Source organism: Saccostrea echinata, unplaced genomic scaffold, assembly GCF_033153115.1.
Source record: "Saccostrea echinata isolate AGI-Se365-2 ecotype Australia unplaced genomic scaffold, CSIRO_AGI_Sech_v1 ptg000055l, whole genome shotgun sequence".
In the NCBI taxonomy this organism is placed as follows: Eukaryota; Metazoa; Mollusca; class Bivalvia; order Ostreida; family Ostreidae; genus Saccostrea; species Saccostrea echinata.
The window spans coordinates 495914-568002 of record NW_026889804.1 but is presented as its reverse complement, the minus strand read 5'-3'; the positions used below and the strand labels follow the sequence as shown (position 1 = coordinate 568002).

Sequence of the window (72089 nt, the reverse complement as noted above, 5' to 3'; positions counted from 1 at the left end):
TTAAAAATAAAGTATCCATTTATATTACAAAAGTATTGTCTAATTCATTGAAGCTTGTAGGGAATGGGGCATCATAAGGGATTGGGGAGCCGTTTGGGGAACATCTGTAACGGTTCCCGTTACAATTAGCACTAGTTATTATTACAATGGAGGGGTTCTAAAGTTCCGGTGGATATCTTGTTTGTTTTTAAGTGATTAAACTTTGCACAGTGATTGATGTCTTTTTTTTTTAAAATCCTGTTATTTTGTAATAGTCTTAATATTTCATCAATTAAAATGTGTTTGAAATGTGGTGACCAGAAAAATTGAAATAATATTTTAATAAAGACATACTTAATCTAATGGATATCAGTTTTATACATGCTATACTTTTTTGCCTTTTTTATTTAACAGTCCTAATCAATAGCTTGAAGTTGCTGCATACATTAGAACTTTCTTAAGAGAAAACAAGAATGAAAGGACTTTCAAAAGAGAGTTTCACTGTTGCTGACTGGGCTGTATTCTCGGGAATCCTATTCATTTCGGCATGCATCGGAGTTTATTATGCTATGGCAGGAGGAAAACAGAAAACTACTAATGAGTTCCTAATGGGAAACCACACTCTGCAAATGGTTCCTGTAGCCATTTCTATCCTTGTTTCTTTTCTATCAGCCATTTTGATTCTGGGAGCGCCTGCAGAGATGTATACTAAGGGGACACAGTATTACTTGTATGTGTTTGGACAAATGGCGGCGGCAGCACTGGCTGCTTTCTTGTTTGTTCCACTTTTCTACCCACTGAAATTAACAAGCATGTACCAGGTTAGTATAAACCCCCTTTGGGCATTGCCATTATGGGAAATAAAAAGTTCCAATGCATATAATTATATTTAAAATAGAGGGACCCTCACAATAGCTCAGTCGGTCGAACAATCGCTCCGTGATCGGAAGGTCGTGTGTTCGAATCACGGCGGCGACTGACCTAAGTCAATAAAAAAAAATATGTAGCAACCGTTCCTTCATCAAGTGCTCATCACTTTGAAGTGAAAGCTGCATGTCTTCGGATGAGGCTTTAAAAACTTAAACACCCTGTCATGGTAGGCATCCGTCATTGTACAATGGCCGTGAGTGCTGATTAAAATCTAAATTTGAAGCCCTTCACCGGTATATGGTGACGTCTTTATTTGAGTGAAAATTTCTCAAACGGAACGTAAAACAACATTCATTCAATCAATCAATTTACGACGGGTGAACAATTGAAATACTTTCATAAAAGAAATAAAATTAGGTTTCAGTGTTCATTATTTTTTAAAGTAGTCCTCTCCGATTTCAATACACATCTGCCATTGTTCTGCCCATGCGAGATTCACGTGATCCAGGCGGTCACGAGACATGCTCCATAGCGTTCTGTTCACAGAAGCTAAAAGATTTATTATATATCTTATATATCTTACCATGCAAGCTATTTAAAAAAAAAAAAAAAGAACAGTCCATTTATCAGAAATGACCAAATCTCTGCAATAGGATGAGTGGATAGGGGTATCCTTTCCAAGAAAGAGCATTGTGACCATCACAACCCGACTCCTCTATCTTAGGAGCGTTGTTTATCCAATAAAGTGTGAGCGTCTTCTTTTTATCATATCTGATATGTTTTAAGTCTAAAGTAAACGATTTTTAGGGACTTAATAATTATATTATTGTTAAGATATTCACCTATTTTTCTAATTACTTTAACTTGGCGATCTTTCATAACAAATCACTCAACTAAGTGCACATCTATTCCCCAGCTTGCTTTTACTGGGCAACAGAACAAACATCATATTTAACCATTTCCCTTCCTATACTAAAACATTCCATCCAATTAATGATTGTACTCCTTGCAAGTCTTTCGTCTTTTTAAACCTTGTACAACTTATTACATACTATTGCAAAGGAATTTCAAAGATATACGTTCAACTTTACAGCCGTTCGAGTATGACAGAGTCAACCATTTTTTGTAACACGTCACCTACATATTGGCGTCATTTTCACATTGTGACGTCACAAACATGGAACAAAAGATTATATAACATCTGCTTATTATAAAACATGTGTATGGCTCTATATTTCCCCAATTTCATTCGATTTGAATTGTGATTTTGTAAATATAGAGATAGTTTGCGAACTTTTTGATCACCCCTCGTAAAAAGGAGGCTTCCAAACAATCTAGTAAAACTTTTATTTTTTCCTTTGCAGTATATTGAACTGAGATTCAAGTCCAGAGCTGCAAGACTGACGGCCACAGTCATAAATATACTGTCCTCGGTAGGTAGGAAATATTTATTTTCCATATAAAAAAGAACTCATACAGTTTTTGTATAAAGCGTCTATTCATAAACAACTAAAACTGTTTCTTCTGTTTAATTAAACAATTTCAAATGCATTATTATTATCCTTTGCTTTTGGTAGGGGTTTTTAAATTCCTTGCGTTTTTACTTTGGTTTTACAGAAACTATTAAAGATATATTTTTAACTCCATGCACTGATACAAATTGGTCACAGCAAGAGAATAATCTACATCTCTCTTGATTGTCATTTACATATAGTACAATTTCTAACATTCGTCTTGGCAATTTGTTAAATATAGAAGATTGTTTTTACATAGTATTTGGATTGCCCAGGTTTTGTCTACAGATTCATAGAAAGAAAAATATTTGAAAGACAATGAATTTGGCACAAACAAATATTTGGTAACATATAGAAGAGAAATTCATTATTCCATCTTTGACGTCGTTTTCTACAAGTGAATAATGTAATTTACTTTTCTTATTTTGAATTAATCTGTGTCATAATATTTGGCCTTAACCTTCCTATGAACGTGATTCACCCACCCTTCATCTTGAATTTAGTTTTTTTTTTTTTTTTTTTTTTTTTTTTTTTTTTTTTTTTACCTAGAATTGACTTAACATATATTTATTTTCTGTGAGAACAACTCAACCATCTCTATTCAGACGCAATTTACAGCTTTGCTACATACCTTTGAAGATAATGTAAACTATAACATTCCGTTTGAAGCTGCTTAATATTGATATCATTATATGCAAAATCATTTGATGTGCTCAGCAGTTCAATTATTGATAGCATTAATTGAATTACATTCGATACGAATCACGGACAACAATTGAATTACATATTAAATTTAAAATTTTCAAATAACAAATACATATATTAATTATTAAAGTTTATACATGTATTAATAATTAAAGTGAGTTTAAATTAATTTTGGAACAACTTAGAAATCAATATCCTTTGATTCAATGTTTCTTTATTCTTATGTTCTAAAATGACTGTAATTTTAACTGTTAAAATTTACATCATGATTATAGACCAATAAACTTGACCTGACCTTCAAATGAAAAGACAAAAATATTTGAGATATACTTTTATTTTACTGTTCGTTGCTCTTCACTATAGTATTCAAGAAATAAACTGGATTACAATCAGATTCCCGATATGTTGCTGGGGAAAATTACGAGGCCGGCCCATAAGAAAATCGCCCCACCTTACTTTTCATATGCACATGTATAAACTTTTAAGCAAACACTTGTGAACATCTCAGTTTTATACTATTTTCAAATATCATGTATAACGCCAAGAAACGACCGTTCGATTATTACAGATTACAGTTCATTTTTTTTTTCAGATTAAAGTATATATTTACAGATTAATGTGTAAAATTTACAGATTATAGTGTAAATTTTACACATTAAATTGTAAATTTAAAATATTAGAGTGTAGAAATAAAAAAAAATAACTGCCAAACTGGCAGCTAATATTCTTCCGTAATTCAATTAGAACGACAAATCAACTCCATAAACGATAACACAATGCAACAACTGCAGTAAACGATTTAGTTTGTAAATAAAAAAAATATAGACATTATCCCCTCTATTGTGTGGTATGCTCAGGTCAGATAAAAAAAAAAATGAAGTACATTTCTATTCATGCTTAAGTGGAAAAATTTTATGAGCAGAACATTCATGACAATATAAAGGCCTTGTGCATTTCCCATGTTTTCAAAAAAAAATTCTTGTGTTTCAGTTAATATACACCGGGATTGCATCATTTGCTCCTGCAACAGCCTTAGAAGCAGGTCAGTCTCAGAAAAAAAAATCTGTTTAAAGAGTTATTATGTTTAGATGATCATTGACTGGAGGAACCTGCAAAATTGTGAATTACTGTAAATGTATGTCGTTGAAAAATCATTAATATTTAGTGTACCAAAAGAACTTAATGATTACAGTCCCTCTTAAACAGGAAAATAGAGTGAATCCATTATACATGTATTTACTGTGAATACTTTGGCAGTTTATCATGAGAATCAAACATCGCACTGAGTTATCATCATTGCGTACTGTACTTTTTTACTGTTTGTTTTTGTTTTATGATGTGTGCATCTTTTATATCTTATACAGTACCTCTTTCATTGTTAGCTCTATTACATGTATTAGTATGTAGTTATATAATGACGTTTTGCATGTTATGAGGTAATTAGTTTTTTAATCATTAAGTATAGGGATAACAAACAGTAATCAACCTCAAAATCCATTGACACAATACAAATTCAGAGCTGAGCAAACAACCCTAACAAAAAATACTATAGTTAACTATAGTTTACTGTAGTTAACTATAGTAAATTAAAGTGACAAAGTTGTCACTACAGCAAATCAAAATTTTCAAAGTGATCACTATACTGTCATAGTGATCACTATGGTATATCAAAGTTTTCAAAGTGATCACTATAGTGTGATAGTTATCACTTTTTCAAGGTTATCACTATTATAAATCAAAGTTTTCACCATAGTAAATCCAAGTTTTCATAGTGAACACTATATTGTCATAGTGATCACTATAGTAAATCAAAGTGTCAAAGTTATCACTATAGTTAACTATAGTAAACTATGTTTAACTATAGTATTTTTTGTATAGGACGGACCTTTTAAAAAATCCACACAGGTGAGATCTGGTGCCATGGACCATGGTACCCTGGTCACGCCCGCCGTGTGCATTCTGACATAACGTGTTTTAAACATGCAAATATTGTTTCATTTTAATCAGCTGAGGAGAAACCATATTCATGGGGCACGAAGGACGTGGTGAATATTGTACTTCTCAGTCATTGTATTGACTAAAAACATCATCAATTTTTATTTAAAAAAAAACAGCAATCACATGCCATAAAATTGTTTAGAAAACCATGCAACTTTAAGTGGTTGATCGTACATGTACTCGTATATTTTCTTTCGTTATTTTGACCAATTCTAGAAATTATTAAATTTTTGTTGCTTTTTTTTTTTTTACATTTACGGATGATTTCGTGCAATTGAACATAAGTTACGAGTATGATTCCTAGATTTTCTAAATAATGGATATCAGCCAATCCCAAAGCTATGAGTAATTAAAGGAAAGAATTAAAAAATACATACTATACTTCCCCTATTACTTACGGTAAATTCGGTTTTATGCAGCATTTCTATTATGATGACGACGATAAAATATTTACTTGGTTCTTTCAGCACCCGTCCGTCTTAATTATAATGTATTCCTTTTTTGATATGTGATATTGTACATGTACATACAGTATTTTATTAATGAAAACATGTAACCCACTAATTAAATAATTATACTACTAATCTGAGATAAATAAATTAACTAAAACAGATATTTTCTTACCCCTCTTTCTTTCCTAAATTTTAAGGGAATATCTTCTCCCTGTGTTCTTTGTACATGTTTATTTCAATGTGTCTTGATTTTGGTGAATAGACCATAAAGTGATACATGATGGAACAAAAAAAAAAATCAAGAAAAACAACAGCAACAACAACAACAACAACAACAAAAACATTATTTAACGAAGAGAAACAATTTACATGTACTAGTTCCTAATTTTTTTTCTTTTTTAAACTCATAAATGTTCTAAGATCAAAAGATTTTTTTAAAAAATCAAGATTGTACTTTGCATGGAAAAATTTATGTATGTGATATATTAAATTTTAATCCCTTATTATTAAGGTAGTACCAAACACACGTAAATCTGTTTTACCTCATTTCTTTTAAACACATTAGAAAAATATCCGAATTAATCTGAAGAGAAGAAAGGGAGATGTTTTCATTCTCCTCCCATGTTAGATCTTGAATAGAATATATCATTTCTAGTTAGAGTTAAACAGTTATAAGGAGAAAACAAATATACTTGAAAAAATTCATTTAGTCAGAAGCCAGAGAAGGATTCTTCCTTAGTGTTTAAGGATATATAACATCTTTGTTACTCTGTCTGTTTTGATTGATATTTAGACGGTTGTTTCGTTAACATATGACTTTTTGTAAAGAAATAATTGCTTAAATCTATTTAATTAAGTAATTTGCAAAAATGTCAGCATCTTCATTTTATCTTTTATGTTTTAAATTCCGAATATATATATTTCATATTACAGTAACTGGTTTTCCTGAGTGGGGCTCCTTTCTTCTGATCGGTTTAGTTTGTACATTTTACACTTTCATGGTAAGTTTTGTACATGTACAACACTGTACCAGTAACAATTTTAATCTTTTTTTTTTGCCCTTTTTTCTACATTAAATCTTTATAAATAACCACAAAGATTGCAAATAGTGGTAATTAATAGCTATTCTCTGTAACCATTTAAACTTCTTTGCCATGCATAGTCACCGATTTTGATGAAACTTTGCCAATTATTACTGCTTGACACCAGAAACGTATATCAAATAACATTTGGTTGCTATGTGTCTTGGTTGCCATGGCAACAGCCGGAAAGATTGAAAAATTGACATTTTTAGCTATTTTAAATCTTTATTGAATCTTTATAAAGACGCGGAAAAACAAACAAACTATTCTCTCAAAAACATGACACCTTGCTGCCACTTATGCTATAAAGAAACTGTTTAGAATATATCTCTAAGTAAGTGGTAACCATGGGGACATTTGGAATACATTTTAAATGCTGAAAAATGCTAAAAATCAATAATGATAGGTGTTACATGATCAAATTCAATAAATACTTAAAAAAACAATAAAAATATTTGACCTTAAGTAATTAGGTATTAGCAATATTATCCTGAAAATAACGTTCATGGTTGCTATGGTAACACAGTGTAACCAAGCAAAATATTTTACTAAGATTGGGATAATGCTACTATCTTGAGGAAAAACATGAAAATCCAAGACTGGCAAATATACATCCTTAGGACCTTGCAACACCAACAACATAAGAAAAATTGGGATTAATTGCTACTTTGCAGTGTAACCATGGAAACAACATACCAGTGGTTTAAAGTGACATTTCTTTTGCTGGTTTAGGATTCTACTTACCATTTAATCAAGAAACATAATATTTGACTCACCTTAAATAGTACTTATCTGGTAGAACTAAAGTTGAATATCATATATTGTTAACGTTTGATGAAGAAAACAACACCGTTGCTATGGTTACCAAGAAGGGAAAAAGTTTGATTTTGTTAACTTTATATCAATATTAAACCCTATGTGTCTGCTTCTTGCATCCAGTTAGAGATCGGGTGGTAGTCAAAATTGAAAGTCAGGTTAGTTGTTCATAAACCTCAATCATAAAAGTTTTGGGAATCTGCATACAAGGGTACGTATCCAAGGAAACAAAATATTTTTCAGATTTTTATGCACATTTTTTCTGCTTATTTCCATAGCAACGCTTTATTTAAAGAATATTATTTGAATTTTTTGACATGTGAAAATTCGTATCACACCAAAGCCTTTAAAAATATATCACCAGCTATATAGAAATGTGCTTTTTTAAAAGATAGGATCAGATTTAAACATACAGAGTGTAAATTTGAAGCTCTCTATGGTGTAGGAACCATGACAACCATTGCCAACCAATAAGAAATATCATATTTCGTCCTTGGTATATGTTACAAGACTCTTTTCTCTATTATTTGGTTACATTTCAATCTATAATTTTTTTTTTATTTTTAAGTGTATGACCATATAAAATTCAATAAATAAAATTATTACTTTTGAATACTTTGTTTCCATAGTAATGTATGTAATAGTTGATTTACAAAACATGTTTATCATGCATTTATGACATCTGGCATTCAACTTTTGGAAACAGTCATTGACACTTGCTTGCATTGCTGCAAATGTTAACTATGGGGCTCTGAACATATTAAAAATGCAATTTTTCAAACTTTAGGACATGTTGCCATGGTAACCATGACACATAGCAACCAATTTTTGCCTGATTTAAGTTTACTGTATAAAAGACTTTCATCATAGAGAGTTTAAAGACATTTTGAGACTATGCTTGCCACAGCTCCTATATAAAAATTCAAGTCATTATAGAGAATGACTCTTTAAAATTAACATAATCAATTGGGATATAACTGCTTTTCTGGTCATTGGATAAGCGATAGACACTGCTGTCCTATGCATATTTTCATCAACGAAAATATGCACCTACCCTCCTTGCACATAAAATCTTTATTTGACAGTTATTGCCATTGATTACAAGATTATTAATGTACAGGTAAAATTTGTTCCCGGCAACAGTGTTCCTTTTTTCTTCGCTCTACGTTGTTGCTTGTCCGTTAGGATTGAAGCATTATAAAAATTATGATAATAATGATACAGAAGATAACAACTCTTCATTCTTAAATCTCTTGGCTACTTTAAGGTTCCTAACAAATGATCAAAAGGTGTTTTGCTTTTGGAACATTTTTCAGAATCAAGACAATACGTTATGATGAAACAGTTCAAACATTTATTGTTTACATTTAAATTTCCATTCAAAACACCAAAGATGACATGAACCCCGTAGTTATGTTTAAGCGTTTCGACAAGTTAATAATTTTTCATACAAATTAAGCAAACTATCCTTTAAAGCACACTGTGTTACAAATGATAATAATAAATAACCATTTCTTTTCTTTGTTTTTGTATATTCATGCATGAAAAAAAAAAAAAATACCGGACAGAGAAGTAATTAAATGATACGAATTTTTTTTCCAGAAATTAATCTTCCAATGATTTTTAACGCAGATTATTTAGAACTAATACTTATACATGACAGTTGTGATTTTTCCTGTAGACATTTGACTACCTTAAATCGCAAAACATTTGGGAATACAAAATTCATACGTAGATTATTTGAAAATGTTATTAGCAGATGGATTTTTCAACTAAGAATATTTTAAATTCTCCAATTTCTATGTACAGTGTATGGGTGTTTTATACAGTTATTTTCGGTGTAATATTTCCCAATCGATCCGGTACTCAAGAACATGTTCTGATTACTCACACTTTCGCCAATTTTTTCTTCAATATAATTACCTTGTTTGTAAATACAGCCTATTGTTGGATTTTATTTCAACGGACGTGTTTCACAGTAATTGTTATGCTACCGATTTAATATAAATTTTGACTACTGGTTTCTAAATTTAAAATACTGTCTAACAGCTGATATGACCGAATGACAGAAGATGATTATTCCTTCTCTTTATGATGTGCATGTTCTCGCCTTGTTTACGATTCTGGATGGTTTTTTTTTTAATTTATTAGTCACTGTTTATTATCTCATTATCTTTTATGGATATTTATATACCACAATATCAGGTTATGCCTCTTTGAACATTATGCACATTTCCAAATGTTTTACAGTGTTTCAACATTAAAACTAGATAATCGTTTCATTGCAGTGTTCAGGATAGACTTAAAACTATACTAAAATGCTTGCAAATTTTCTTGACCATTACAGGGTGGGTTGAAAGCTGTTGTGTGGGTTGATGCATTTCAGGCCATCATCATGTTTGGTTGTCTATTTACTATTGTGATTAAGGTACGATGTTGATATGCAATAAATGTCTTTTCTTTATTAAAGCAATATTGAGAACATAGAAGACCTTTCAGAATGTCAACAATGGACACTAGCCGTTTTTATTTGTCCAGTTTAAGTACCCCAAAAATATTTTAGCAAATAATATTCAGGTAAAACCATCATGGCATATTGAGATTTAAAAACAATTCTAATTAAGTTGTGTACTATAATGATTTAAAGTAATGACTTTTTAAGGCCACTGTAGAAGTAGGAGGATTTTCTAAAGTGTGGGAACTGAATGACCAGTGGGGTCGAATAGACTTTTGGAAGTAAGTTGACATAGAATTCCAGAGTTATCATTGATGAAAATCGCTTTTATACGGTACATGCAGGATGGATGCAAAAAATGAAATTTTACGACATCTAATTTAGAATCTTTTATGTGTTTAGACCAACAGATCTTGTGCATAAATATGAAGTCTGTATCTTCCTGCAAGCCTTATCTTTTATCATACAATTGATGAAGGCATTTAAGAGTGACTTTATGTGAACATAACCAAGCAGTTATTTCAGATTTTGCAAGCTGCATTGCCTTACATTAACTTTATATACACTGAGAATAATAATGAGAGTAATAAAAGAATCTTTGACATTTTGCATCACAGGATGAAACTCTGCGATTCAGTCTACTGAATTGTTAGTAAAAGAAATGGAATGGTGATTGGATGACAGAAATATGCCATTCAGTTTCTTTTTTCAGGAAACATTTCAATCAAACTTCATTTAACCATTTAATTGATCGAAAGGCAGAATTTCATCCTTTGTTTCTCAAACGCAAGGGTAAAACTTCAGTCTCAGCCAAGCTTTCTTGGTGATACTGATATTGTTTTATCTCTATCTTGCAGCTTTGATTTCGATCCAACAGTTCGACACACCTTTTGGGCATTAACAATTGGAGGCATGATCAACTGGGTGGGGACATTTGGAGCAAGTCAACAGAGCATACAGAGGTTTAGTGCCTTGCCCTCACTCAGGGAAGCGAAAATGTAAGCAGGGTCCAGACAGTATCTAGAATGCACAGTTGAATTTCGGTATCTACATCATCGATATTTCGAAACAATGGATATGGAGAAAAGGCCTGGCCACTTCTGCCTTTTATAATATAACATTTAATTTATCGAATCTTCGGTTAACAAAAGCTTTTATGTTTGCCACAATTCTATCTGAGATTTGAAGGTTTTACAAAAATTATATTCAATTAAAATTAACAAGGGTCTGCCAGGCTTGAAAATTAAATGAGAAAATTTATTTTAGCGCTGTATTGCTGAACTGTTTTGGACTCTTTCTGATGGTAACAACAGCGTGTTTGGCGGGAATTTCTGTGTTTGCTTTCTACGCAATGAAAGGGTGTGATCCATATACAGATAAAGAAATCAAAAGTTCCAACCAGGTGAACTTCAGTATTATTATCACACAGCGCTGTAAAGGCTACAAAAATTGTGCTGAGGTCAAAAAATATAGGTCTGCTAATAACGGGGCGCAGTTGGTACCTATAAAGAATATTTTAAACTTACCATTGTAATTATTGTAATTCTTTTTGTCGCTAGTTAATCCCACACAGCAATGGATAATCAAGTCTTTCATAGAAATTTAAACTAATACAGTACAATTCGAAGTCTGCTGGGGAATCAATGAAGTTCCTGGGGTCAATGTTCGTGGAACAACATAGTTTTCCTTGTTCCTGGGAAGGTAATTTCGTAGGTTACTCCTTTACACGGTAGATTCAACAAAACAATTTATTAACGAAGTCTAACGTTCCTGGGGATGTGAATTCGTGGGTAACGTTGACCCACGAGATCCACGAGTTTTGATCATCCTCAAACGATGATGATTCCACCGTTTTAAAAACGCTCTTCAGAAACAATTAATCTTTTATTTGAATGGGAAATACCTTTGAGATATTAAAAATAGCTGTAGGCCTCCATGCAGTACACATTATATGCTTTTATAAAGTGACTGTCAAATAAGGTGACTAAACTAAATTCAGCGTAGAGTTTGGTTTATTATATTATTTTAATTAATATGTAAGTCATTTCTATAGTGAGTGTTATTTAATAGTATAGGTAAAAACATCAACATTTATTTTTGAATTTTGCAATGTTTTAAAAATAAGTATTTGTTATAGATAAATGAAGAACTAGATATATTCAAATTATAATTTAAATACTTAATGAATAAACAGGAAGTCTTATTTTTATACGAACTTATTATTTCAACAACATTGATCGAAGGTAAAAGGTCCAGTGAATTGAACCCTGTTTTAACTATTCTTCCTAACATCAATATGACCAATTATCAGAACCTATTGAATATTCGTTTGATTTTGTGAGCTATACGTTCTTCATGAAAAGGATGAAGATAACAAACAGCGATCGATCTCGAAAAAAAATATTTAAACTAATCTGTTAAGAGAGATTTAATTCCAGAGGTAGGACCAGGTGCCTGGGATGAGTAAGCATCCCCTGTCGAGCGGTCATTCCCGCCTTGAGCCATATGTATTGGTCAGGTAGAAGGAACACTCCGTAGTCAAATTCAAAAATAAAAACAAAGATTTACCAATTTGTAGGAAACAAGTCAGCCAAAATAAACCTAAAAAGGTTATACATGTATTTGCTATCAAGGTCATTAAAATCACCACGAAATCCTGACTTTAACCAAGACTCTAACAAATCCCTGTTACATCAACTTATCTGTTGGTAGCCTGTCTTGGTCTAAAGACTGATCGCACTCGTAGCATACTCTTGAGTATCATATAAATTAAGAGATATATTTTTTTTATATGAAAGGATTTGAGATTGACTTACTTGTAAAGTCTATTTTTTTGCAAGGTTCAACTGAAAAATTCAGATCTCTATTCTCTTTTATTAATCTAAGTCTATTCTTAAATAATTTTTGGAATATGACATTTATATGTGGTGTTTTTCCCGCATGATTTTTTTAATAAGAATTTTTATGAACTGATAATTTTAATTATTATTTTAGATCATTCCACTCTTCGTGATTCAGATGTTGCATGTTCCAGGAGTACCTGGATTGTTTATAGCTGGTCTCTTTAGTGGTGCTTTAAGGTTAGACATAATCTTAACATCCACAAACTTACACAAAAAGACATTTCTATCTTGAAAGGGAATTTAAATTTTTCGCTGTTACTATCTTTTTTTTTAACTTACGGGTTATACATTACATCATATGTAGTAATTTCTTCCTCGGTTGGAAGTAAGTATATACATAAAAGAGGAAATAACAAAAAACCCGGAGGTATCATTCAAAGCCTCTTTTTCATTTTTAACATATTTTCTCTAAATGGGGGTATGATATGGGAGGGGGTGCAATTAGTTTATTAAACGCCCAGTTTAATATGAATGTCCTAAAGCTAACAATATCATTATTTCTAACCAAGAAGTTAAAGCTGTTTTTTCTTATTAATTTAAAAGATTTTTTTCCATATTTCAGTTCTGTATCGTCCAATCTCAGCTCACAAGTAGCCACATCATGGGAAGACATAATAAAACCTCATGTCAAAAATAAATCTGATAGAGTCCATACATGGATAACCCGGATGTTAGGTAATTCGTTTCTCGGTATTAAGTTGAACTCTACTAGAATCTGGTCTGATTTATTAGTTTATGTAAAAGGACTTTTATTTTTCAGTGATTTTATTTGGAATTCTGGGCTTGGGAGTTTCTTTTGTCGTAAAGAATTTTGGAGGAAGTGTGTTACAGGTAAACAGAATATTAAATCATGAATCTCTGATATTATATGTTGTGGACATTTCTTTTCTTCAGTGCTCTGAAATAAAGATTCTTTTCTAATAAGATGTCTTTATTGTAATATTCCCCATGCAGGATCAGTGTGAGATATCAGATTTTGAGTCTCAGGAATTGGATATTCTTTAAATGTAGACAAGAAATGCGATTTATCAATTTATTTGAAAAACAAGTTTACGTTTCTGTCAATTATTGTATAAATACCCTATAGAAGAGATACTGGAAAAATGATTTGACAATTACGTATATAAAGGACTAGATCATTTAGAGCTTTGTATGAAGACACCAATGTATTAAAATTTAAATAGTTATCTGACAATATTCTACTAGATGTAATATAATGGCTCAATGGCTTATTGTTATCAGCGTATCAATCACGATCAATTATCCATAGCATTATTTTGCACACTTATGTAACATAAACTTTAACATTTTCAGGTCAAGTAACAGGATTATAAATAAGCAATGTAAGTGGAGTCTTAAATCATTTTTTTTTCTCTTTGTTTTAGGTCGCTTTAAGCTTTATGGGGGCTGCTAGCGGAGCACTAAATGGCTTCGTGGTTCTAGGAGCGTTTTTCAGGTCATGTAACTTTATTGTAAGTTAATTTAAAAATAATTCAACAATATTTTGCAGATATATAAGACAGGCTATAAGAACATAAGAAGCCAATTTTAGGTGGCAATACGTTTAAATTTTAACGATTGTCATATACAATCGATATGTGCATCACTAGCTAACAAACACATATTATGTAGACGTAAGAAATTATTGATGTTGGCATGTTTTACCAAAAATTAATTAGTAATTCTTTCCTTGTTAAAAAGGGGCAAATATACAAAGTGTGACAATTTTTTTTTTCAATAATTTAGTATTTTCATTAAAAATAATTAATTAAATCAACAGTGCTCCCAGGAAATGCATATTTACTCTAAGTCTATTCAGTGTAAGCTGTGTTTTACAAAGTCACAATCTTAAGCTTACATGATATCTTCGTCAGCAACACATAATTGTCTGTACAAAAGATGAGATTTGTTCTATAATGTCATTGTATTAATATAAATAATAATTTTTGAGGACAACTGATCAAACTATTGAAATTAAGCACTTGAAATGAGCAGAGGAACGTGGGAACGTTTCTCGGATTTTAGTTGTAAATCTGTAGCTATTGTAAAGAAGTCCTTTATTTTAGCATTTATGTTTCATTTACAGAAAACTCAAAGGCAAATGTATTTTTCAAAGGCAAATATATTTTTCACTTAATTCTTTTAATTTATCCTTTCAGGAATATCAAATTTTAATTTATTTTTATTATTGGAGATAAACAAAAATACTTTACGTGTACATAAATTGGCGTATTCAAAATTTAGCGCAATCAAGAGGTATGGAGTTGTTGGCATAATCATAAATTAGCGCTACACATATCAGTGCCATGTATTGTATTAATAAATGATTTATTAGCGGTCTTCATGAATTAGCGCATCGTTGTCCGCGCCAAAGCCGCTAAAATATGAAGCCCGCTTTTTTAAGTACACAGTAATTCAATGAACTATGGAAAACTTGGAAGGTGTTAACTTATTATAAAAAATCTTACTGATGCTACGCTTTTTTGATGCAAAATGAAGAGATATTTGGGCGTTATCCATTCACATTCCCAAGTCTCCTATTTATTTTCAACGCCTTACTGAAGTCTACATTATCAACGAAATTGGAATACTTTTAAAGATTCTACCCCGCCCTTTAAAAAATGCATCATATTTTCACTATTGGTCGCCAAATGTGACATGATTATGAAAATGTTATCCCCTAAGAAAATATCCAAACTACCAACAAAACTGTTAAATAAATGAAAGACCCATCTATCACTGTTACAAGAAATAAAATGAATAACCTGCAGGGAGCTATGGTGGGACCACTTGTATCCTATGCTGTGATGATGTGGATCGGTATTGCTAAGTACAGTGTGATAGGAGTAAAGGAAAAATTGGACTTCCCTTCAGAAACCTGTTCTGCTAATCTTAACCTAACGACTCCCTTGCCATTTATGACCTCCATGATCCAAGAGAATCTAACTAGCTTTAATTTTTCCACGCCTTATTTCGACCAGACTGTGATACCCACCAATATTTGGACTGCTATCACAACACAGGCAACTGAAGTAGCCGAAGAGAGGTGAGACTTAGTACAATAAGCTAAGCATTCAACTTTATTTGTTGATGCTGTATACTGCAGAGTAATATTTCAAACTAAAATTGATAAAATTTAAATTATAAAAAGATAAAAGAAATCATAATTCCTTGCATTACGTCACCAATATATGTGTATGCACCTAATATAATAAATGTACTTGGTTACTGTGTGATCCTACTTTTATGCAAATTTGGTTCTTTGTTCCCTCCAAAATGATTAATTGCTCCTGCAATTGGATTTATACGTGAAAAAATGATGGCACTGGAAACAAAACTATGATGTTTATTTTGCATGTTTGCAAAGAGGTATGCCACACCAAAAAGTTTCATTTACTAGACGTTTAAAGCCTCTCTTTGAAATTTGATTTATCATTGAATAGCCAATTTATATTTAATATCTTGATTTGATAGAAATATCCAAAAAGCGTATGAAGAAGAATGCTTTGTCCCTTGGACAATTTACTTATCTCATAAAAGAATTATGAAATTGAAAATCAAATTTCATTGATATATTTTCTCTAAATCTATGGATGCAGTCCTCAAACATTCTGCTAATGTAAATAAAATGTTTGCAGGGTTTTCCAGAATATGTTATACCCTTTGATGATTCTGTAAAACGTACTCTTATGAATTTTGAATTACATCAAATGCATTATACATGTAAACATAACAAATGCTGTCCAATTTTATTCACATAATTTGACAGTCATTCAAAAACCTACTAGAGTTGTTTACTTTGAGAAAAGATGCTTTCTAAATGGCGTACATTCTTGGTAATGGTTATGTCTCTAGATTGCACGAAATTTCTTAAATTAGGACAGCAGTGCATCGTCGTAGTTATCTTCTGGATTTCTATTTTAAGTAAGTCCGATACGTTAATGATTCAAGTTTGGGTTAAGTAAATTGAAAATGGGTTTAATAATTTCAGTTTCAAAATGAGAGTATTTTGCTTTTTTGATAAATCCATTCTGATTGAAATTCAATTTTTTAGCAGAACTTTTGTGTAATTTTATGACATCACAATTCCAAATTAATCAAAATATTTTCTGAAATATTTCTTGCTAAAAATTCCATTTTTCCAATATCAAATGAGACATTTACTAAAGAAATATATTTAGGCATAAGTTCCTGGCTGTTATTTCAATTTATATATTTTGGGACACCATATACAATCATATTTCATATGATTAAGAATGGAAGAAGATTGCGAAATTGATGAAAATTGAAAATTAATGTTAAACCTATTCCGATATTTCTTAAATTGATCTTGAGTTGAAGTTTTTTAACCGTATCACTAAATGAATAATTTGCTTGGTGATACTATCATTTTAAAATAACTCAATAAGCAAGTTGCTTTCCCTATGCGAAATTACACCATATTAATAGTAATTTGTTTATCTTTTTTTAATAAAAAAATATTTTTTTTCATCAGGATGGGGTTTAAGCAAGATTGGTCAAATTTGACCCCCCCTTTTTTTAAATGTTTGACCTTATTGTATTTTTTCTTTACATATGATTGCACAACATTTCTTTTTTGCATGAAAGCACTTTCCACCCTGATTTTCCAAATAGTATTGCAACATGTACCAGAACCAAATGTGGTGTAAAAGTGGAGACGAACCAGCTTTTTTACTCACGTTTTAATAAAACCTATCTCTTTCTTCATAATTTGGTCAACTCCTCATGACCTTTATTCAATGCCCTGTTTTTCTGTTCTGTTGATCAGTTCTTTATGACGTCCATTCAACGATCTGTTTTCTGTCTTTTAGATCAACTTTCCATGTCCTATATCAAATTTTCAGTTTTGTATTTTAGTCAACTCTTTATAATCTCTATTCAGTTGTGTTTTATTTGGGTATGTAGGTCAAATTTACATGACGTATATTCAATGTTTTTTTTCTTTGTAGGTCTGTCCTTCATGCTCTCTACTCCTTGTCCTATTTGTGGTACTCCACTCTAGGATTACTTATAGCTGTCATTGTGGGTCTCTCTGTCAGTTTAGCTACAGGTTAATTTATCAGCAATCTAACTTGAAATATCTTTCATGTGTGAGCTCAAAGCTAGAACAGTATTTCTTCATACAACATCTCAGGTTTACATCGCTGTACTTATCATGTATATTGATAAATGCCTTGATTCAAGCTAAAGTATTAGATATTGATCTTTTTGTTTGATATAAGACAGTGCCAAAATAATGAAAACAGATTGTATGATTATGTTCTGTTCTATATTTTCGAAGGACCAATGAAAGCAGACGAAGTAGATCCAAAATACCTAATACCCATCTATGATTGGTTATGTTGTTGTCTACCAGAGACCTGGAGGAAGAAATCATATCATTGTACAAGCTACGAAGAGGTAAATCAAGGCAAATTTTCGTCGCAGTTTTTTCAGCAACTACTCACAGCAGATGCTTGTAATTTTTTAGTACACTCTTTGTTTAGGCATGCCATATGGTGGGATTCATTTTTGTGCAAATTCGATGTCAACTTGCCGTTTATCAGTGTGTCTGTCCGTATCGAATTTCTTCAAAATACTTCATTTTGATTCAATTACCTAGTATCTAATTGAATTATAGTTCTTCAGAAATGTAATAAAATATAATGAAGGATGTTGTTAGTAAAAACTGTTTTCTGTAAATGCAAAGAATTATTGTTATTTTCACAGGTATTTGGCTACTAACATTTGTAAATACCAAAATATTTATCAAATCCTGTATTTCGTTGCATGAAGTTTTCTTTACATCACATTTATATCTGACTTCTATTATGCATTACATTGATCATCTATTCATGCATAAATCCTTAAAAATGTTAATGAAAAAATAATAAATTTATTGTCATATCTAATTTAAGAATAAAAAATGTAAGAATGATTTTTTTTCAGATTTATTTTAATATGTATAATATATATATTGTATAATAATATACATGTATGTATATATTTTTGATAAATCAAATTTTTATTACTATTTTAAATGATATGCTTAGAAAAAACTTAGCTCTATATGCCTTTACCATAAGAACATTTATTAACTAATCATTTGTTTATTTTACATCCCTAAAATTTTCTTCTTATACTTCTCTGTATATCACTGAGATTTTCGAGTTTTTATCATATCCTTTTGTTTAACATGCTAGGACCAGCCCATAAGCAATCCGGATGGAAACACAGAGTCGTTCGCTGATATTAACGTGGTCCTTAAGGGGATTAAAGAGATTAGTAATAGAGATGGAAATCAGACAATGGAAGTTCAGAATTTGTCTGCAAGAGATTTGTGGAAGTCTGATATCAATCATGTTGTCCACTCCCAGTGAGACTAGAGGAACTATACTGGCTAGACAGTAAACATATCATTGTGTTCTGTCCTTTGTATATTGTTAATTAGAGACTGAACGTTGTTAAACTTTAAACTTTTAAGGCTTTCTTGTTAGAATTTATGTTACATCGCAGCTCTGTTAAGGCTGCATAAAGGGGGCGGGGCCTAATTTCTACGGGAAAAGTTTACTGTGACATCACACAAATATAGCAATTCCTCACAGTAACAGAAAATGAAATAATTTGCGAATCTAAACTGCATAAGAGTAATGAACTACATTAAAACTTACCACTGCATTCATTTTTGTCGCTAGTTAAATCCCACACAGCAAGATATAAACAAGTCACTGATCGCAATGCACTTGTCGACATGACGTCATCATGGTAAAGTTTGACGCATTTTATGTGCAGTGAGAGGCGGATCAAGTAATTTTTTCACAGTGAAAAATGCATTTTATTATTAAGCAGAATATTATTTGCAAATCTTAGGTAGACCATTAATACAAATCTGAAACGTTTGTTTAGTGCCATTATATAAAAAAAATATCGAGAGAATGTATTGAATTAATTCTACCGTGTTTTTGTCTATAGGGTGTGCATGTTTCACGCTGAGGTGCCTCATTAAATCGCCTTTTCGCAAGGGCATATACTAAATAGATCTTGACCATTTTTTGAATACACATAACGGACTTATTCCTTAACTTGAAAAATGCTGCTGCTTTCCCGAAATCGATAGCATAATTTGATAAATACATAAAATACTTGGTAAAAGTCACACATATTTCGACATCAGTCAGATAACTTGAAATTTAAACTAATAAAATGCGAATTCTATTTAAAGCAGCGACACTTTTCATAAACTACGAGTTATGTAGAAACAATCCATTACTTTAATTTTTAATTTTAACTAGGGTATGCCCTTGCGATATTGAAATTTGTTTGTGACCTACATACAGTACACATTACATGCATTTATCACGTGACTGTCAAATAACATGACCAAACCAAATTCAGTACAGAGCGGGGTATACAATGTTATTTCAAAGAATGTTAAAGTCATAAGATAATATAGTACCTTTACAAAAATAAATTCAGTTTAAAATGGTATGTATTCATGCACGTTTACATTCTGTTGACTTCTTTCAAGTACGCCTTAACAGTGCTGCGATGTTTTTGACGGCTTTCCCCGTGCCGTCAATGAACAATTTTAAATCTTTTTCTCTGCCCCTTGCAATTGTCCATCGATTAAGTGAAATTGAACGTTTTTAAAATGTAACTCGATTGAACTTATCCTATTACAATTTATATCACAGTTACATTATAGTCAGTGAGTCGTAGATTGGAAATATAAAATAAAACTTTTTTTTTTTAATTTCCTTTTTTTTTTAATTTCTTTTGCGATTTAGTGGGGTATTTTTATTCAGTGTTTTGATATTTGCCGTTTGTAACACATTTATTTTTAAATCTAAGTAAAGTTGGACTGAATATAAGTTCAGATCAGCAACGTGTATGTGCTGTTAAGAGAAAAAGATTCTAAAAGCTTTAAAACTCCTATTCTCAAGAACATAACGATCACGATGAATCATATTAATTTTGAAGCATCTTCTTATATTATATATTTATTGTTCAAAGCATTACCCCTGTGTGCAGGGTAGGACCATCTTTTTTCATGTTACATTTTGCATATTTTATATAAATGGTCAGTGTTTTAGCAAACCATCTAAATTGATAGTTATGATGAGTATGAAAGCTTCAAAATTGTGAAATTCAAGGCTTCTTGGTTAGGAGGTTTTGTGTTAAAGAGGGGTTGCATTAAGTATGAAGTAAATGCATAAATTATTTAAAATATTTCTTTTTAACTATGGGTATTTAGTAGGTAAATTAATTGCATGGTTATGATAATTAAACATATCAAATTACAAAATTTGAAAAAAAAAATAATGATCACTGGTCAGTGCTTTTGTGTGAAGGCATTTTTTTTTATTTTTCTGTGGGAATATGTTGTTTTTTTTTAAAGTGTTTCTCTCTGCAAATAGCAAATATACGCATCTATTGTGTGATTTGGTATAACATTTCACTTTTGTTGATTTTCTGTTCTGTGATTTCTATTCTTATTAGCCTCTTTATGACATTTTGGTATTCAGATTTCTAAAAGTTTGACAAAGTTTGTTGTAAGGTACTTCAATGACTTTCGTCACACTTGATTGAAGAAATTCAACACTTGTAGTTAATAACGATTCTCTGTAATTACTTAAATTCTTTGCCATGTATGGTCACCGATTTTGAAGAAACTTTACCCATTATTAGAACTTGACACCAGAAACATATATCAAATAAAATTTCGTTGCTATGTATCTTGGTTACAATAGTAACATTCAGAAAAGTTGGAAAAATTGAGATTTTCAGCTACTTTGAATCTTTATTAAGCCTTAAAGACTAAGAAAAACAAACAAACCATTCTCACAAAAACATGACACCTTGTTGCCACTTATGCTGTAAATAAACTTTTTAGAATTTATCTGTAAGTAAGTGGTAACCATGGGTACATTTGGAATACATTTTAAATGCTGAAAAACTGTTGCTAAGATTGGGTTAATGCTACAGTGGCTGCAACGTTATTGTTGACAAACCAATCGTGTAGAATCGTTCGTGTAACGTGCGAGATCGTGCGTGTATCAGACTCAATCGTTTGCGGTTTTAATCGTGCGTGATCGTGCGTTAAGAACCGTGTAAATTTCGTTTTGTAAGTTTTTATCGGAATGTTATTTGTTATACAAGCATTTCGCTTGTCTGGTTTTTTTTCAATCCAAATAAAATGGATGAATCGCGATTTACATAATTGGAAGCAGAAAGAACTAATTATCGCTTGGAAATAACCAATATAGTAAGTCGTACAATATTGTGTTCTCGTCAAATAGCGTGATTTTTTGTGATAAACCGTACTTAGATGTTTAAGGATTTTTTTTCTCTGGTGTTAATTATGTTTACTGCTAATTATGGTCAAGTTATTTTTAAAATCAATAGATCAAAAATAGATATTTTACAAATAAATAAATAAACAATTCTCAATGCTTACATAAATATTTAGTACATGTACACGACATGATTGTCGGGGTTTCGTTTATCAGTGTTTATCTCTGGAGCTTACTTTTAATTATTTTTATAATTTCTGCAAATAAATGATTTGTAAATTGTAAATTGATTTGTAAAATAGTTGTTGATTTTAGAGATTCACAAATGGAAACATGGATATAACTTATAATTTAATTTATTTTCATGGCATTTTTTTTCAAACTTATCCCTTTCTGAATATTTAGAGATCCAATCAAAACTCACGGTCCACCTACATGTAGTCATGTACATCTTCTGATAGAATGAAAAAAAAAATCAGTTTTCTTAAGTTGGAGAAATACGTAAATAATTATTTGTAATCTAAAATAATTAATACGTCTTACATGTATTTAGATCCAGAAAAATCCATTTTAATTTTTTTTTTCATTTTTCAAAGTCGATGAAATAATATCAATAATTATTTGAATTCTAAAATAAGTATTAAGCCTTATTTCGTTTTGAAAATATTCATTCCTTAAGAATTTGAACTGTTTTGCGTGAAGAATCGTGCGTTTGCGTTATCAATCGTGTAAGATCGTGTAACGTGTAGAATCGTGTGCGTGAAGGATCGTTCGTGTAACAGATTTTATCGTGCGTTAATCGTGCGGAATCGTTCGTGTAACGTGATCGTTCGTGTAAGTTGTCAACAATAACGTTGCAGCCACTGTAATATCTTGAGGGAAAACAATACAATTCATGACTGGCACATACACATCCTTAGGACCTTGCAACACCGAAAACATAAGAAAAATTTGGATTAATTGTTACTTTGCACTGTAACATTGGAAACAACGTACCAGTTGTTTAAAGTGATATTTGCTTTTTTTTTTGCTGCCTTAGGAATTTACTTACATGTACCTTTTAATCAAGAAACATATTATTTGACTCACCTTGAATAGTATTTATCTGGTAGAACTAACGTTGAATGTCATATATTGATAAAGTTTGTTGAAAAATACAAGACTGTTGCTATGGTTACCAAGAAGGGAAAATGTTCGATTTTGTTCATATATCAATATTAAACCCAATGTGCCAGCTTTTTGCATCCAGTTAGAGATTGGGTGGTAGTCAAAATTGAAAGTCAGGTTAGTTGTTCATAAATATCAATCATCCAGTTTTGGGAATCTACATACAAGGGTACGTTTCCAGGGAAACAGAATATTTTTTTAATGATTTTTATGCATATTTTTCGGCTAATTTCCATAGCAACGCTCTATTTAAAGAATTGGATATATATTTTTTGAAATGTGAAAATTAGAGTCACACCAACGCCTTAAAAAATGATCATCAGTTATATAGAAATGAGCTTTTGAAAAAGATAGGATAAGAATAAATAACTAAGAGAATGAATTTAAAAATCCCTTTGTGGTATTAAAACCATGGCAACCATTGCCAGCCAATAAGAAATAACATATTTCGTCCTTGGTATATGTTACTAGTATCTTTTTTTCCATTATGTGCTTGCATTTCAACCTATAATTGTTTTTATTCTTAAGTGTATTCCTGTATGAAATTAAATGAGCAAAATTATTACTTTTGAATACATTGTTTCCATAGTAACGTATGTAATAGTTGATTTACCAAACATGTTTATCATGCATTTAAGACATCAGGTCTTCAACTTTCAGAAACAGTCATTGCCACTTGTTTGTTTTGCTGCAAACGTTAACTTTGGGACTCTGAATATGTTGAAAAATTCCATTTTTCAAACTTCAGGACATGTTGCTATGGTAACCATGACTCGTAGCAACCAATTTTTGCCTGATTTGGGTTTAGGGTATCAAAGACTTTTTTCATAGAGAGATTGGAGAAATTCTGAGACTATGGGTGCCACAGCTCCTATATAAAAGTTCAAGTCATTACAGAGAATGGCTCTTATTATCAATTAGAAAACACAAGGAGAAATGGGAACACCTTATCAAGATCAAAGCATGGACGTTGAAACAACTTATCTTGATATCATTATTGTTGCCTCAGCCACGAGGCTTCGCCTTCGTCAATATTGATATTTTTCGGGGGAATAACGAAATGATACCTTATTACTTATATTTACATTTGTGACTTATTCATATTTTATATTTGCCTGATTATAATCTTTATCGCGTGAAACGTTTTATTTTTCAAACCCAACGGCACGTGTTTGATCCTCTGATTGCGCGTCGACCCTTTATGACGTCACTGAGAAATTACGTCGAACGTTTATGACGCGAGGAACCCGTGTTTATACGGATATAGATACGCATTGCTTTCAATAGTGTTATATAAAAGAAAACATTTGCAAATGTAAATATTCGTCATTACCTTATTTCGTTGGTGGTGTACGTTTCGTACCTTTCAGTGGAACACACATCTCTAAGTTTTAGTCAAGAAATTAAACAAAAATCATTGAAATTTTTAAAACAATTTTCTATCTATGTAAAATAAAGCAAGTGCTAATGAAACTTTCTTTCATTTTTCTTTAAATCACTTGATTATAATGCATAAATATAAAAGAAAAGGATAAATCATCAGCAGAAATGTAATCACACTTCAATGCGACTTTGTGAACTGAAAGAAAGGATGGCTTTGAATTAATTTGATTAGTCTGAAATTTATTTGTGAAATAAATTTACTTGTCTACGATACTCTTGCACCATAGCTTACATTCCTGTTTTAAACATTATTTTCACACCAAATCTGTTTTTATCATTATTTCCCTCTATTATCTGATAACTGCAATGAATATAAATAAAATATCAAGTTTATTTACTATTGAATGAAAATCATCAATTGGAGAAAAGACAATGAAAGCTTTATTTAAATAAAGACATAAATAAAAAAGTTTTTGATACAGAACAGCTTTATACGTGTCTTCCTCTGAAGATTTTTAACAAGCTGATGGAAGACTAACTTCAAAACCTCATAAGCGCTTAGTATACAGTAGATAAAAAACGTACTATTTTTATATAATCTTAGTCAATTTTAAGCATCCTTAATGGGTTAATACTAACCTCAATTTAGTTCTTCCTCATTTGAGAGGATTTTATAAAAATGCTATTTCTCATTATAGGAGGGTCATTGAAAAATACATAGACTTCTGTCTTAAGTTTCTGAAATGCGACCTCATATTTTAACCGAATTTTGTCGGTATGTTTTGAGAGCAAATCCAAATAACTTAAATAAAAGTCTCTATAGTCATATCCCTGAAAAGGAAATAAAAGGAAAAACGTTTAACCGTTCCAAGTCAGCATTGTTATAAAATCCCTGTCTCTAAATTGTAATGTATTGCATTGCTTCGTTGAAAAGAAATCAATTTCAGAATAAAGGCATTTCTCATCCGAAAAAAGATGACATTGTAGGACACTAAGGAACTAAGCATGGAGTAGCGATATCATTTTGAAAATACTAGAGGATCAAGAAATCATTTAAAGACGAGGCCTATGTTTGTTCATGAATTGCCATGACATTTTTTGAGGATAGAGACTTTGAAAAAAAACCCAAAAAACAAAAGAAGTAAAAATCTAAACAATAAAGTACGTTATGTCATGTAAAGTGATATGCGCTTCATTTTTGCAGAAATGGTTAAAGCAGAGTTACAACATCCGCGATACATGTATAAAGAATTTGAAAACACAAACTAACTTAAGCTACTCGCACAATAAATCATTGCTTACAAACTTAGTGTCAAGTGTTATGGAGTCATTTTTTTATGAATGGGAATAGGAAGAGTCATTTTGATAATGTATATGAAAGTCCGATGTTGTTGAGACCGCTCCGTGGTGATAAACAGGTCAATATTAAAATAAGTAGTTACTAATTTCAATCATCGTCTCAAGCCACGGTCCGGAGCCCACACATAGCTCTCTCCTACCAGTGGCTGCTTAATCACATAAAGTATCGTAATCATGGATAATCACGCCTTTAAGGTGTGACGTCGTTTTAATGCAATGAAAATAATTGTTTCCATTGAAATCAGCAATAAACAAGAAGTGTTACGTAAACAGCGGTTGCGTATTGCAAAGTCGCCTCAAAATTCATTTTCCGACTAGCATTCCTCGCATTGGTCAATATTTTATTGAGCTACGAAATGTTCTCTTCTCACCCAACAACGACCAAAAGTGGGGAGGTTCGTACATTTTGGCCGTGGTTTGCGACGATGGATTTCCATTTAGTCAAATGGAATTTAACTTCACAATTCGAGAAAATAATGGTTTTTACATATGAAAATGTGTTGATATATTTAACTTTGTAGTATTGATATTATGAATAGCAACACTGTCTAAGTATTTTGAACGACCCTCGTATTCTTATATTCTAGATGTGTAAGTGTATAAAATAAATATTATAATTATGAAGTGCTTATTCGAGCGTGACATACATTTTTGAACATTTTAATCCATTAAACATTTAAAATAAAAGACGAAAATTACCGAAAATTGATTTTTTTTTCTTTTTGTCTGTTTGTTGTTTAAGGTTGAAACAAAACAGGCTTTCTACAATTACACTATTAATCTAATTGTGATCTAAAATTTCACCTTTTAAAGAAAGGACAATTTATAAAAAGAGATTAACGACAAATTGACCAAAGTTAATTGTAGTTCTAGTTTAAAAAGCAGTTACATTACATCTTCTACTTCCATCACGTATTTCCAGGACTGAAAAAGGAAAGATTTTAATTTTCATCTGTTATTTTGGAAAGCCTTTTTCTTCGTTTGAATCCTCTTCTTATATCTTCTAAAAAACGGTTTACGATATGGCTCTTGTCTGCCATCGTCTGGGTTGAACCTTGATAAATGAGAAAAAACAATTCGATAAACTGAGTAACTATCTATGATAACAAAAGTATAAATAATGTAACATACTCTTTTTTGTCTTTTCTCCTTGATGTTCTGTGCTGTGTCTCCTCTTTGCTTCTTTTTCTTTTCGTTCAAGATTCTCCTGTTAAAAGTAATTCAAATCCATTTATTTAGTAATGGATGCAAAAACCAGAGAACTATTTCCTTTTTTAAAAAAATACTACTTCCAATTTACCCTTTGACATCGTCTCACACAATCACAAAAAATCTTCACTTGATCAATACACTCGTCAATGTCGAAACTATTCCCGTTTTCACAAAAGTAGTCAACAAGCAGTTTTGTCCTCTCAGTAATTTTACCTATCCCACAATATAATGGCCCCATTTCTTTTTCTGCAGCCTATTAATATGATTATATAATTAGTCACTATATTAGAAATGGCTGCTTATTTTAATATAAGTACAATTTAACAATATAAAACATTATGCAGTTTCTTGCGTTTGTGTGTGTATTTATGTGTGAGAGAGAGAGAGAGAGAGAGAGGTATCATTATAAACATCTGATCTAAAATACTTCAAAAATTACCTCTGTCAAGTATAATGAAACAAATTGAAATTTCTGAACCTAACACGCTTGCCTGAAGGATTATTTCTAGTTGATGTTTGACATCATTTGGACATTTTTCAACTTCTTCTTTAATTACTGTTACGTTGTCTTTCATCGTATTTATCTCTTTCTTTAATTCGTCCACGCTCAGCCTTTAAAATGGATGTTTGAATTAAGCAAATTTGCTTGATATAGATAATTTATTTTTCATGTCTTTTTTTTATTACGAATCATGCTTTAAAAATATGCATCAATAAACACATCATCTATTGACATTCCATGGGTCAATACAAATAAATGTAAAAGTATACAAGTATTACAATCGCACTGATGGATTTGATACACGTAAGTGATAACATGCTTATATCTTTCTCAAAACATGTTACAATTTGAATATTTGAGTAAATTTCATTTTACACTTTAACTAGAATAGAAAAATGTATGGCTTATGTTCTCTCCTTATTTTTACCAACAGTCAATAATCTAGCCTATCGATGAACATATCTTACTTTGAGACTATATCCAGATCGATTGACATCTTTTCCACAAAATTTAGAGCATCCGTTATTTCTTTTTCAGCTTCTTCAACAAGATAATAAAGCAGGGTGACATTCGGATCTGTGGTTTTGATGACAATCAGTTTATTTAAGGATTCTATTTTGAAACCCTTGGCATTTCCAGCGTAACCACCCTAAAGATGAACATATATTTATATTAAATGGATGTAATAACATATCAGTGATTTTCTAATTACTTTGTTAAAACAACAACAACAAAAAAATCACCTCTTTAAAGACGACATAATGTCTACAAAATATGCACATATGCCCTAGCAATTAAGCGTTGCATCACAAGATAAAAATGGGGGGGGGGGGGGCAAAAACTTTTTAAAAAATATATGTTTTTAGATATTTTTTATATTTTGAAAAAAATATAAAAAAGTATAAGGAATTCGATAACAAATTATTTGTTAAAGTTATCCAAATCAGATTGATATTGTTTTAGATAATATATGGTCATAAAAATGTACCAATCATGAGATTAGTCAGGATATGGAATGAAGAACACATAACAACTTTTTCGTAAAATATTAAAATTAATTCCCATGAATTGCAATTTGCATCTTTAAAAACAAAACAAAACAAAACAAAACAAAAACAAAAAACAAAAAAATAACAAACAAAAAAAAAAAAAAAAAAAAAAAAAAAAAAAAAAAAAAAAAACAAGCAGAAAAAAAAACAAACAAAAACAAACAAACAAACAAAACTAAAAAAAAAAAAACATAATGTCGTATTAAAAATTTGGGACTCACACCTGCTATGTGTAAGAATGTGCGACTACTACGGCTTAATCAGGTCGTTGAACTTTATGCTATAGAATTTGTTCAACTAAATTCTATTTTTGAATATATTTTTACAAGAACGACAATGTGGATATTAATCTATCCACGGGAGAAGGCAGGAAGCAGATCTAGCAGTACTAGTACTGAAATCGACAATAGCTGTAAAGATCACTCTGGTCAATTTTCTGCAGTAAACAATTATAGAGATAATAATTATCTTTTTTTATCTTAAAAGTAAAGGTAGAAGAATGAAATATCAATTTAAATTGTTTGTAAAAAGACAATTATTTTAGACCAATTGTGAAAAAATACAGAAATACAGGTTGTGAGGATACGTGTGAAAGAAAATTTGAATCATAAAATCGTAAAGGTAAAAAAAAACTGGTAACAAATAACTCAGTTTAATGTATCCAAATAAAAATACTGATCTTTAATTCATGCATTAAACAGAGATATATTCTGGGTCCAGCAAATGCCCTACCAAGCCCCTGTCTTTACTCCTTACAAAGTATTAACCAGAGTAAAGGATAAACTACAGACGTATTGTGCTACAGCATATTCTAAAGTGGGGTAAATCAGATGTGGATTCTCAAAAACTCAAGGGACTCGTTCTTCAACCATTGTTGGCAAATTCGCTCAAAAGCCTTGATTTTTGGAAGAATGTCTTTTTTATCACAAGCCTGCTCTTTGAGAACAAGTACTTTAATACGGGTATCGAAGCCAGGTAACTGGATAAGTTTTAGGTAAAATTTCTCTGCATTTCCAAGCTTTCCTGTGTCTCCATCGAAATTTTTTAGCTTTGCAACCTGAAAAATTATACTTTGTTATACATTATATTTTAAACAGTAAAGCTTGCTTACCAGAGAATCTGTCATAACTGAATCTTGGTAAAAGGGATGTAAAATTTAACATTTTTTATAAGATATGAATAAAAAGAAAGATATATTATACGGAATTGAAAAAGGAGGTCCCAAAAATGCATCCTTATTTCCCCGTTTTATTGTACAAGACATAGTGTTAACAAATAAATTGATGGGGAAATCTATGACCCCTTGACGTATTGAATCCTGCTAGAACAGACGACAAGTCTATTTTCAAAACAAATATCAGTAGGAATACACTCAATTGATACCATTTTTTTCATTGAATAACTTAGTTTAAATTTAGTTCTAATATTAATTATAATTTTACAAATAATAAATGAGCTCATAACTAAATATAGCATGTAAATCATATACCGTACCAATTTTGATGCACCAGATACGCATTTCGACAAATTATATATTTTCAGTGATGCTCAAGCCAAAACGTTGGAAATCCAAAATATTCAAATAAAAAAGTCTTGGAATAGTTTGAAAAAAAGGTGTGAAAGACTGGAGCCAAATACATTGAAGGATCATAGCTATGCATGAGGGAAATAATCCTTAACTTTGAAATAATTTTTGAAATTTTACCACAGCAATTAAATATATATCCATATTTTTAAGCTAGTAACGAAGTATTAATTTACTGTAGAGACCCTCGGGGACTAAAAGTCCACCAGCAGAGCTGCTCAAGCCCAAACCTTGGAAATCCGAAATATTTAAATAAAAAAAAAAAAAAAGACTTCGAAGAGCTGAAAAAAGGACTGGAGCCAAATACGCTGAGATGGGATGGTTTTATATTCTACATAGCTGAGACACAGTTGGGATGAATCAGAGATAAATATTATCTATGAACTATTTCAATTTCATTGAGAAGAGAATATCTATACTTATGGTCGTTTTTTGACAATATTTTTTGAATAGTCAAGAATATTTGGTGCATATAAAGGGTTTCAGTCATATAGGGAAAATACTTCAATGTTGTAGTCAGTGGGGTACGTTATATTATATATTTGTCTTCATTTGACACATAGATATGTATAATTGTTGTTTAGCCATGGAATTACATTCTTTTGAATATAACAAATTAATTTGTCACCTCATTTTCATTCGGAAGAATCTTCTGCAAACCAAGTAGATGCTCTCTGCCTATTGATAGCCCCTCAATCATAGAGATGATCTCATTGTGACTATGCTTAACATGGCTCAGAAAGATGTTGACTTGCATACTCCGTTTCGGATCAAGAAGAAATATCTATTAGAAATGTCATTTAGGATAATTCACTAAACTATTACTTGTTATCACAGCATTTAAAAACTGATATCATATATAAAAAGCTAATTTTCTCCTAATACTCTAGTACTCTATCTGCAACTCCATTAAATACATACAATGACCTTGTCAGCAAATAAAATCTTTCACTAAGTCAAATACTGACTTACGTTTTTCATACCTATTGACCATTATTTACACACTAAATTGTCGACGTATTTTCCCGTTATTTCCAGATCATGACAACGAGCACACGGCGGGTGTGACCGGTCGGCAGGGGATGCTCACTAAACCATGGCACCTGATCCCACCTCTGATGTCTTAGAGGTTTGCTCTGCTTCTATTTTGTTATGTTTAATGGACTTTTGAGCTCGAACAATTTCGTTATCTCCATATATTTCATACAATATTCTTACCTCTTTCGATTGCCTTGTTTTAATTGCTTTATCTTCTGTTGAGCAAAATAGCTGTTCTAAGGTTTCATGGTTCACTTTGATTCGATCCTCCATGTACCCGACTTTCTTCCAAACATTTTCTTGATCTGAAGCTATCAAAATTATAACAAGTTTAAAAATTATTATCAATAGAAATAATATACATGTACATGTTTATAAAGTGAAGACTCTTTCATCCTTAAAAAAATCATTCACCTTCACCACAAAAGCTTCACCATCCGAAAGACATTTGTTTGGAACAAAAATATATATTTGTATATAAACCAAATATAAAAAAGTATCATTAATCCAGAGACCTAATCCAGGAAATATAAGCGACCGGATGGCCAAGCCCCGACTGTATTTAATTAATCTTGACAATGATAACCAGCTTAGCTGTACATACGTTTTGATTAACAGAAAATGACGTTTAACATCAACCATGCCTAAGGAAAAAGAAGTATAAAAGATTCATGGTGCTCAATACAGTTAATGCACCCTCATGATGATTATTGAGTCTGATTAAAGAAAAAACCATATTCGATTTAAATATGTACTAGTTGCAGAGATAAAAGCAATCGTGCAAGATCTTCAAAAAAAAAAAAAAAAAAAAAAAAAAAAAAAAAAAAAAAATTCCAGTGTCTCTTTTGGCCAAAAAGTGAAACATAAGGTTTAAGTGTTTGTTGCTATCCTTGAGGGGAAATCTTCATCTATTTGTGAAAATATGACATATCCAGGGTAAAAATATGAACAAGAGGACCATGGGCAACGGCGCTCACCTAAGTAACTTTGGGCTTGCTGTTTTTCCACCCGTCCCCCCCCCCCCCTTGTAGTACTTATTGTGACCCCGCTCTACCCTTAGGGTCATGATTTGAACAATTTATAATCTACACTACCTTGGGATACTTCCACATAAATTTCAGCTTTTCTGGCCCAGTTGTTTCTGAGAAAAAGATTTTTAAAGATTTTTGCTACATATTTCAATGTTAAACTTGGATTCCCTGTTGTGGCCCCACCCTACCCCCAGGGGGTCATGATTTGAATAATTAAGAAAATACACTACCCCAGGATGCCTCCACATAAGTTTCAGCCTTTCTGGCCCAGTGGTTCTTGAGAAGAAGATTTTTAAAGATTTTTTCTACATATTTCCATGTAAAACTAAGATTCTTAATTGTGGCCCTGCCCTACCCCTGGGGATCATGATTTGAACAATTTAGAATCTACTCTACTCCAGGATGCCTCCACATAAGTTTCAGTCTTTCTGGCTCAGTGGTTCTTGAGAAGAAGATTTTTTTAAAAATTTTTCTACATTTTGCAATGTAAAACTTGTGATTCCCTACTGTGGTCCCACCCTACCCCCAGGGGGTCATTATTTGAACAATTCAGATTCTACACTACCCAAGGATGCTGCCACTTAAGTTTCAGCTTTTCTGGCCCGGTGGTTCTTGAGAAGAAGATTTTTAAAGATATTTTCTACATATTTCCATGTAAAACTAAGATTCTTAATTGTGGCCCTGCCCTACCCCTGGGGATCATGATTTGAACAATTTAGAATCTACTCTACTCCAGGATGCCTCCACATAAGTTTCAGTCTTTCTGGCTCAGTGGTTCTTGAGAAGAAGTTTTTAAAATCTTTTTTCTACATATTGCAATGTAAAACTTGTGATTCCCTATTGTGGTCCCACCCTACCCCTGGGGGTCAAGATTTGAACAATTTAGAATTTACACTACCCAAGAATGTTCCAATTAAGTTTCAGCTTTTCTCGCCCGGTGGTTCTTGGGAAGAAGATTTTTAAAAATTTTTTCTACATATTTCAATGTAAAACTTGGACTCCCTATTGTGACCCCGCCCTACCCCGGGGGTCAAGATTTAAAAATTTAGAATTTACACTACCCAAGAATGCTTCCACATAAGTTTCAGTCTTTCTAGCTCAGTGTTTCTTGAGAAGATTTTTTAATGACCCCACCCAATTCTTGTATTTTCTTGACTATCTCCCCTTTGAAGAGGGCTTGGCCCTTCATTTTAACAATTTATAATTCCCTTTACCCAAGGATGCTCGGTACCAAGTTTGGTTAAAATTGGCCCAGTGGTTCTTGAAAAGAAGTTGAAAATGTGAAAGTTTACAGACGGACGGACGGACGGATGGACGACGGACAAGGGTGATCAGAAAAGCTCGCTTGAGCTTTCAGCTCAGGTGAGCTAAAAATATTAATCCAGATGGTGTAGGCACTTTGATATTACCAGCATCATCCACATTTCTGTCATTGTCGTTTCAAGAAAAGTACTCTTTCATTTTATTCTCAAAACTTAAGAGAAAAAAAGAGTTTACTGATCCCCCAAGAAAAAAAAATGTCCAGACTGATATACCTTACTTTCATTTACCTGAAATACAAGAGGCAGGGATCTTTGTCCAATCGACTATTTTCATTTTTTGTTTGGGAGTGCGAGAACAAATATTACCGACTCCTCTAAAGTTTGGATCTGGCACTGGTGGAGGAGGGGGAGGGGGTTGTGATACGTGGTTTCCACTTCGGGTGACTTGTGTTTCACATCTCAGAAATGCCTCCTTCACGGAATCTTCAACCTTTTTCCATTGCTTTATACTGAAAATTTAGTCTCGGGTTATTCGCAAATGGTACTGTTAGTACTTAAGTAGTCAATAAGTTTATTGTAAAAGATGAACGTATACGCAAGTTGTCTTAAAAATTGAAGCATTTGTGAAACTATGATATTTTGGGAAGAAGAATTACAATTGTGCTTATGTTTCCAATGTTAAATAAGACATAACATATTGATATATCAAAGACAGTTACTGGAAGCAGTTTTTGTCCCTTTAAGCTGATTGTTTATAAAATTAATAGTTATGATAGTAAACAAAGACACTCATGAAGATGCAAAACTCTTTCTATACCTGGGTGATTTTTCCGTCTGACTTTGTAGAAGAAATAGCATAATATTAAGAAGCACCTCCGCAAATGGTGTGTTGTAAACCTGATAACAATCATAAAGAATTTAATTAACGACCCCTGGTTATTCAAACAAAAGAAATCAGCTTTAAAAATTAAGAATACTGAAATATTCAAATTTCATTTTTGCACTGATATAACTAGGTCTGTCTTTATCTGAATAGATCACATTGACTCACTACATTATGTTTGGAAATTTAAGGTACATCTAGAGAAGAAAAACATTCAAATCAGCATTCATCATTAGTGGTTTGTAAGTTGACTACGATATGTTTTTAAATTGAAACATTTGATTATTCTCCTTAGCAGTGAAGAATCGAAACGCATTTTAATCAAAACATTATTTCAATAACCAAGGTAGGAAAACAAATGTCAAAGATTCAAGGTTGTTTTGAGATCTAATTTATGTCTCCCGCACTTGAAATATTTTCATTCCGTTAAATACCTTCAAGTATCATGCTGCAGCTCAAGAACATCAAATAGAATAAGATTGTTTCGGGGCTACAATCAGGTTATTTCAACGACGCAGGTGTTAAGGAAGCACTAAGATAATCTGACTAGACTAAGTCAGTGATACAATGTGACGTCATAGTAGGCGAGATGACGTCAATTGTAGAACACAAGTTTTCTAGTTTTCAGTTTACTCAAAGAAATTATCAAACCCCGGGGTATTGTTGCTCTGTTAACTTTTTTATTAAGGAAATTTTTGCTATTACATGTAATACCAGTCACGTGATGACGTCGTGATGGTGCATTTCTTAGCCTCAGACACTCTGTTGTCTTTCTGCATTAGTTAATATAAGTTTATCGGCGACTTTGATAAATTATCAAACTTAATTTTCTTTAAAAAGTCTAAATTTCCCGAGGAACGATTTGTATGCTTCCTTAACATACCCGCAGACATGATTTTTTAGGAAAAAAAATTAAAGAGAATTTTAGCAGATTTATTTTTAAGGAATTTTTTTAAGGATATGGTCTTTTCCTGTTCGCTAAGATTTTTTTTTTCTTTTTTGAAAATTACAAGAGATTCCTAGAATAATTGAAAAAAAATGTCAACTGAAAGATGAAAAGAATATAATATATAGAAAATTAATACAACATATGTATGTTAACCTTATGATAAAGAGCATTGAAAACCTCCTTGGCATTGTTAATATCGATGCATGTCCGGTATAAGGTCGCCATTTCTTCATCATCTGACGCCTTCTCTTTGTCAAAAACTTCACACTGAACCATCATATCCTCATCGTCTTCCTTTCGTAGATCGTTGATAATACCCAGACAGTTTAATCCTAAATAAAGATTAAAATATGCATTTTTTAAATGCAGTTTTAGTGTTGGACATCGATTTTCAATATGTTGTTTATATATGTTTCATACATTTCTTTATTTTCACCATTTTCATTTAGAAACGTGAAAAGAAGCCATGTATCCCAAATTTTGAAAACTGGGGTTATATGGAAATCAAGATATCAGGGGTTCTCCTATCGTTTCCTTTATATGTTAAACTCTATTTGGTTTCAATATAAATTTTCGACATGTAAACAATCAACCTGTGATTGAAAGAAGAAAGACCAAAATTTTCTGTAAGGTAGCCCACCCCATACATAATAATAAAATAATACAGAGCTTTGTAAAAGCACTGTGCAGAGGTATTCCTTTACCTACCAATAAATTCATTGCGGATTCTTACTCTCTCCTGCAATTCTTCATTAGCCAAAATGATACAATTGACAAAACCCATCAATGTAGTTCTGTAGGAAACCAAATCTGCCTTTTCCAGTTCATCCATTATAACACTGAAGCGATATCTTTGGTTTTTCTTTATCTTAAAAACAAATGTCAGCCTTGACTTTGCTGAAAAGTACTTTTTTGAGTTTGGAATGTTTTAACTTTTTTGCCTTCATAACAAAGTTATTAATGCACATTTTGTTTATCTGTTTTCGCCCATGCTCCCATCTTTGGGAACAATGCTGATTTCGCGTAGTTAGGGAATTGTTGTGACACATGTTTTGCTTTGATTTTGGTTTTCGTTTGGATTTTGTTTTTTTTTTAAAGAAACACTTATTTTTATAATTAACAATAACGGACAAGGATTGAAAGACAAAGAACTAAGAGCGATCATATTTTTCTGCCGCCTACCTCCAAGCTAAGTCAGTTTTCAGAATTAACATATTTAAATGAATTTTCATATTTATGTACAGATTTATGTAAATTTTCATAACTTATTTGGGAAAACAAAGAAAGGCGACTCTACTATTTTGGTAAAACATGTGGGTTTTTTTCACTATAGAAATCAAAGGAAAACGGAAAAGATTTTTAAAGGCTCTCTCCCCTGAAATAAAAATTCTTCTTTACACGTATTATGAATTGTTATTTCACAATACATACCAAAGAATTTGTTGTTTCACGAGGGAGAGGGAAGGGAAACATGTTTACAGACAAGGAACAACAAAAAAAGTTATTTTATTATAAATTTCAAATGAGATTACAAATTAAAAAAATAATAGCTTTATCAATCATATACAGTGTATGTTGAATATTACATAAATCAAACATGAAGAATGATTAAAGGGTCATTATTTCATTTTCCATGAGTATTTGAAAATCTAGTGATGTTTTAAAGCCTGATTTTAATGGATAAAATTGTCTATCCCTCCTATGAGAAGACATAAATTAGAGCAATTAACTATTTGACCTGTTTTAAAAATTATTTATCATTACTAATGACCGTTTCTTGTCATTTAAACGAATTAAATGGCCAGATGAATTAAATGGGTATAAAGGTATAAAATCGAGAGTTTGTGTTCATAGTTCTTCACAATACAGACAAGAATTATATCAAGGTTCGAACACTTAATAGCAAAATGAATAAATGGAAGAATATTTTATGATACGGGTATACCTTATAGCTGTCTAGAGCATAAAGAGTGAGGATGTATCCATCGCTTGATTTCAAACACAGCGCTGACAGTAATTCAAAGACCTGGGTCTTCACTATTGACTGGTTTGTATCCAATGCTTGAGACAAAAATAATGAAGAAAAGGTTGAACAAAATATTTAGAGAATTGAGCTGAGATAAATTATAGCTTAGTATTTACGAATTTATATTTTATTTGCATTATCCGTTTTGTATAACACTTTTTCAGCAATATTTTTATTAGGAAAGGCAATTTGCATCTAGATAACCGATTATTCGGTCGGAACGATTGTAGTCGGTTAGAAAATCTGTAATCGGTTAGTCGAAAAAAATAGAACATATATCTAAATGCTGTGGTAATATTTGCAAATTTATTTTTAAAAAAAGGATTATCTCCCTCATGCATAGCTCTGATCCTTAGAGGTATTTGGCTCCAGTTTTTGGCATCTTTTTCAGCTCTTCCAAGTCTTTTTAATTAAATATTTTGGATTTCCAACGTTTCGGCTTGAGCATCACTGAAGAAACGTAATTTGTCGAAATGCGCATCTGGTGCATCAAAATTGGTATCGTATATGATTTACATGTAAATTTGAACGCAATTTTCTTACAATTCATTTTAAAAAATGAGACGTCTACATAAACGTTGACAATTTAGCGTTTTCACATAATTATCTATTTAAGGAGGTTTGATCCTGTTCTCAAACGTATTAAGAATTTTTTTTTTACATGTATTAATTATATTTTTAGAATCTACACACATAGCTTAATTAAAAATCAAAACAAAAAATGGGGCTTAATGCTCTTCTTATGCGCATGGAGCATTTAATATTACCTTTTAGCACTGTTATAACGTCTAACAAATCAATCAGTTTTTCTTCAAATATTTTTTATCCAAATAAATTATGGGAACAAACGCAGTCTTTATTTTTCCTCTTCAATACTCACATTAAAATTTGTGACAACAAAAAAGTTTCAAATTACTCCGCATAGTCAATCATTATAACTTTCTGCACTCAAAAAATGTTATTTTTCTGGCATTAAAAAGTCAACAAGCAATAAAATCGTTTGAAAGTAATGACATTTTTTCTGAATTTTCAAGCAGAATGGTTAAAATTATCTTATAAATTCAGAAAAGAAAATTAAAAGTGTGGATCTGTGATGTTCATTTTTAGATATTACTTAAATAGAGTTAATTTTAAGCTTAAATTGGGCTATATTTTTTTCGAGAACTTTCTGAATATATTTATTTAGCTAAATTTATCACATATGATGATAGAATCCATGACAGTTAATTTAATACATAATTTAGGACCAGCATAAAATATTTCATTGCACAAAATAACTCTATGTGCAGGCTGCATGTAAAACTAGCTAGGAACCCATACTTAAGAGAGAATGTCACGAATCATCAAGCTTCAGATGGAAACTTTAAATTTTAACCTCCTGTTTTCTTTTATTGGTTGTAAAAAGTGTTCATAGTACACAACTTTCACATACATGAAAATGATGCTTGATCAACGAAACTATTATTTTTTCCCCTTATTATGTGTTGCCATGGAAACCAACATAAGTTAAGAAAAAACACTTCAATTTTAACTTTTTTTAAAGAATATTTTTACAAAAACAATAGAGATATCACCTACAACAGACTTTATGCTAATTATTAAAGATGCATAGTATACAAAAAAGTTTAAAAGCAAATCTAAATACCTAGGCATCGGTTGCCATGGCAACACAAATATTGTACAGTTTTACAGTTTGAAAAATTGAAAATTACCTCTCAAGTTTAAACTTATATATGTAAAATCTACAACAAGCTGAACATTAAAATGAATTTTATTCTTACACAATACAGGTTGATATTCAAGAATGGCATATAAAATTGAGAAGCATTTTTATTGTTTTTGTGGAAAAAACGGTTAAATTTTATGTTTTTACTCTTAAGAAACATTAAAAATACACAGCAAATTTTAAGGAGAACTTTCAGTTTCTTCCCAATTGATAATTGTTAATGTATATTTGCTATCATACTCTTGCATTATCAATAAATATAGTAATATTATGAGATAAAAATCCTGTAATGTGCCCATAGCAACCAATTTTATTGCATAGCAACCAAGGCATTTTCAAGAGATTGTGTCAAAAAATAAAGGAGAACATGTATTTACATATAAAAAAAAAATAAATCAACAAGCTTTATTTCACTTAGGAATAATAAAACATACTTAAATTTCAGTATCAATCATATTCTGTGCATAGCAACCAAATGATGTCCATAGCAACAGTTAATTTTTAAGTTTTTACGCCAATAAAGGTTAAAAACACATCAATTTTTAAGGGAAAAAACCTTCAATTTCTTCCACATTGATGGTTAAGGGTCCATTACATAATTTCATGTATATTTGCTAATATACTCTTGCAACATCAATAAATAAAGTGATATAATGTTGAAATAATTATGTAATGTTCCCTTAGTAACCAATTTTGCTGCATAGTAACCGATATATTTTCAAAACACTGACAAAAAAATGAAGGAGAATATGTATTTATATACAGAAAACAAGATATTTAAGCTTCATCACTTATGAATTATAAAAACATAGTCAATTTTCTGCATCAGTTATGTAATCTGTGTATAGCAACCAAAGTGGTCAACAGCAACAGAGCTGAACAGACATTTTGTAATCCTTAAATTATCAAAAAATGTTGGTAACACTCCAATGAACTATTTATGAAAATTCAAACAAAACATGATCAATTTATGTATGAGAATTGTTTTTGATTTTGTTTGTTTGTTTTTTGTTTTTTGTTGTTTTTTTTTTTTTTTTTTTTTTGTTTTTTTTTTTTTTTTTTTTTTGTTTTTTGTTTTTTTTTTTTGTTTTTTGTTTTTTGTTTGTTTAGGTTTAACCTTTACATAATTTGTCTTAAATTCAATATTTCTCTTCTTTTAATTGAGTAGTCATTCCTCATTCAATGAAATCTTCAATCCATTTAATTTTCATCTGTTTCTTGATAAGGCAATGCCCATGTCACAGCATTCAAAGAAATCATCTCAAACGGTACTTTTCGGAACATAATCAGAGAGACCCATAATGCTGATGGCTTGTGTCATCTCACTTGTCTCAGTCATGTGTGTGTCTTGACTCCCTGGAAATCACAGTCTCTCATTAGAATCTGACTTCTGTGTAAAAACTTCAAAAATTAAAAACAATATTAAACAAGAAGCCCATGGGCCAGTACGCTCACCTGAGTAACTTTGGCCTTGTTGTTTTTCACCTATTTCCCACCTTGTAGTATTTATTGTGGCCCTGCCCTAACCCCGGGGGTCATGATTTTAACAATTTAAAATCTACTTCACCCCAGGATGCTTCCACTTAAGTTCCAGCTTTTCCAGCCCAGTGGTTCTTAAGAAGAAGATTTTTAAAGGTTTTTTCTACATATTTCAATGTAAAACTTGGATTCCCTATTGTGGCCCCACCCTAGCCCCAGGGTCATGATTTGAACAATTTAGAATCGACACTATCCCAGGATGCTTCCACGTAGGTTGCAGTTTTTCTGGCCCATTGGTTCTTGAGAAGAAGATTTTTTAATGACCCCACCCTATTTTTGTCTTTTCTTGATTATCTCCCCTTGGAAGGCGTCTTGGTCCTTCATTTTTACAATTTAAACTTCCCTTCACTTAAGAATGCTTTGTACCAAGTTTGATTAAAATTTGCCCAGTGGTTCTTGAGAAGAAGTTGAAAATGTGAAAAGTATACAGATGGACGGACGGACGGACGACGGACAATGGGTGATCAGAAAAGCTCACTTGAGCTTTCAGCTCAGGTGAGCTAAACTACATTTCCTTAAATGGAGAAAAATTAACAATCTCAAAGGATGTTTTTTTCCCTTTAATCTGAGTAAAATTAAAATATTACTTTGGATTCAAATTTATGAATTAAAAGAAAAAAAATTAATAAGAAAGAGTTCCATAGGTCACACTGCGCACCTGAGCCACCTATGCAATGCTCTTTTCTTTAAGAAGTTTTTGAAAAAACATTTTAATCTATATTCCCATGAAAAATGTTCTTACCAGGGCTGTACCCAAGCATCAAGAGCCCATGACTTATGCATACTTGAATCCACTCACAACATGCATATGCTGGATAGCAATGTGACTTATGTAGCCGTAAAATTTGCTTCCATATTTTAGCCCCACTAAACCCAGCTTGTATCTACAAGACTTGCGAATTTCGATTTTCTTATGAAATATATTGCACACCATTTATAATTTTGCTTGTTATTGGAACACTAAGATACAATGAGTTCATTTAAGAAATGAATTCAACTTTTAAGAATTCATAAGGACATGAATTAGGACGCTTCACACAATTTATTTTAAGACACGTGATTTGAATAAATTTAAATCTACATACCTGAGGGTTCTTCCATATCAATATGACTGATCAAGGTCTTGCTGTTTTAGAGAAGAAGATTTTTAAAGATTTTCTTTTTCCTATCCCTATGTAAGACTTTGATTGCCCTTTTTGGCCCCATCCTACCCCAAAAAGGTCAAAATTTGAACAGAACTGGATCTACACTATGTAATTAAAGTTTCACATAAGTTTCAACTTATCTGGCCAAGTGGTTCTGTTCTTTTTTTTTAAAGATGCCACTAAATTTTCACTAGGTTTTCTCCCTCTTGAAAGATTGTGTGACCTTTCTATGAATAAACTTGGATTTCCTTTGCCCAGGGATGCTATGTAACACTTTTGGTTGAAATTGGCCTAGTTTTTCTGGAGAGGAAGTCAAAAAGTTTAAAATTGGACAAACAGACGAACACTGAACAAATGTGACCACTTTAGCTTACAGCTCAGGTGAGCTAAAAGGTGCAAATGAAAAAAAACCCAATAATTATTATAAATGACAATATACTTACATTATCTTACGATCCATCTGTGCCTAATATAACTGATTCTGGTTTCAATAGATAATTTCTTCATTCTCTCTATGAAAGTATAAAAAAAAATATAATTATAGGTTTGCCCTTGAAAATATGCCTGTTATTATACTGACTTTTCCGTGAATGTTAAAATGTTATGACACACATCCTTTAACTTGAAAATTGAGAAATATTCAATGGAGGAAATAAAATACATTTAAGAACATGTTTTTTTTTTCAATAGACAGAGGGAATTAAAATTCAGTGATCACTATTGGAAGGTTTTACATGCATGGGCATGTACATTATGATGCAGTATTGAACTGTGGAAACATTAATTTTATGGAGTTTTATAAATTTTAACAATGCCACACATCTTCAACCATGAAATTAAATATTTGTTCTCAAACCTTGAAAATTTGACCCCTCAAAATTAAAAAATATATATTTTACAGTATTTCTTTTCTTCTGATCAGAGACATAAACTAAAACAACAAATAAATATTAAAATAATGATTAATATTTCTAGTCTTATTTAATATGTCTTTCTATTTAAAAGTAAATGACTCTTAATACCAGTGAATAACTGCTAAAGGCTAAATTGTCTTTTTTCTAGATGCTAGCAGCATTTTCTAAACATTCTGTTGAATCTGTAGAGTGTAGAGTACATGTACATGTATCTGCATGTAGAGCTACCTTGTATAATTTACATGAAAATCTGTAGTGCTGCTAACAAGAGATTTTTCTTGGCTTTTGTAGAGTAAAACAGGAATGAAATATAGAAATACATTTATAATACATTCACGCATTATCTTTTATCTGAAAACAAATCAGTTTGACACTGTTATCTTGCAAAATTAATTAATGTAATATTGTATTGCAATTTGCAATTACCATGTGCAAATCTGATCTACAGACTATCATAGTAAAAGTAACAGTAAAATGATCTTTGCCAAGGAAACAAGGACCCCTCGTATGTTGTTAAGCATAGTAATATATCTGAAAGAATTGCCTTAAGAAAGTATCTTTCATCCCCCCCCCCCCCTTCCCCCAAATCCTGAAATTGAAAAGGTTTTTCAGGTATTTTTATTTTTTTTTCTTGCATGTCAAAAATTTTTATGTTTGGCATCTGTTAAAATTAACTTGAAAAACCCCACCTCCATTCCATCCACCACAAAAATCTTTGATCCGCAACCTGAATTTCAATGAGCTTTTTTAAATGTATTTATACAAATTAATGTTTCGCTTTCAGAACATTTTAAATGTTAAATAAATTTACATGATGATTAAAAAATCTATGATTATAACATGTACATAGCTATACTGGGCATTTCAATAACAAATAAATATAGAGAAAATATATACATGTACCAGTACCAGGTGTCGGTCTTGATTGTCACTGTATCAGCTTTGCATTATTTGTTATTAAAATATTTGCATCAAATTAATATATTTGTTTCTGCATACTTCTACAAAAAGGAAAAATATTTGAAGATCGATGTAATGAGTGTGGCGATTTTTGGGATAATAAACAAAGGAAACCAATTCATTTGGATTTTACATGCATTTAGCTACCAGTTTAAGTTGTACACAGATGAATGGAGACAATTCGGATAAGGAAGAAAGTGATCGCTTTTAGAAATAAATATATATATTTTTTAAATTGTATTACCTGATTTGTCATAAGGTTTTTGTTGTTGACAAGATTCCAAGTTTATGAATCTTTGTCCCTCTTGAAACAACATGAATTTTCCTTGAGTCAGTGCACCAGAACATCCAAAGGTTGCCGACATTTTTTGTTTCTATCACAGAAGAGCTCCAAGGGAGGTAATTCATGACAATAAAAGATGGGAAAAGTACCCATCAGTATGATAAAAAACCCCTTTCAATTTAAGCCCACTTAAGAATGCTTCTCAATTTTAATTTTGATATAAACAGTATTAATGTTCACCTTTTTGAGGATAGCATCAGATATTTATTTTCTTGTTTGAGATTTGAGAATTCAGTCACCGAAACAGGGTCATAAATAGGCTAAGTGTATGTAGAAAAACTAATAGAAATTTAAAAGTTTTTGTTCACATGCAGACAAAATATAAAAATACTGTTTTTTTAAAAATAGTTTTAATCGGATTTATTAATAATTATTGATTTTTTATTTGTTGTACTATGAAAAAGTACTGCAAATTGACTGAATCTGAATTTTTCAAAGCGTGTATTTTACTTACTTTGATATATGGTTACCATGGAAACGAGTGGCTAATCATTGTAAAGTTTTACCACAAATGATAAGACTGTTAAAGAAGTTTATTAACGCAAAAATCCCGAAATTTTTAAATTTTATAGTTTCCATCAATTACACTGAGGAAGCTTGATGATTCGTGACATTCTCTCTTAATAATACTGTAAATGTGCGAAAGAGAAAAAAAAACAAGATAATTCTCTCCTAAAAAAACCTGAAGCCACAAAATATACTTCCTCCCTTTATGATTTTGGTATGGAATATAATCATGGGATTTTAATTGAATACAGTTTCATTAGCATTGTAGAATTCAAATTTATTGTAAGAACTAAAACATTATGAAGATTTTTTTTCAAATAGAGATCAAGACAAAAAAATCTGCTCAAAAGCTCAGGAAGGAAGCTCTTAAGCCGAATTGGAGGTAATTATTGTTCTCCTGATTGAGATCGCAGGCTAATTGGTCAGGATGTGAAGTGTTAATTACTACATCATGTCGTTATCAAAACTGTCCTGTAATTATACCCGCACTTTCTAAAGAAAGTTCGGGTATATTGTTGTTACTCATGTCCGTCCGTCCGTCCGTCTGTCACACTCTTCTTTCTCAAACTCCTTTTACATTTTACACAGTAGCCTAATCATCTTTTGGGGGATGGTTAGTGGTGTCCTGCAGATGTGCAGTAAAGTTTTGGAATTTTCATTTTCACCCTGGGGGTCAAATAGGGGTCGAAAAATGACGTTTTTTATGCAAAAAGCCCCTGGTTCCCTGAACTCCTCTTACATTTTACACAGTAGCCTAATCATCTTTTTGGAGATGGTTGGTGGTGCCCTATGGATGTGCAATAAGGTTTTGGAATTTTTATTTTCCCCCTGGGGGTCAAATGGGGGGGGGGGTCAAATTTTAAAAAAAAAAAAAATTTACATGTTTAAACATCCTGGTTCCCAGAACTTCTCTTATATTTTATGCACTAGTCTTAAATCATGATCATTTGGAAGATGATTGATTTTTTCCTGTGGATGTGTAAAATGGTTTTAAAATTTGCATTTCCATGTGGATAGCAAATAGGGGCAGGAAAAAAAATGGCCCCTCCCTAACCCATGGGGTCATGATTTGTACAAACTTGAATCTACACTTCTTGGGAATGTTTCCATATTAATCATGCTTTTGTTGTTCTTAAAAAGAAGAATTTTGAATATTTTTTACCTTTTATTCCTATATAAAACTTTGATCCCTTATTGTGGCCTGACCCTATCCTCGGAGGTCATGATTGGAAAACTAGAAATATGTCCATAGGATATAAATGCCCCGCTGAAATCTATATTACTACTGTTATGCAACATGAAAATTTGTACGAGTGTATGAAGTTTGAGGAGAATATCTTGAACAGTTTCTTTTAAATTGAAACTAAAATTAAAAAAAATGGATATAGATGATAAAATCTCACAAAATTATGTATAAGTGCATGCTTACATAAAAATATCTTAGATTGTTTCTTTAAAACTAAGCAAAATACAAATTAAAGAGAAGGGAGGTCAAGGTCACAGGAAAGTGCAAGGTGAAAAGTTTTTGATGCAGTTGAATAGCTCTCACTAATACATATTAGCATATTAGGTTTGATAAAAATATCTTGAATGATTTATTTAAAACTGAGCTTAACACTTATTTGAGAAAAGAGAGGTCAAGGTCAAAGGAAAGGTTGAGGTCAAAATGCTGATGCAGTTCAAAGCTTATATCAGTATGTATTTACTATTAGCATATGAAGTTCGATAAAAATATCATAAATGTAGATAAACACTAATTTAAAAAAGTGAGGTCAAGGTTAAAGGAAAAGTCAAGGTCAAAAAAGTTGATGCAATTGATAGATCTTAGCAGTATATATCAGCATATGAAGTTTGATAAATATATCTTGAATTGTTTATTCAAAACTGATATAGACACTAATTTAAGAAAAGTAAGGTCAAGGTCAAAGGAAAGGTCAAGGTCAAAAAGGTTGATGCAGTTGAAAAGCTTACATCAGTATGTATCAGCATATGACGTTTGATTGAAGTCGGACATGAGAAACACTATATGCCTCGGCCATATTTATGGCAGGGCATAAAAAACTTGAATCTACACTATGTGAGGATGTGTCCATATCAAAATGACTAATAAGCAAATTCAAAGAATTGTGGTCCCCTGCTTTCCGTGTCCTAGTGGATGGGATGCCATTATTTATGACATGTTGTTTCAAATATGCACGCCATATCATATGTCATTCAATAGTAATCACCAAAGTTAAAATTTTTGAAAATTAGGTAAAACATGAAGGTCAAGGGGTAAAAAAATCATAGCATGCTCGGAAACATCTTGTTACAGGTAATGTACATGTCAAATATGTCCTATCTCTTCTCAAACAAAAGTTATAAGGAAATATAACATTTTTGAAAAGTAGGTTAAACTTCAAGGTCAGTGTCAGAGAGTCAAAAGACATGATATATTTAGAAAGGTCTTGTCACAGGTAATATACATTTATAATATGAATTCCCTATCTTTACTCTTTCAAAATGATCAATTTAAAATAATGTTAAATTTTTGGAAAAGTAGGTCAAACTTCAAGGTCAAGGTCATGGGTTCAAAAATCATGTTTAGAAAGTTCTTGTAGGTAATGTACATGTGAAATATGAAAGCCCTATCTCTTATTATTCAGAAGTTATGACCAAGGTTAAATTTATTGTGACAGACGGACAGACTGACAAACGAACAGACTGACAGACAAATGAGATTTAATGTCCCCTAGGTCCCTTCATGCGAAAACGGATGACAATAATGCCCTTGCTGTTCATGAGAAGAAGATTTATGATGGAAAAAATCCCCTGCATTTTCTATGTAAATCATTGGATCCCCATATGTGGCCCCACCCTACACCAGTGGGTCATAATTTCAACAAATTTGAAGCTACACTAAACTTTTTGGGCCCATTCAGTGAGTCTTGATAAGACTTTTTTAAAATGATACCACCAAATTTTCACTAATTCTTGATTATCCCCTCTTGAAAGAGGGTGTGACCCTTCATTTGAACAAACTTTAATCCCCTTCACCCGAAGATGCTTTGTGGCAGGGTTGGTTGAAATTGGCTCAGCGGTTCTAGTGAAGAAGACAAAAATGTGAAAAGTTTACAGGCCGAGAGATGGATGACAAACAAAATGTGATCAGAAAACCAGAAAAACTCAAGTGAGCTAAAAACTGATGATCACAAGTACTTGGAAAGAGTTACAGTATTTGAAAAGCATTTTTTTTTTTCATGCATTGTTTTCAGAAGCTGAAAAGGTATGACTTGTATCCATGTTGAAAGAACTTCACATTTCAGAAAACAGTATGATTAAAAATAGTTAATCAAGGTGCTTTGAGTAGCAAAATAAGCTAAACTGGTATAGCTAATTCAACCATAGAGCTTATGAATTTTAAAATGCACAACCTTTTCAACTCTTAATCATTCTTAAAATATTTATATCACCATTTCTGATTCAAGGGAGAACTAGAGATATGACCAGAAGTATATCCGTTCACTAATAAACATGTACATGTATACTGTGTTTTTTAAGTCATTAATATTTGTTTGTTGTTAAATGTCCCTCTCGGGAATATTTCACTCATATGGAGACACCACCACTTAAAATTAATGAAGACGTACAAGTCGGATTTGAGGTTAACATTCATTTTAGGAGTTTTCAACAATTAAGACGTAAAGGATAACTCCTTCCCCTTGCCCCTTCCCCTTCCCAGACCCCTGTTTGTACATGGTTTGACCCAAATTCATGAATGAAATGTCAAGTAATCTTATCACTGATGCACTTTTATTTAATTTGATGTAGTCATATTATGAACATTTCCAATTTATTAAGAGAGTGGGAATGACCTCCAGGGGTTCATAACCTTAAACCATTAGATGTACATAACATAATAACACAAGAAACAAAATTATGTATAGTCAAATGGAAAAGTTTTCTACTATTTTGGAGTCACATGATCATATGTCATTTTAGGGACAGGGAGCGGCTAGGGAGATTGGACCCCCCCCCCCCTCCCCTCGAATTTGCAGAGTTATTTAAATAGGGCTATATACTGATTTACAGAAGCAAATAAAAAATGAATTTGGATGCCCCCCCCCCACTAAAAAAATATGGACCCCACGATCATTGTTTTTATTTTGTTTGTTTGTTTGTTTGTTTGTTTGTTTTTTTTTTTTTTTTTTTTTGCTTCTCAGGAAATTCTGGGCTGGAATTTTTTTTGAGTGAGGTGTGGACCCCCCCCCCCCCCCCGGAAAAAAAATTCCTGGATCTGTGCCTGTAACTGAATGTAATGTCGACAACGCGAGATAACTCTTCAGAATGTGAAATTCGTCTACTGTGGCATCCGATGATCCACTCTCTACCATCGGCTCATACATTCAGTGTCTGAGAGAGAAACGAACGACAACTCTGCATGGGAGATTGCCGATGATCTTTGATCCTTTTTAAACTTTAATCTAACCATTTGCATTTCGGTTTATTTTACCCCAATCTATACTTAAACTTGTACTTACCGACTGTCATAGGTCCTGTCAACTTCATGAAATTCAATTAAAACACAAAATGAATTAATTTCCACTGATATATATGTAACACTGCACCATGTGCAATCTAAAAATGATAATGGTAAAACTAGTACTAGTACTGGTAGGGTGACGCAAGCCCAATGTGATGTAGAAATTTTCAAAAAGGTGTTCACATACATGTACAGTACAAGAACAAATTTTAAATTATCATAACAAACGATGTTTTAACATAACTTTGCCATCTAGGCCTTTTTCCAAAAACAGGCAAATTGTGTGTGTGTGTGTTTGGGGGGGGGGGGGGTGACAAAATTGATTGGGTATGGCTTTTCAAGGAGGTTTTTGCCTAATCAAATACTAAAATAAGTTTGTACATTCATCAAAAACGTTTTGTACTAAAATAATATTATTTGTTGTTGAGAAAATAAATTTAAAAAAATTCCAATTATGGGCCAAAAATTTATATCCCCTCCCCCTTTCATCAAAACCTAATTTACATCATTAATTAAATTCTGTTATTTCAGACTGGTAATGAATTAAGTATATGAAATGCGTATAAGAGGTCCATGGGTCACATTGTCACCTGAGCATTTTATGCTCGATTTGACGAATACATGTACTGTGTAAATTTTAGAATTATTTGGACTTTTTCCTTGGTAAGCCCAATATGAAGGAGTGTGCATTTAGAGGCAAACACCTTTGTGCGGGTATTACTGTCTCATGACAGCATCTAGTTCTTTAATGAATTTAAATAAATCACCGTACTGTGAATTATTATGTCTATCTTTTGCAGTTATCTATCAAATTATATTACTATACAAACATTGTAAATTAAGTGAAAGTTCAGACTTAGTTTTGATTATGGCGACAATACAGAATGTGTAACATCTGCTCTAAGAAATTATCAATATCTGATTTCTCAGGCATGTTTTTTTATGGTTTCTTAATTTTTTCTTATCTATTCAAATTGAAATAAAATACATGTACGTGTAGTTTCCTGATCAAGATAAACAGATTGTTTCTAACATCTTATATGAGTAGAGTTACTTGAAAAAGAAATGTCAAGAAGATATGTATTTTGATTCGATTAACGGGTGAATCGGTCTGAACGTCTTGCGGTTAATCGATTAGCAATTTAATCGATAGCCATCCCTTATATTTATATATAAATGAAAATAAGTCAACCCCTCCCCCCCCCCCCCCCCCCAATTTACTCGTCTATCCCGATTTCATATCTCGAGAGATGTTTTAAGTTATACTTATTTCTTTATTATTCATTTTAAATGCATAATGGTTCATCAAGGAGCAAACTTAGGATCTTTGTTTACGTGTAAAATGTATATTGACTGATTCCAAGAGGTACTTAAGTACAAGTTCACTTGAACAGGGTAATAAATATTTATTATTATAACAAAAAAATCCTTCCCTGAATGAAAACAAGATCATGAATGTAGCTTAATACAGATTTATACTGAAAACGTTAAGATGTTTGGTTTTATGTTAGAATGTGCAAATATGGATTATAAGTCATTATACGAGGGGTGATCAAAAAGTTTGCGAACTAATTGAATTGTTTCCTTAAAAGAAATAAAATGAGGTCTCAGTGTTCATTAATCTTTTAAGTAGTCTTCACCGATTTTAATGCACACCTGCCATTGTTTGCCGATGCGCGACTCACGCGATCCAGGCGGTCAGGTGACATGCTCCGTGGCGATCTGTTCACAGAGGCTATGAAATTTTACCGAGTCTTATATTTCTTACCATGAAAGTTATTTTTACAACAGTACCAGACCATCTGTCAGAAATGGCCAAATCTAAGCAATAGGATGGGTGGATAGGGAGATCCATTCCCAAAATTAGCATGGTGACTATCACAACCCGAGTCCTCTGTCTCGGGAGCGTCGTTTATCAAATATGGAAAAAGTATGGGCGCTTTTTTTAAAAATATCTGATATGTTTAAAGTCTAAAGTAAACGATATTTTAGATATTTAATAAATATATTATTGTTCAGATATTCAACTATTTTTCTAATTGTAACTTGGCGATCTTTCAAAACAAATTGCTCAACTAAGGACACATCTTTTTATCGGTATACTTCTGGTAAGTCCTTTGTCTTCATCGACCTTGTACAAATTATCATACTGTAAACCAACTATTATTCGCGTCATCTTTTTATTCGCGATTCGTCAGTTTAAAATCAATCCGCGACGATTAATTTTCACGACTGGGGAAAAATTCTCTATAAATACAAAACAAAATGAATGGTTCGCGGCGTTTAATATTCGCGAGTTAAAGTAGGTAACGAAACTCGCGAATATTTCTCGTACGCGAATAAAAGTTGGTTTACAGTATTCTACTGGAAAGGAATTTCCCAGATATACGTTAAAACTTAAAGCCGTTCGTTCCTCGAGTACGACTGTGTCAATCATTTTTTGTCACAAGTCACCTACCTATTGACATCATTTTTACTTGTGACTTCACAAACACGAAGCAAAACATTATATAACATCTGCTATTTATAGAAGATGTGTATGACTATATGTTTGCCAAATTTCGTTTTGATCTGAATTGTGGTTTTGTTAATATAGAGATAGTTCGCGAACTTTTTGATCACCCCTCGAAATTAAAAAAAAATATTAAGAAGGCATGATGTTAGAAAAGCAACAATCAATTATTTTTATTTTTATTTATTTATTTATTTCATGTTTTGTTTTTTTAGGAACCATAAATATCTTTATACATTCCAAAGTTATTGGGAAAAAAAAATCAAGAATGGAAAGCGAATATTTATTGACAATGATATAGAAATTCTATCAATATATTTAGGCTATTCAAACATTTTCTCAATAGAAAAATAAAATGAACTTTTTGCTCACTTGACTCTCAATTTGTTACAAACAGGTCTTAAATCTATGTTAAAAACAAACCATAGAAAACAACAATTTATCTTACCTGTAACAAGTTTTTTGGTGTAGCTGTCGTTCTGAGCCAGGAAAGATAACCCCATTGCAGAATTGGCCAAGTATCTGATACATGTCACACTTTCTAAAAGCATCAATGCTTCAAAAAAAGAAACTCTTCGGTTTCCCATTGTATCTACAACGTCCAAAAGAGCATCAAGTCCACCATAATTCATAAATTCATGCGTCCATTCCTCATCCAGTTTTTGTACTTTCTTTTTCAGGGAACCTAGGACTTCTGGAGTAGGGTCTCTTAATAATTGTACGCAGTCCTGAGGATCAAATTGATCAAAACGTATCTGGTAGATTACCCATTTCACTAATGCTCGAAATCTCTCTTTTGGGGTTTTCGATGGAGTATCGTTCTCCATTGCTGGGAGAGATGATTTATTCTTCCGGAAGGAGTTGCTCCTATCAGTCATCCTATCCTCTGAAATGCAAAAGACAAACTCCTTTCCTTTTAATAACTTGGAATTTTGCTTCACTAAGTACTCTTTCCTATAAGAATAAGTCTTGTTTACAACATACTTGACATCCACTCAATATCCGTCAAGCTTCAGATCAAAATATATTTCCAAGAATTCCATACCTGTTTGAAATTTTATACAATATTAATTCAAAATTCGAGTTGGATTTCCTATAATATATGAGTTGTGTGTGTGTATTTTTGAATGCTTAATTGGATACAGCAATCATATGTCCTTATGAAAATGTTTCAATATTTATGTCCACTTCTTACTTCAGTATCATAAGCATCTTCAATTAGAAAGCGGAAACCAACGTTTATTATTCAGAAAAATCTAACATTTCTAAGTATAACAGATTCACATTAATTTCTTCCTTATCGGAAGTTTTTTCTCTGTAATAATTCTATCTTGAATAACCAACAAAAAAACCCGTCAATTTCTTGGTTAATAGAAACTCTTTTAGCACGTAGTACAACCGTCATTTTTATAACGTTTTATATCTTTCTTTTAATCCCCATGCCCTTTACGTCCAAGACCATAATCATCCCTGTATTCTAATTTTCTCAGGGAATTCATAAATATTCTTATCTCGGTAGAGTATTAGACTATCATTCTGCATGTAAGGGAAAAAACATATCATTTGAAGCATTTGCTCAACGGAAGCTTGAAGAAAATTTAACATACCTTTAAGAAGGTAATTCTGTAAAGCAACCTATAAGTAACAGCTTACACATTATTCATGTCCAAACTTCTATAAGCTGCCTTTAAATCATACGTTATCTTCCAGATACTTTTAGGAAAATTGTCTACAGCCCCTTACACATCTTTCATCCACATTTTGCTACCTTTAGGTCAAGTCAAATTTCAGTTCCGGATTTTCTATCACTGACGGGAAATCAATATTTAATCAAGGTTCTTCATAAGGGATTTTACCATGACGGCCTGCAACAGCTAAATAGTGGCCCGCCATAGTTAAATCTATATGCGACATTGTTCAACGAGTGGCCGCCAAGATTTGTTTTTCTGTTGCATTACATTGTTGACACCAGTAGTTTAATAATTTGAGTAGTTAATTGTGTTAATACAGCGTGGCTGCATCTCCCTCCAAACGGAGAGATGGATACTATGTTGAATAAATATGATTTATTTAGGGGCAACTTGTGTTGAGTGAAGCATGAAGAATAATAGGTTAATCAACTAATGCACACGATATCACTCAAAGTTTTTTTTCCTTTATTTTCCAAGACCTGGTACTGCATTTATTTTGCGCAAATGTATCAAATACTTTACAGAGGATTTACCCAAAAAAAATCTTTGCCAACGTGGCGCAGTGGTAAGAGCGTTTGGTCTGGAGACGAGGAGTAAGGAGTTGATTCCTACGTCTCGGGTTTGAATCTCACTGCGTGACAAGGAAACGGTCTTTTGGGTTAGACCGTATAAACCGAGGTCTCGTGTCGATGCAGGTGCTAGCACTAAAAAGATCCCTCGTTGCTCAATGGCCCTGATTGCAGAGTATAGGTCTTGATTTTGTGGCCCTCCGCCGGCAAGTCTTGTCGTCTCAATATGAGTGAAAAATTCTCCCGAAAGGGACATTAAACAAATAAACATACAAAAAAAATCCACAATTTCTAGTAATTGACACGCACCCAAGCAAGGCCCAGTCTTCATAAGTCTAAGTTAACGTGTTTAAAGCAAGACAAAATTTATCTCATCTCTGCACAGCCCACCAAAAGTGCCCCACCCAAATGTTCTGGGTTTTTTCTTTGTTTTGCTTTCGTTTTGTTTATTTGTTTTGTCTGTTTGATTATTTTTTTTTGCTACAACATGTGTACATGTACATATCCCATCATCCATGAAAAGCGTTCACTTAATCGAAGTTAAAAAAGAATCACGGTGCTATATTTCGCATTTTTTTTATCTATGTCTCTTGGAAAAATAAACATTTACGGAGGAAAAAACTGCGAGAACTGTAAGGTAAAAAGAAATGAAGAAGATAGAAGAAAGATAGAAAATACTGTTTTGAATATTGTATTTATACAAACAAATAATAAATACATTATGACGAAAAAAGCTTATGTAATGGCGTTCGCCTGTTTGTATGTAAACAATTTTTCCTCCTACGGTTTTCAATAAAGTATTATATGTATGCAGACCTCATATCTTAGTAGACCTCATAATTCTGATTTTTTTTATTTTTAGGTGTTGCATTGGTTATATTATTAGAAAAAATATGTGAAATATTTCAACAACGATAATTTTCTTATATTATTTGTTAAAATTCAGTTGAATTTGGTTTAAATGAATACGAAATCATGTATTTTTTTTTCCCGAAAATAGTTGGCATGAAGACACTTCTGTAAATTAAGCATCTGATGAAGTGAAACCTGGAGGTTTGAACACGCATTTGCACTTTCAAGTTTCCTAGGCCTCCTCTATGGTTAAATGTTGAGATATGGAGAAACTCTGGTTTCTAAATGTTATCAATTTTATTTTCATTTACAGAGCCCCTTTCTGAAGTTTACCTGTAATGAACCCTTAATTTAGAAATTGATTGTATTGGTCAGTAATTGAGTCTTGTGTTGTATTTAAATATTTGCAATGCTGACCAACCAGCGAGATCTGCGTTCTCATGTTTTACTTCACATACCTTGTGTATTCTGTTTTTTAAAGGTAACAATCCCCCCCCCCCCTCCAAAAACAAAATAAGTCGTTCCCTTATGTGTTTTGTTCTAGGGAACAACTAGACCAAATACCCACCTAGAGACCTTTTACAAAAATCTGTTTTGAAACATGTGGGTCTTCATATTACCACACGCTTTCTACACCGTGAATGATTGATTGATGGATTATGTATATGTTGTTTAACGTACCAGTCGAGAACGTTTCACTCATATAGAGATGTCACCACATATCGGTTTAGGATCTGAAATTTAAACTTTAGTTGGCACTCAAGGCAATTCTTCGTCGCACCTTCCGCCTATTGTGATATGGGTTCTCGTTTTTTTTTTTTTGTTTTTTTTTTTTGTTTTTTTTTTTTAGGTTTTATCCCAAGACCCACAAACCTTGATCACGAAGCGAGCGCTCTACCGACCATCCACCATGACCCATATAGGGACATTTTAAGTTATACTTATTTCCAAATATTTCGTTTGAATATGTTGTGACATTCTTTAAATTTATATAACTATGCATAAAAATTGTAAAAAAAAAATCTTTTGTCTGAATGAACAGAGCATAGATCTGTCTTGAGAATAACAAATTTTAACCATCTTAAGAGGAACGACCGTTTCAGTGAACACTGCCTTCCGCAGTTGAAGTTATTGCTTAACACCTGAAGCTTTATGATACATCCGTCTTATTGAAACAGTTCTCGCATAATTGTCACATATTATGTTATTGCTAATGTAACATTATGTTGTCCGGGCCATGTATCAATATTTATCTTCCCTTCGATAGTTCATTGCCATCTTGATCTTCTTAGAATGATGTTTTTCGGATATCAATGTTTCTGAAAACTCGTTAAAGAGAGCGAAAATAGTTTTTATAATTTCAATAAATACTCATTCTCCCTTTTCTGCAAATTAAAACAACTATGATTTGAAGACTTTTAATTCCTTCAATTCTAAGCTTACACATATGAGTAATTTTTATTTAAAATGATTAAAAATTGTACTCTTATATTCTTAAAACTTAAAACATTCAAATCAATAGAGGAAATTTTACGATAAAAATGAGAAACAATTTCTTTTAAACAATTTATTTTCAGAATATCGCCTCGCCTTTATGCAGAATAGAAAAAAAAAAGATATATATATATATATATATATATATATATATATATATATATATATATATATATATATATATATATATATATATATATATATATATATATATATATATATATATATAATGGCAGTAAAGATTTTATTTAACTTGGACTGTAGCATTCTGTTTTCATTTATTTAAGTATTTTTTACTGTACCAAGAATTTAACTTATCAACGTATATATATATATATAGATAGATAGATAGACAGATAGATATATACGAGGGCTGTTCGGAAATTATTGAGACATTGTGTATATTCTTCTTTCTAATGAACGTTTTTCGGTGAAAATTTGCATATACGTTTGACAAACACTAAGAATTAATAAAAGCTAGAAATATTTTTAAAATATTTTATTTCTTCTTTTCAATGGTGTATAAATGTGTCAATGGTAGGGGTACCCAGCGCAGTCACGAAATCAGATATTAAAAAATTTGTGACACCAACGTTAAACCTCCCAGTGGATCCATAGTGAGAGCGAAAATAATTCAAATTATGTATATAATTTTTCGATTTAATTTTGACTTCAATTTGTGCAAGTTTGCTAGAATTTCGATCAGAAAAACGGAGATCATTAAAAATTTAAGCGCGGTATAGCAATCTGATAACGACGACTGAACGACATATGCTTGTTTATAATTTCACCGGAACCTATTCAATTATCCTATAAATTAGAAATTTTGCACAATTGTTTTATTTGTTCTTTATGAAATGTTGACGAACTTTCATGAATTTATCGCTGTCCTTTGTGGAGTTAAAGTAATTGTCTCAATAATTTTCGAACAGCCCTCGTATATATATATATATATATATATATATATATATATATATATATATATATATATATATATATATATATATATATACATTTACTGTAGTTGATAAAAAGGAAATAAGTCAGCAAGTCCAACAACTGCGTAACTTGAATCATTGGTAATCATGCATTCAACAACGACGTTATAAACTTTAACACACCAATGATAGGAATGACGGATTGTGATGTCATTCTTTCAATGTTGAGGGGTATTTAAAAAATGTATTATACTTGTGTGTGTTTGGACAATTATTTTGATAACCATCATGAAAGAGAGATATATGAAGCATAAATGGGTCGTTGCACAGCCTCAAAGGATGCCCTATGTGGTTACCAAGCAACAACCACCCATGTGTTGCATGGTCCTTGTTTCTAGACTGAATTATTAGATTTGTGGCTAGACCACGTACTATAATTAAATTCATAATAAATGATTTATTTCAACAATAAAATGCTCTCTTTGCTTGTTATTAAGGGAATTAATGTTGCAGCTGTTGAAGAAAAAATGCATAACCAGCGTAAGCGGGTTATGTATTTTTTTTCCTGCAATAGCTCCATCGTTTATTCACGAACTAACAAACAAAGAACATTTTATTGTGAATATTTTTATCTGTGCAAATAATCATTTAAAATAGAATTTAGAAGAAATAGTGTATTATTGATATGTACGTCACTGTACGTTTAATTGTTGGAACATCCACTGTTCCAGAAATTTGTAGAAGTGATCTACTTAGTGGTGTTTACTGACTGATAAACGGCAATGACTTTCTTTAGGAGATAATATTCACTGGATGTTAATATTTACATTTATTCCAAATTATGGTTAAGCGGTACAAACTGTTATGAATGGATTTAAATCACTATTTTGCTGTAGATAATGTAGAAAATAATACATTTTGTTTAATTGCGTGTTTTTTTTTGTCTGTGTGAGAATGTGTATGCGTGTGATTTCAATATTAATAGGCTTAAAGGAGAAATGTCATTCTTGTTTCGAAACAATGTCTATTGTCGTGTGTTTCGTAGTTTGTGTCCCTTCCGTATATCTTCCAATAATCGATCTATGATACAATCATCCTCCATTGGTTCCTTTTTCGCTGAAGTATCTGAAAAGAAAAAAAATACACCATATATATACTCTTATCTCAATTAAGATCAAACCTTTTCTTAATTATATTGAAGTTTCTAATTTTATAACATACGCTTAGCATGTGTCTTTGTCATTTCCTCTTCTTGCTTTTTCCTACGCTCTGCCATTTTTTCTTGTTGTTTCCTTCGCAAATTTTCCTTTTGAAGAGTTCACAGAAATGCATTTATAAGTTAAAAAAAAAAGAATTCTATTTTAATTAAGATCAATAATCTAGGGATCTGTATTTAATTTACCTTTTGACATCGTTTAATATTATCACAGAATGTATTCATGTCGTGTATACACTCATCTATTTTAAAACTTTTCTCTTTTTCACAGAAGTAACAAACAAGTTGCTTTGTCAGTTCACTTATTTTCTCTAAACCATCATCCAATGACGTCATTTCCTTTTCTGCTTCCTGTAATTATCAATATTTATTTGTCCATATGTTTCAAGAACATCAGGCTGACCGTTTAGATTAAAAGAACAATTTATTGTGTTATTTGATTCAAATTATAAAACGGGCTTAATTTGCTTGCCTGTACAAACATATCGAGTTGCTTCTTGACGTCATCGGGACATTTTGTCAGATCTCTTTTCAGGCTGCTAACATTGCCCTTTGCCTCCTTTACTTCCGTTGTCAGTGAGTCCACTGTCAAACTTTAAAATTCGTAAAGGTTTGTAAAAGGATTTTATTTTGATGTTCAAAGATTATTGCTTATTATCACCATAAAAGGGTTTGCTTTTTTATGTTAATAACTATGATATAATACATGTTATTATTATACCATTAAGTGTATTTTTCTTTCATTTCTCCCTATAATTTATTTCTTATTATCAATGAAGCGATTTTAAATGATTTTTAGACTTAGGTAAAAAATTGATTATGAATGCCGAGTTTGAAAATTTGACATACTTTGAGGCTATGGTCAGATGTTCAGACATCTCCTCAACAAATGATAAAGCGTCTTTGTTTTCTTTTTCAGCCTCCTCAACAAGATAATGTAAAAGAGTTACCCTTGGTTTGTTGGCTCTTGTGTCCATCAATTTATTTAAGGAGTTTATCCGGAAACCCATTGCGTTGCCTGCATACCCACCCTAGTGATTAATGGATGAATTGTAGTTTTTACATGTGTTTTTTCAATGATTTACTATTAAGAAGTATTAATATTTAAAACGTAAATTTTAAAATTCTTTTTACTAGATACAGTTGGTACAAGTACAAAACGCTTGAATTCTATAAACAAACGATTTAAATGATTCTTCTTTTTTCCTGATTAACTGTTTTATTTCTATAATTTTCTGGAAAAAAATTGCAGCCAAGAAAATACATTACCGCATTCATAAAATTTCCAGTATGTAAAACATATCGTAAGAAAACTTTGAGAGACTCATTTTCGAGGAGACATTGGCATGTTTTAACCACAGAATTAATATTTGGCAGAAGATTGTCCATTGTGACATGAAACTCGTCCTTGAGAACAAGACCGTCTATACGGATTCTGTAGGCGGGTAACTCGATCAGTTTTAAGTAAAATTTCTCTGCATTCCCAAGTTTCTCCTTATCTCCTTCAAATTCTTCAAGCATGTTAACCTTATAGAAAAAAAGATGGTATTTAAAAAAAATGATTGCTTTCTATAGGTAGACTTACACATTAGTCACAATAAATTCAAAAAAAAAAAAAAATGTGTGTTCTTTTCAAGAAATGAGAGTAACTCTGTTTACAAATCATATTCCAACCAGAATTCAATGCATGGATACCGTGTGAAAAACAACAGATGTGACAAACATTTTCCACATCTGTATAGTAAAAAACAAGTCTAGATGACTATGGGCCACACCTCTCACCTGAATCACTTTGGCCCTGCTGTTTTACATCAGCTTGGATGAATTCCTAAGTAATTCCAATCGCCTTTTGTATCCCAATCCTATATACAGGGACCAAGATTTGAACAAAAATGAATCTACACTACAAACGGATGGTTCCACATCAATACAATAAATCAAGGCTTCCCTGTTCTTGAGAAGAGGAGTTTTAAAGATTTTTTCCCTATATAATCCCTACTGTGACCCCACCCTATCCCTTGGGAGCATGCTCTGAACAAATTACAATCTAAAATACCCCAGAAAGCGTTTACTTAAGTTTCATCTTTTCTGGTCCAGAGGTTCTTGAGAAGATTTATAAAGTTTTTCCCATATATATTAATGAAAAAAAATTGATTCTCTATTATCGCCCCACTCAACCCCCGGGGACCATGATCTGAACAAAATATAATATACACAAACTCAGGAGCTTTCACATAACTTTCATCTTCTCTAGTCCTGTGGTCCTTGAGAAGAAGAATTTTCCTAAACATTTCAAGGTAAAACTTTGATCCCCTATTGTTGACCACCCTACCCCCACATGATTTGAACAATTAACAATCTAAACTTTCTCAGGTAGCTTCACATTGATTCAGCTTTTCTAGATCTAATCCGTGTCCTTGAGAAGATTTTCAAAGATTTTTCCTTTCTATTTCTATGTAAAACTTTGGTTTCCTTTTCTGGTCCTATCCTTGCTTTGTAACAACTATTGATAAGAAACTGGCCCAAAGGTTCCTCAGAACAAATTAAAAATGTGAAAAGTTTACAGACGAAAGGACGGACAAACAGAGAGAGAGAGAGAGAGAGAGAGAGAGAGAGAGAGAGAGAGAGAGAGAGAGAGACAGACAGACAGACAGACTCCGGACAACAGGTGATCAGAAAAACTCACTTGAGCTTTCAGCTCTGGTGAGCTAAAAAAGCAAATATGAAAAAAAAAAATGATTTTAAGGGTCGAAGATGTAATAGATGATTTGCGGACTTGCCTTACAAACAACCGTTTAGTGATGCTAAAACATTAAAGAGGTTCTTTCCTGAGCTTTTGAGCATTTTTTTTTTGGTCTTGATTTCTGTTTTAAAAAAATCTGCATAATGTTTTAGTTCTTTCATTTAATTTGGATTCTACAATGCTAATTAAACTATATTCCATTAAAACCCATGATGAAATTCCATACAAAAAGCATAAAGTGAGGAACTATATTTTGCAGCGGAAGGCTTTTTAGATGGAAATGATCAATTTTTCTCTTTTGAAGTATTCCAGTATTGTTAAGTTTGGATTCCTATTTTTACATGCAGTCTGCACAGAGAGTTGTTTTGTGCAGTAAAATGTATTATACTGTTCCTAAATTATATATTAAAATAACTGTCATGAATTCTATCATCATATTTGGAAAAATATCACAAATATATTGTGAAAGCCCTGGAAAGAAGTAGCCCAATTTAAGTATAAAATTTACACTATCTTGGAAATAGCTAAAAATTAACATCACAGACCCCCCACTTTTAATGTTCTTTTCTAAATTTATCAGGTAATTTTAACAATTTTGCTTAAATTCAGAAAAGTGTCATTACTTTCAAATGATTTTATTGTTAAATTTTTAATGCCAGGAAAATGACCTTGTTGGTGCAGAAAGGTCAAATAATTGACTATGAGAAGTATTTTGAAACTTGTCTTGATGTCATAAATTTAGATGTGACTATTCAAGATAAAAAAAAAGAAAGAATGTGTTTGTTCTACATGTATTAATTTATTTGGATAAAAAACAGAGGAAAAAGTTTGAAAAAAATTGATTAACGTGTTATACGTAATTACAGTGCAAAAAGGTAATATTAAAAGCTCCGCAGCGCCAAAAGAAGCGCATTGACCCCCATTCCTTGTTTTGATTTTTAATTAACCTATGCGTGTAGATTCTAAAAATATACTTGATAAAAAATTCTCAATTCTTTTGATAATACTTTTGATCTAACCTCCTTGAGAACTGATTATATTATAGAGAAAGTAGACTCTTAGAAGTTTAAAGAGAAATAGAAAACACTTCAAAGTAGAAAATTAAGGCAATTACTTTTCACTTTTTTTACATAAATAAACTTATTCTATATTTCTCTTCCTGAAAAGAGCTTGAGTCATAGTGAAATAATTTTTCTGAGTTCAACTTGGGGGTATTTTCCACTTCCCCCGTGTTTAATATTAAAGCAAAGTAATTACTCATTTTCCCAAGCAAGATTAGGTTGAAGAACAGACTCCTCTCAACTTCTTAACTTATCCTTATTATCACTTGTGCTAGTCGCTTTTATACACATACGGTAACTTCTATTTCTAACCAATGGCATGAAAGAAAAAAAAATTTCAAAGTATATTTTTGTTTCGTATTTAGTAGACTAAATTATCAATGGTAATGAAACTTAGTACAGTTTATTATATTCAATAACACAGCCGCACCATCAAGCTTTAAACTACAGTTAAGACACAGAAACTTTCATTACATTTAACATTTTACATGAAGTTTAAAATGCAGAGTAAAATTCTCCCCCCAGTAACAGTATAAGCTCATTATTGCTTTTATATTACATAATGACATCATATCTTAGTAGTTCAAGAAAGTGACTGCCAGGGTGCAATGATAATTAGGGTAAGCCTTAATCAACCAGTGTGCTTTCTGGGACAGTACAGGATATACTTTGCATCTGATAGAATTGTCCCCTTGTGGTCCCAGACACAAGTTCCAGAAAATGTTCTTGGACTGTTTTACGTAAATTTGTGGTCGCCCGCGTGGCGCAGTGGTTAGAGCGTCTGCTCTAGACTCGCGAAGTAAGGAGTTGATCCTTACGTCGCGGGTTCGAATCCCACTGTTGGACGTGGAGACCGGTCCTTCGGATGAGACTGCATAAACCGAGGTCCCGTGTCGCAGTAGGTGCTGGCACAAAAAAGATCCCTCACTGCTCAATGGCCGTAAGTGCCGAGTATAGGACAAAATTTGCAGCTCTCCACCGGCAAGTGGTGGCATCTCCATATGAGAAAAAAATTCTCGAGAGGGACGTTAAACTACATACAAACAAACAAACAAACGTAAATTTGTGAAAGGCTGCACTGTAACTCATGTATTTCATTCAATCGATCGTTTTCTAAAAACGTATATATGCTAAATTTACAATACCTCTTCTTCCTTTGGAAGTATTTTCTGTAACCCCAGTAGACGCTCCCTGCCGATGTCTGGTACATCACCCCTCTCTATCATAGATACGATTTCCCTATGACTGCACTTAAATTGTTTCAGAAATATGTTTACGTTCATACTTCGTTTTACATCAAGAAGTAGTATCTGTAAGAAAGTTTTTTCTTATCAATTACGTTAATTACGTAATTAATTACGTGAAAATGTTTTCCGCTAATTACGTTGTCTCTCGTTCATCGCAAGAGAAAAAAAAAACATAAATGGAAGGAGATATTTAAAGAAATAAGAACAGAGAGAGGTCATGTAAAACAAATACGTAGAAGTAAATTGATTTTCATTGCTACTGATTATTTATATATATCTTTCATCTTGACATGATATTTAGATTTAATTTAAAAAAAAAATGATTGGTGATGTTGCATATTTATGTTTGTATTTGTTTCCCAATCATGACTCTTACCTCTGTAGGAAGTTTAATTTTCTTTTCTTTCTTTTTCTGGATTTTCTTCCGGCAGAATTCCTGTTCTAAGGTCTCATGCTTCACAGGCACCTTATCTTTCATAATGATAACTTCCTTCCAGACATTTCCTCTGCCTGAGGGTATAAAGGTTATTACAGATTCGCTGCTTTTTTTAAGCAGAATCTTATATCTATTGGTTAAAATAATCTATGTTGCAAAGATATTCTTAATTAACCAGATCTTATTTTAAATAAAATAAATTTCCACATAAACAATGTATTCAATTTCTGAGTGAAATAATATAGTGAATTTATGTATCCATCTTCACACTTACATGAAATACTACGAGGAGGTATCTTGGTCCAGTTAATTGTTTTCAATTTGCGTTTGGGAGTGTGAGTACACACATTACAGGACCCCTGAGAGTTTGTTGCTGAAGACGAAGGGATGACCGCTATACCTGGAGGAGGAGGTGGTGGTGGAGGGGGTGGGGATAATCCTAGCAGTGGTGGGGGTGGAGGAGGGGGAGGCACTGTACATTGTGGAGGAGGAGGTGGTGGTGCTGGAGGTGGTGGCGATAATCCTAGCGGTGGTGGAGGTGGAGGAGGGGGAGGCACTGTACATTGTGGAGGTGGAGGTGGTGGTGGTGGAGGAGGAAGAGTTGGAGGCACCACACTCCCTGGTAGTGATGCGTCTTTTCCACATAAAAGACATCTGTTGACACGAGTTAAGTCCATCAGAAATGCTTTCTTAACTGACTTTTCAATTAGTTTCCAACAATCGTCACTGAAAAGAAGTAGATTTAATGTTATTGAGAGCCAAAGCGTGTCAAAATTAATCAACTCACAGATTAATTAAAGAAAAAAAGTCCTTTTTGTCCTAGCATAATGAACTATATGTAATCGCTACGTCCTCTTTTCATAATAAAAACTAGTAGACGGAATAGATGCGATGCTTTTATGAATGTAAACAAAATATTAAAAAAATCTTACCTACTTGGGTTTTCTGGCTCTGTTTGTAGGAGTGTTTGTAATATATTCAGAAGCATTTCAGCCAATGGTGTATTGTAAACCTAAATTTAAGGCAATAATATTTACTCAAAATTTTCACCAGTCATTGGATTTAAAAATATTCATGAGTCATGATACGAGTTTTCTTTCGAATCTCACACATATACATATGCAATTTCACTTAGTTTTCCCTAGAAGAGAAATTTATCGTTTATAAAATTTGATATCAATCTTGTTTTAAACCGTTCACGGTAGATCAGTCGGTAGAGCGCTCGCTCCCTGTTCGGGAGGTCGTGAGTTCGAATCTCGGCCGCAACTGACCTAAGTCGATAAAAATGGTAAGCAACTGTTCCTTCGCTCGGCACTTTGAAGTGAAAGTTGCGGGTCCTTCGGATGAGACCTTAAAAACCGAGGCCCCGCGCGTCACGGCAGGTGTTGGCACGATAAAGATCCCTCACTGCTCAGTGGCCCTGAGTGCCGAGTAAAAGGTCAAAATTTGAAGCCCCTCACCGGTATATGGTAACGTCTCTATACGAGTGAAAAATGCTCGAATGGGAACAACTTACAATCAATCAATCTTGCTTTGAGGGAAAAAGTCTAATAATCTTCCTGTACATTTAAATCCTTGTATGTCGTATAGGTTAAAATTTTGATCTGGGAAATGGAACTGTTCTAACAAACAGTTTGCTGTAAAACTTTACGTGCTACATCTTGACTATGAAATATGTCTTATAAAAAAATATGAAAGTTGATTTCTCTGATAATTTGATAAATCACAAAAAATCATCGTTAAATTATATCTTACCATCAGTGTTGCGTCGATGTCCTTGTAAAGATATAAACTATTCCTAGTATAGAATTATTTCTCTATAAAATCCACAATACAAAAGAGAATAGAAACTAACCTTGTGATAGAGAGCATTGAACACCTCCCTGATATTGTTTATGTCAATCACGGCTGGATTCAAGGTCGCCATTGCCTCGTCATCTGAGGCTTTCTCGTCGTCAAAAACATCGCACTGGATGATCGTTTTCTCGTCGTCCTCGTTTCGCATATCATTGACCACATCCAGAAGGTTTAAGCCTAAAAATTATAACAGACAACATTTTTTGCTTAACAGCTATGTACCACAGGCCCGGAGCAACGTTTTCAAAAGTTTGTGTGCGGGGGGGGGGGGGGGGATCCCCCAAAATCTGACAAGCAAGATAAAAAACCTAAACTGTGGGTGGGGGTTGAACCAGCATCTAAAGGAAAATCTACTATAGCAAAATACTGTATTCAGAAAAAGCCCCCCCCCCCCCGCCTTCTACGGGCCTATATATATTAGCTATAAATATAGTTCATATGTGGAAGAAAATTAATCCTCTAAAATTTATCAGTGATCGCAAAGAAGCACTTTAATTTAATTCACGGTATAAGGCTGCGTCATTCAGTCAAATAAATGGACAATGAAAGTATTAAAAAGGTGTCTGAATGGAAGAGTTCCGCCATTCAGTGACCATCAGGTCCACCTTTCATCTAACTGAATGACATAGTTTCATGCAGTTTTACATCATACAGATTAATGACAAATGTACATCTTACCAATAAATTCATTGCGGATTCTTACTCTCTCCTCCAATTCTTCATTAGCCGCAATGACACAATTAACAAAAGCCATCAATGTGGTTTTGTAGGGAACCAAGTCCGCCGTTTTCAATTCATTTACGATCACACTAAATCGATACCTTTGTTTCTTCATCATCTTGAAAACAAATGTAAGATGATAGCCATTGGGACCTCCTGACATGCATTTTTAATAAAAATGATATTATGGTAATTGACAAAACAATTTAATACAAAGTTCATGATTTCAAATATTCTTCATGTTTTTCATTGAAGTTAAAGAATGTTTCAATAAAATTTAAAATGAAATCGGATACTTTTTTTTAATAAATATTGTTTCTTTACTCAATGCTGTTCACTTACCTGCATTGATTTCAATTTTCCATTGACATTGACATTATTTTCATTCTAAAATAAGATATTTAGAAATCTAAAATAGATGGAAAATGGCCTAGCTGTTGATATACCTTATAGCTGTCCAGAGCACTCATTGCTACACTGTATCCTTCACTGGAATATATACACAATGCTGATAGTAGTTCAAATACTTGCTTTTTCACCATTGCATGACTTGTGTCCAATGCTTGAAAATAATAAATAAAATATTTAAAAAAAAAAAGACAAATGTAACATCATCAACATTCTGCGTTAAACATACATAAGGAACTCTGTTTAAATCCATTCATAGTCGAAAGCAATCGTGAAAAAGATAAATAAATAAAAAAATAAATAAATAAAAATTAATAACAATCTGCATAAAAGATACAGGAATATCAATGAATGATATGATCTTAAATGTATATTTACTAATCGTTATTATTTTCATAATTGATCAGCACATGTATTTTGACTCGTGCTAAATAATGAGCAAAAGTTCAGAATTGACAAGAAAACACTATCAGTGAAAAAATATTTGTTTTTAGAACCCAGTCGATTGATATTATAAAATACTTTCCAAAGTAACATAAAAATGTATTCCGAAACTAATTGAAAAATTATTAAATGTTTAGACACAAGACTTGATTTTCAGGAAATTCAATAAAAATGTAGGGTACATAGTTTGAAACAGATTTGTATTAGCGGGAAATCTCACCGCATTCGATTTATCTGATTATCTGATTTGTTGGACATGTAATTCACAATTAAGTGACATCCTCCATGTCTTATTAGGAAAACTGAGGGGGGGGGGGGGAGAAAAAAAAAAGAAAAAAAAATATACCTTTGACAAGTTTCTTCGTGTAGCTTCCATTCTGAACAAAGAAAGATAACCCCTCCTTAGAATTTACCAATTTAGTAACACAAACAACACATTCCAAAAGCTTTACGGCTTCGGAAAATTTTGTAACTCTCCGGTTTCCGATTACGTCGACGACATCTAACAAGGCATCAAGTCCGCCTGAATTCAGAAACTCTAGCGTCCAATTTTTATCCAGTTTCTTTATTTTCTTTTTGAGAGCGGACAAAACATTAAGGGAAGGGTCCTGCAGCAATTTAACACAAATCTCTGGGTCAAGTTTACGTATCTGACGAATAACCTCTTTCACCACTTTTCGAAATTTCTCTTTTCGGGATATTTCTTGCATATTTTCCTCGTCTGACGACGACGACGATGAAGACGACGTATTCACAGACGATGTTTCCTGTGATGAGCTCCTCCGATCATCCATTTTATTTTTATTTACATTGTCTGTTACGCTAGAGTGGAACTGGTTTCGCTTTTGTCGACTCAAGTATGTTGTGTTTACTCGTACATGTACTTACCTCAACGAAGAAAATAACCTTCAAATGTTTCACTAATGATGTTTTTGTGCAGTCCAAGCAGTGTCGTTCAATTCACTTTACAACATACTTGAAATCTGTTAAGTTCGCCGAGTAACGATATATGATAGTCATTGAATTTGTTTTATACCTAACAGAAAAAAAAAAAATCTGTGCTTTAAACGCCGACCTTCACCTGCTGATATATTTACGCCTGGGGTTCAATGTAAACAACTCAGTAACTTCTTAAAGATGTCGAAAGGTTGACTACTTAATTAAGTTGACAGATTTATTTTGTAGGAATTTAAACCTTTTAGGAATGTTTTTTAATATTAATTTTATTAATTTTAGTGGAAATAATTTTTTTCTAAATCAGTGAATATTTCAGTTTTTAATCAATAGAAAGAGAAAAAAGAAACGACTATTTTCTGTATGTTTGAAAACAAATCAAGAGTAATAGCTGAATTTAAGATGCACTAAGCTTACGTTAAATTTAGTGATTTTGAGATATACAAAGCATGTAATTTTCAAAATGAGCCATTGTCTGCTATATATAGTATTAATTAACGAGAAAAATGTTTTTTTATTTTATTATATATATCAGACTTGCCGCATTTCAAGCTGGATTTCCAATTTAACAAACTTTTTTTTTCCCTTCAGCACAGGTAAGAGAAGATTTGCAAATGATTAAAAAAAAAAAAAAAATCTGATGTCGGGATGGAATGTCATAGAGAAAGGAAAAGGAAAATATTTCTCTAATGTTTTGAGTTTGAAGTATCTTTTACATATGTAAGTATATAATTATATATTGTGAACAAAACATGTAAACACTTAAAATCTCAGTGCGCATTTCTTCCCTGTGTATAAGTAGAGCTTATATGATTTATAAATAAGCTCTTTACTTACATTATTTGTAAAACAGTCTCTTAGTTACAAAGGTTGCGCACATCGTTAACTCTCAGCACAAGGGCTGTTCGGAGTTATTTAAAAAAAAAATCATTTATTTTACTTCCTGATTTCCGTCTTTTTTGTTATAATTTATAGAAAACAATAAAAAAAAATTAACGAAAGCAAGAAATATTTAAAAAAAAAAAATTCTTCTTAATTTTAAGATCCGCCTCTTCAAACCGCACGAGACATTTGGAACGTCTAGACTGTTATGTCACATGACGTCGTATGTTAGCTGCATTTCCAGGCAAAATTTAAAAATAACAAAGAACCTTTAATCTACAATCTATATGCAATAACCATTAAATCAGGTTGAAAATATTTTCTGTAATTTAAAAAAAAAAAAACCAAAAATTTATTAAGTTGTTTTTACCGCGAGAACGAAGTAAGCAGCGAGATCCACAAGCATTGTGGGTCTTGATGTTACTGCGGAGAAAAGTTTATTTGGATCAATGTGCAAAGTCCGAGAGAGTAAAGAAGTCGGATGGCCATGAGTTACAAGTGTTATTTACAAACTAACTTCTGTAGCGTGAAAAGTCGGAACAAGATGATGTGCTCCAGAATATAGTACTTAGATATTTCATCGCAATTTGACATTAGGCCAAACAAAAAAATATGTGTGGTTCCGGTTACACTTCCAAAAAAATTAGGGTAGGTAGGTAGGGATTTTTTTTTTTTTTTTTTTTAAACAAAATGATTTTCTTAATTTTTCTAAATATTACCTATCACTGCTTTGCAAATGGCATTTAGATGTGATGTGATAATATACTAGTCAATACTGGTAGGGGACACCTACATGCTAGCTTGCTTTGGACTTAATATTATTAAACACTTGCACTATGTTTTGCAAGGAGGCCGTCATTGCTAAAACTTAAACCGGAGCCATTGATGGAAATCGGGGAAAATTCCGGAAAAAATATGAAAATTGCCAAAAAAAGTTTAGGGTCGGGGGTATAAAATAGGGAAGGTCGGGTAACCGGAACCACACATATTTTTTTATTTGGCCTTAGGGTTACACCAGCACTACAATTCGTAGCGGAGAATATGAATTTAAACAAGGAATAACTACCGACTAATAGTGTATATTATTCACATGTGGAAAACCGTAATGAAATAAGTACTGCACACTACCCACAGAACGCAGCGCAACAAATCGTGAAGTAAATGTGCGATGATCCATGATGACCACTTAATGGGTGCACTGGGTAGTGGGTATTCACTTCATACGTGAACAAGACCTGGATGCAATATATAATCAACAGTAAAGCAAACGCAAAAAAATAAACAAAGGATTAATTCAATCATTTATTCAATCACTGCATAGCAAGCAGATTGACTGTCAGTGTCGTTGATGAATATGGAGCCAATATTCCCCGTCTGTGAAATATTAATTAATAATTATCACTCCTCCAGTTGAGTTAAGGCTCGACGAAAATAAACTCTGAAAATGACCATTAATTCAAATTGCATCACCGCAACATATGTTGAGATGCAGATACATTGAACCTGTCTGCCACGAATTAAAACCAAAAATAAAAAGCAGTATTATTCTTTAAAAAAAGCTTACCGATTGCAACTTGTTTTTAAAAGAAAAGGATTCCAGGTAGTGTTAGGAATGGGTTTGTATATGCTCATCCCGGCAAATTCCGGAAAGTGCAAACCACCCCTTACATGCACACAGATACATGTGCATATTTTCTGGTAACACTAACATTCTAAAACCACTTTTCAAGTGTTTGACCTCAAGCTTTTGATCTGGAGAAATAAAATGTACATACATAATATTCTTTTTTAATTTTTGTTTGTTTGTTTGTTTGAAGGAGGTCAAGAATAATAGGACGATTGGTGAACGGCAAATTATCTTCGTTAATATAAATCATTGATGAAAAAAATCAGAAAAAATATGTATTTCTTTGTGAATCACACACAAAAATACTAGTATATCTGGTTTATCGCTTTTATAAACGGCGACGTACATACGAGCCAGATGTGAAATTGATCAACACGATATATTTCTATAGACAGTCAGTCAGTTACAAACCTTATTTGTTTGTTGTTTAACGCCCCTCTCGAGAATTTTTCACTCATATGGAGACGCCACCACGTGCACTTGCCGGTGGAGGGCTACAAATTTTGTCCTATGCTCTGCACTCAGGGCCATAGAGCAGTGAGGGATCTTTTTCGTGCCAGCTCCTACTGCGACACGGGACCTCGGTTTATACGGTCTCATCCGAAGGACCGGACTCCACGTCCCGCAGTGGGATTCGAACCCGCGACATAAGGATCAACTCCTTACTTCGCGACTCTAGAGCAGACGCTTTAACCACTGCGCCACGCGAGCGACAAAGTTACAAACCTGAGAAGTGATATATTTAATCAATGATCATAATCTGTGAGCCACAGACACTAGACTGTGATAATCAAGATGTTTGAATTCAAGTTTTAAATCTGTTAAAGTGTCCCAATATCTAGACTTTTCTAGTCTCTCCTCACTTGATTTTTTAGGTTACTCAGTTGGAAATGCTGTAATCCGACCTAATAATGACAAGCATGAAGACATCAAGAATCCCCCTCGTCCTGAAGCCAAGAAACAGGTACGTTCTTTCCTGGGACTGATTGGTTATTACCGTAAGTTTGTTCCCAATTTTGCCGTTGTCGCTTGTCCTTTGACGGAATTGACTAAAAGAAGCACCCCAAATAAAATTGATTGGTTTAATGAACGTGAGAGAACATTTATGAATTGTAAAGTTATTACTGTTACACATCCCAATTCTGAGACTGCCAGACTTAAATAAAGATTTCTTTCTCAGAATAGATGCTTCCGACTACGGAATAGGTGCAGTTTTATTGCAAATGCATGAGAAAATATTTCCAGTGGCATATGCCAGTAGAATGTTGA

General features: G+C 32.3%; 3 protein-coding genes across 3 annotated transcripts in view; 1 reads left to right on the top strand and 2 right to left on the bottom strand.

The window, feature by feature from the left end:
* LOC133172856 (sodium-coupled monocarboxylate transporter 1-like) overlaps positions 1–20508 on the top strand; it is a 27149-nt gene extending 6641 nt beyond the window's left edge. The window contains exons 2-17 of the mRNA XM_061307689.1: positions 394–800; positions 2214–2282; positions 4059–4110; positions 6452–6519; positions 9764–9844; positions 10079–10152; positions 10729–10869; positions 11138–11273; positions 12866–12951; positions 13337–13449; positions 13535–13605; positions 14160–14246; positions 15546–15820; positions 17745–17845; positions 18077–18195; positions 18978–20508. Coding sequence (XP_061163673.1) covers positions 453–800; positions 2214–2282; positions 4059–4110; positions 6452–6519; positions 9764–9844; positions 10079–10152; positions 10729–10869; positions 11138–11273; positions 12866–12951; positions 13337–13449; positions 13535–13605; positions 14160–14246; positions 15546–15820; positions 17745–17845; positions 18077–18195; positions 18978–19154 — 1998 coding nt within the window. The 5' untranslated portion in view covers positions 394–452 and the 3' untranslated portion in view covers positions 19155–20508. The remainder of the gene's footprint in view (positions 1–393; positions 801–2213; positions 2283–4058; positions 4111–6451; positions 6520–9763; positions 9845–10078; positions 10153–10728; positions 10870–11137; positions 11274–12865; positions 12952–13336; positions 13450–13534; positions 13606–14159; positions 14247–15545; positions 15821–17744; positions 17846–18076; positions 18196–18977) is intronic.
* Positions 20509–26850: 6342 nt separating this feature from the next.
* On the bottom strand, positions 26851–52559 carry LOC133172866 (protein diaphanous-like). Its single transcript, XM_061307699.1, has 13 exons — positions 52130–52559; positions 37433–37548; positions 36196–36355; positions 35641–35819; positions 34473–34552; positions 34022–34164; positions 31543–31673; positions 29692–29796; positions 28158–28339; positions 27680–27800; positions 27277–27441; positions 27108–27183; positions 26851–26900 (listed from the first exon to the last, which is right to left on the bottom strand). Exons 1-13 carry the CDS (start codon positions 52557–52559, stop codon positions 26851–26853), a joined length of 1938 nt encoding a protein of 645 aa, XP_061163683.1.
* A 5413-nt stretch (positions 52560–57972) lies between these two features.
* On the bottom strand, positions 57973–68246 carry LOC133172857 (inverted formin-2-like). The gene is made up of 14 exons (XM_061307691.1): positions 67704–68246; positions 66952–67067; positions 66464–66623; positions 65784–65962; positions 64861–64940; positions 64203–64654; positions 63869–64002; positions 63391–63555; positions 59711–59968; positions 59291–59472; positions 58914–59034; positions 58628–58792; positions 58447–58531; positions 57973–58350 (listed from the first exon to the last, which is right to left on the bottom strand). The coding sequence occupies exons 1-14, from the start codon at positions 68149–68151 to the stop codon at positions 58250–58252; spliced, it is 2646 nt and encodes an 881-aa protein (XP_061163675.1). The 5' UTR covers positions 68152–68246; the 3' UTR covers positions 57973–58249.
* Positions 68247–72089: the final 3843 nt, after the last annotated feature.

Bases quoted from the DNA above. Each gene is read 5' to 3' on its own strand.
- LOC133172857 (XM_061307691.1), bottom strand. From the start codon at position 68,151: ATGGATGATCGGAGGAGCTCATCACAGGAAACATCGTCTGTGAATACG. The intron at 65,963-66,463 runs GTAAGATGTACA...TATAATTTTTAG, and splicing joins AATCCGCAATGAATTTATTG to GCTTAAACCTTCTGGATGTG. The intron at 59,473-59,710 runs GTAATGTATTTT...ATTAATCACTAG, and splicing joins CTGGAAATTTTATGAATGCG to GGTGGGTATGCAGGCAACGC.
- LOC133172866 (XM_061307699.1), bottom strand. From the start codon at position 52,559: ATGACTGATAGGAGCAACTCCTTCCGGAAGAATAAATCATCTCTCCCA. The intron at 27,442-27,679 runs GCAAGCGTGTTA...TCATATTAATAG, and splicing joins AACTAGAAATAATCCTTCAG to GCTGCAGAAAAAGAAATGGG. The intron at 27,184-27,276 runs GTAAATTGGAAG...TACTTTTAACAG, and splicing joins GTGTGAGACGATGTCAAAGG to GAGAATCTTGAACGAAAAGA.